The sequence below is a fragment of the Caretta caretta genome, chromosome 4 (genome assembly GCF_965140235.1).
Source record: "Caretta caretta isolate rCarCar2 chromosome 4, rCarCar1.hap1, whole genome shotgun sequence".
NCBI classification, from domain to species: Eukaryota; Metazoa; Chordata; order Testudines; family Cheloniidae; genus Caretta; species Caretta caretta.
Genome location: NC_134209.1, coordinates 130,796,811 through 130,868,899, shown reverse-complemented (window position 1 = coordinate 130,868,899; position 72,089 = coordinate 130,796,811). Strand labels below are relative to the sequence as shown.

At 43.0% G+C, this 72,089-nt stretch overlaps 1 protein-coding gene across 1 annotated transcript; it reads right to left on the bottom strand.

Annotated features, from left to right (window-relative positions):
* Positions 1-29,267: 29,267 nt before the first annotated feature.
* Positions 29,268-70,430, bottom strand: HTRA3 (HtrA serine peptidase 3). The gene is made up of 9 exons (XM_048848989.2): positions 69,243-70,430; positions 51,781-51,880; positions 49,405-49,627; positions 47,674-47,868; positions 44,976-45,008; positions 44,200-44,314; positions 35,218-35,266; positions 32,104-32,199; positions 29,268-30,590 (listed from the first exon to the last, which is right to left on the bottom strand). Exons 1-9 carry the CDS (start codon positions 69,664-69,666, stop codon positions 30,425-30,427), a joined length of 1,401 nt encoding a protein of 466 aa, XP_048704946.2. The 5' UTR covers positions 69,667-70,430; the 3' UTR covers positions 29,268-30,424.
* Positions 70,431-72,089: the final 1,659 nt, after the last annotated feature.

Genomic DNA, 72,089 nt, shown 5'->3' with positions numbered 1-72,089 from the left:
AGTTAGGGAATTATTTACAGCAGGAACACCTGTGCTACACACCATTAAGCAACAAATTTTAGTCTCACACAGTTCTTTCCTATCTTAAGGTGATTCAAAGTTAAAGACTAGACATAGAACAGTCTTCCAAAATAGATTTACCTTTCAGTTAAGGAGTCTCATTATAGTGTGTAATCAACATTATTTTCTATTGTTAGTAGATATTTAATTGTTAGACAATAAATTATGAATGATATCTAAATATGATTAGATTGCTTAGTTACATTAATTTTTCCCAAATGTTACAACCATTTCTAGTAGCATAGGGCCAGATTTTCACTTAGGTGCATTCAATCCCACCCAAGTGTAACAGCATAAAACTCTGAGTGGTAGCATGTTAGTCTGTATCAGCAAAAAGAACGAGGAATACTTGTGGCACCTTAGAGACTAACATATTTATTTGGGCATAAGCCAAATAAACTGAAGATTTCCTGGACAGATGTCAGGATATGCTTCTACGGGCAAAACGTTCTGAAGATTCAGAGCAGGCTGCGCAGCGGGGACAGGAGGACGGGAAAGACATTTGGCACCATGGGACCTCCAGAAGAAGAAAGGGGAGCGTCCATGTACCAGCAACGCAGATACAGGTAAGTAACCATTTTCATGTTCTCTCCACAGGTACTAATGCGGAGAGTGGACTAGATGATACATCTGAGGGAAGGGAACAGAAGGAGACTGCACCCATTGGAAGGCATGAGATGCACTGTCCCAGGGTTGGGGGTTCCACGATCACCGCTCCCAAGAGAAGGAGGCGGATGGTGGTGGTCAGGGACTCTCTCCTCAGGGGGACTGAGTCATCTATCTGCTGCCCCGACCGGGAAAACCGAGAAGTCTGCTGCTTGCCAGGAGCTAAGATTCACGATGTGACGGAGAGACTCCCGAGACTCATCAAGCCCTCGGATTGCTACCCTTTCCGGCTTCTCCACGTGGGCACCAATGATACTGCCAAGAATGACCTTGAGCGGATCACTGCAGAGTACGTGGCTCTGGGAAGAAGGATAAAGGAGTTTGAGGCGCAAGTGGTCTTCTCGTCCATCCTCCCCGTGGAAGGAAAAGGCCTGGGTAGAGACTGTCGAATCGTGGAAGTCAATGAATGGCTATGCAGGTGGTGTCAGAGAGAAGGCTTTGGATTCTTTGACCATGGGATGGTGTTCCAAGAAGGAGTGCTTGGCAGAGACGGCCTCCACCTAACGAAGAGAGGGAAGAGCATCTTCACAAGCAGGCTGGCTAACCTAGTGAGGAGGGCTTTAAACTAGGTTCACTGGGGGAAGGAGACCAAAGCCCTGAGATAAGTGGGATACCGGGAGGAAGCAGGAGCGTGCGAGAGGGCAGGGCTCCTGCCTCATACTGAGAAAGAGGGACGATCAGCGAGTTATCTCAAGTGCCTGTACACAAATGCAAGAAGTCTGGGAAACAAGCAGGGAGAACTGGAAGTCGTGGCACGGTCAAGGAATTATGATGCGATTGGAATAACAGAGACTTGGTGGGGTAACTCACATGACTGGAGTACTGTCATGGATGGATATAAACTGTTCAGGAAGGACAGGCAGGACAGAAAAGGTGGGGGAGTTGCACTGTATGTAAGGGAGCAGTATGACTGCTCAGAGCTCAAGTATGAAACTGCAGAAAAACCTGAGTGTCTCTGGATTAAGTTTAGAGGTGTGAGCAACAAGGGTGATGTCGTGGTGGGAGTCTACTATAGACCACCGGACCAGGGGGATGAGGAGGACGAGGCTTTCTTCCGGCAACTCACGGAAGTTACTAGATCGCAGGCCCTGGTTCTCATGGGAGACTTCAATCACCCTGACATCTGCTGGGAGAGCAATACAGCAATGCACAGAAAATCTAGGAAGTTTTTGGAAAGGGTAGGGGACAATTTCCTGGAGCAAGTGCTGGAGGAACCAACTAGGGGCAGAGCTCTTCTTGTCCTGCTGCTCACAAACCAGGAAGAATTAGTAGGGGAAGCTAAAGTGGATGGGAACCTGGGAGGCAGTGACCATGAGATGGTCGAGTTCAGGATCCTGACACAGGGAAGAAAGGAGAGCAGCAGAAGACGGACCCTGGACTTCAGAAAAGCAGACTTTGACTCCTTCAGGGAACTGATGGGCAGGATCCCCTGGGAGAATAAACATGAGGGGAAAAGGAGTCCAGGAGAGCTGGCTGTATTTTAAAGAATCCTTATTGAGGTTACAGGGACAAACCATCCCGATGTGTAGAAAGAATAGTAAATATGGCAGGCGACCAACTTGGCTTAACTGTGAAATCCTTGCTTATCTTAAACACAAAAAAGAAGCTTACAAGAAGTGGGAGATTGGACAAATGACCAGGGAAGAGTATAAAAATATTGCTCGGGGATGCAGGAATGAAATCAGGAAGGCCAAATCACACCTGGAGTTGCAGCTAGCAAGGGATGTTAAGAGTAACAAGAAGGGTTTCTTCAGGTATGTCAGCAACAAGAAGAAAGTCAAGGGAAGTGTGGGCCCCTTACTGAATGAGGGAGGCAACCGAGTGACAGAGGATGTGGAAAAAGCTAATGTACTCAATGCTTTTTTTGCCTCTGTCTTCACGAACAAGGTCAGCTCCCAGACTACTGCACTGGGCAGCACAGCATGGGGAGGAGGTGACCAGCCCTGTCATAAATATAAAGGGAAGGGTAAACCCCTTTGAAATCCCTCCTGGCCAGGGGAAAGCTCCTCTTACCTGTAAAGGGTTAAGAAGCTAAAGGTAACCTCGCTGGCCAAAATGACCAATGAGGAGACAAGATACTTTCAAAAGCTGGGAGGAGGGAGAGAAACAAAGGGTCTGTGTGTCTGTCTATATTCTGTCTTTGTCGGGGATAGACCAGGAATAGAGTCTTAGAACTTTTAGTAAGTAATCTAGCTAGGTACGTGTTAGATTATGATTTCTTTAAATGGCTGAGAAAAGAACTGTGCTGAATAGAATAACTATTTCTGTCTGTGTATCTTTTTTGTAACTTAAGGTTTTGCCTAGAGGGGTTCTCTATGTTTTGAATCTAATTACCCTGTAAGGTATCTACCATCCTGATTTTACAGGGGGGATTTCTTTATTTCTATTTACTTCTATTTTTATTAAAAGTCTTCTTGTAAGAAAACTGAATGCTTTTTCATTGTTCTCAGATCCAAGGGTCTGGGTCTGTAGTCACCTAGGCAAATTGGTGAGGCTTTTTACCAAACCTTGTCCAGGAAGTGGGGTGCAAGGTTTTGGGAAGTATTTTGGGGGGAAAAGACGCGTCCCAAACAGCTCTTCCCCAGTAACCAGTATTAGTTTGGTGGTGGTAGCGGCCAATCCAAGTTCAAAGGGTGGAATATTTTGTACCTTGGGGAAGTTTTGACCTAAGCTAGTAAAGATAAGCTTAGGAGGTTTTTCATGCAGGTCCCCACATCTGTACCCTAGAGTTCAGAGTGGGGGAGGAACCTTGACAAGCCCTCTGTGGAGAAAGAAGTGGTTCGGGACTATTTAGAAAAGCTGGACGAGCACAAGTCCATGGGGCCAGATGCACTGCATCCGAGAGTGCTAATGGAGTTGGCGGATGTGATTGCAGAGCCATTGGCCATTATCTTTGAAAACTCATAGCGATCGGGGGAAGTCCTGGATGACTGGAAAAAGGCTAATGCAGTGCCCATCTTTAAAAAAGAGAAGAAGGAGGATCCTGGGAACTACAGGCCAGTCAGCCTCACCTCAGTCCCTGGAAAAATCATGGAGCAGGTCCTCCAGGAATCAATTCTGAAGCACTTAGAGGAGAGGAAAGTGATCAGGAACAGTCAGCATGGATTCACCAAGGGAAGGTCATGCCTGACTAATCTAATTGCCTTCTATGATGAGATAACTGGCTCCGTGGATGAGGGGAAAGCGGTGGACGTGTTGTTCCTTGACTTTAGCAAAGCTTTTGACACAGTCTCCCACAGTATTCTTGCTAGCAAGTTAAAGAAGTATGGGCTGGATGAATGGACTATAAGGTGGATAGAAAGTTGGCTAGATTGTCGGGCTCAACAGGTAGTGATCAATGGTTCCATGTCTAGTTGGCAGATGGTATCAAGTGGAGTGCCCCAAGGGTCGGTCCTGGGGCCGGTTTTGTTCAATATCTTCATAAATGATCTGGAGGATGCTGTGGACTGCACCCTCAGCAAGTTTGCAGATGACACTAAACTGGGAGGAGAGGTAGATACGCTGGAGGATAGGGATAGGATACAGAGGGCCCTAGACAAATTAGAGGACTGGGCCAAAAGAAATCTGATGAGGTTCAACAAGGACAAGTGCAGAGTCCTGCACTTAGGACGGAAGAATCCCATGCACCGCTACAGACTAGGGACTGAATGGCTAGGCAGCAGTTCTGCAGAAAAGGACCTAAGGGTTACAGTGGACGAGAAGCTGGATATGAGTCAACAGTGTGCCCTTGTTGCCAAGAAGGCCAATGGCATTTTGGGATGTATAAGAAGGGGCATTGCCAGCAGATCAAGGGACATGATCGTTCCCCTCTATTCAACATTGGTGAGGCCTCATCTGGAGTTCTGTGTCCAGTTTTGGGCCCCACACTACAAGAAGGATGTGGAAAAATTGGAAAGATTCCAGCGGAGGGCAACAAAAATGATTAGGGGACTGGAACACATGACTTATGAGGAGAGGCTGAGGGAACTGGGATTGTTTAGTCTGCAGAAGAAAAGAATGAGGGGGGATTTGATAGCTGCTTTCAACTACCTGAAAGGGGGTTCCAAAGAGGATAGCTCTAGACTGTTCTCAGTGGTAGCTGATGACAGAACAAGGAGTGATGGTCTCAAGTGGTAGTGGGGGAGGTTTAGGTTGGATATTAGGAAAAACTTTTTCACTAGGAGGGTGGTGAAGCACTGGAATGGGTTACCTAGGGAGGGGTGGAATCTCCTTCCTTAGAAGTTTTTAAGGTCAGGTTTGACAAAGCCCTGGTTGGGATGATTTAGTTGGTGTTGGTCCTGCTTTTGAGCAGGGGGTTGGACTAGATGACCTCCTGAGGTCCCTTCCAACCCTGATATTCTATGATTCTATGATTAACACCATTATAAATGCCGGAGGCAAAGCGGTGTTTGGGGTAGAGGCTGACAGCTCGCGACCAATGTTCCCTCTAATTTTTGACAGGCCGTGTGTGCAAAAAATTTCTTCTGTGCAAATTGTTGTGCTTCTCTGCAAATTTGTGTGTGCACGGTGTTTCGCCGTGTGCACAGGGTTTAGGATCTGTGTGCATGCGCGCACCTTAGAGGGAACAGTGCTCACGACTCCCCATGTAATAACTTCCCGACCCCCAGTTTGAGAACCCCCGATCTAGCCTCTGGAAAACCTGCTTTGGTGCATCACAGAGGTCCCATAGCCAAAGTGCAACTAGGCTACATCCCATAGTTGAGAATAGGGGCATGAAACACCCAAATCACAACTCCCATACAGTGCCACAGTGGCTCTGGTGGATGAAATGTAATAAAAAGGTTTTGTTTCATATCAATTTTATGTCAGAATATCAAATTCTCTTTTGAATAAAGAGGTCAAAATGAACTTCCACTCACAAGGTGGGTTCCGCCTGCTAGGTCTTGCTGCTGCATTTAGTATTGCACACCTTTGCCTGCTCCTGGCACCCCTACCAGCTGTCAGCCTTGCTTGGTGAGTCTTCAGTGGCTCAGCCCATTGGCCAGATCACAGTCAAAAGCAGTCTATTTATCCTTAGTAGGGTCTTCAGTCCTGAGACTGGGGCCCCTTTAAATGTAGCCCTTTGTCTGAGCTCCCAACTCAGTCCTGCCCAATTTGTGGGGTTTACACCACTTTAGTTGTGGCCACGAAGGGAACCCAGGTCTGCCCACTATTTCCCCTGCCCAGGGACTCTATAGACAGCAGCTATGCACTACTCAATTTCAGTTTGTTGGTCTTTTCTTACTTGGCCCCATTTTGCTTCACCCTTACCTCAGGGTTAAGATTCTTAGGGCCTCTGTCTCCCTGCAAGCCCGTCTAAGCAAAATGAAGCCAGAAACAGACTCTTATTATTCCTTAAGTTCCTTTGGGAGCTCCAGAGGGGAGCATTCTTTCTTACTCTGATCCCAACCAGGAACTGACATGCTAAGGCCCTGCAGCTCCTTTTATCTGAGCCTTCTTGACTCTGATTGGCTACTTCCATGAAGCCTCTCTAGACAGGCCTGGGGGACCCATCTTCACTGCTCCTTTCCTGGTGTGGGGTGTAATAGGACCACGGAGCCTCCTGAAGAGCCTAGTACATCCGGTTACAGAATTGTTTTAAAATTCCTGAGTTGAAATTTGTTGTAACTTTTTATTCTGTGAAAATCACCACTTGTTTGATTTTTCTGGTTGCAATTCAGGACAAAAAATCAAATGTCAAAATATTGCCAGAGAATGGAAAAGCAATTGTAGACTGAAGGCACACAAACGAAAAGCCCATGGGCCATACACAGAGAACCAACCACCATCCACTTGAATGGTTTTTAATACAGCCCCTATTACTTATAGATATATCCATATAGCCCTCCCAATAACTCATGTTCCTTACAGGATATTCCATACTGCCATTGGCTTCCCCACCTTCTTGTGGTAGGGGACTATGTAGCGAGTGGGGTGGTATTGCATAGCCACCGTTCTGCTTTGCAAAGCATTCCTACCTGCAGTCAATGCAATTTCCACCCTTTTGCTCTGCTTCAGACCACAGCTTATTTATTTCACAGAGTGACTCTGTTTCTAATCACTATTACTGTGGTAAATACAGCTGTTGAATGATAAGACAGACAGATTTTTACTTTATAATTCCCCCAGCTCCACCTTTGATGTCCTTTACTTGCAGTCACCTCCCACCAACTCTAGTGACTATCTCTGTTGGTGCCCGTTGACAAGTATCCCAACTTTTCACCTCTGGAGATGGAATTCAACTTCTGTTTTAAGTCAAAAATTAAACTGAGTCTTCTGAAGAGAAAAACAGTGTGTTGCGTGTCAATTCCTGTTCTAAGATGATCATTTCTGCTAATTTGGGTCACTGCAGAGGGCTTATATAGGAGGTGGTTATGTCTGTCAGTCAGGGTGGGCCTCAGGAGAGAGGCCCTATCCTGGCAAACTTCCTGCAAGATACAGCTCTTCTGAAACTATGGTAACATATCACTTTTTCTAGAAGTTTTAAACCTTTCTGTAACTGTACACATTGTCACTTATTGTCAAATTATTCCTGACCTGGAATCACAGGGTTACTAAAATCTGCCCAAGGCTATTCCAAAAGGGCCTCGTTAGGCCAAGGGCTAGCTTTTAGTCTTTCATTTCAGAGCCTGATATGACACCATTAGAGTCAATGGGAATAGGAAAGACCCTTAGTAAGTACTGAACTGATTAGAGTTTCCTTTTAGTATGCAGAACAAAAAAGATGTAAAAGTTAGACCCAGGCTCAATTCTTCATAAAGAAAATATTGATTCTGTGAACCCATGCAGAAGGTCACATTATATGCAGTGGAGAAAATTCAGAAAGTAGGGCTGTCAAGGTTCCTCCCCCACTCTGAACTCTAGGGTACAGATGTGGGGACCTGCATGAAAAAACCCCCTAAGCTTATCTTTACCAGCTTAGGTCAAAACTTCCCCAAGGTACAAAATATTACACCCGTTATCCTTGGAATGGCCGCTACCACCACCAAACTAATACTGGTTACTGGGGAAGAGCTGTTTGGACACGTCTTTCCCCCCAAAATACTTCCCAAAACCTTGCACCCCACTTCCTGGACAAGGTTTGGTAAAAAGCCTCACCAATTTGCCTAGGTGACTACAGACCCAGACCCTTGGATCTTAAGAACAATGAACAATCCTCCCAACACTTGCACCCCCCCTTTCCTGGGAAATGTTGGATAAAAAGCCTCACCAATTTGCATAGGTGACCACAGACCCAGACCCTTGGATCTGAGAACAATGAAAAAGCATTCAGTTTTTACAAGAAGACTTTTAATAAAAAATAGAAGTAAATAGAAATAAAGAAATCCCCCCTGTAAAATCAGGATGGTAGATATCTTACAGGGTAATTAGATTCAAAAACATAGAGAACCCCTCTAGGCAAAACCTTAAGTTACAAAAAAGATGCACAGACAGAAATAGTTATTCTATTCAGCACAATGCTTTTCTCAGCCATTTAAAGGAATCATAATCTAACACATACCTAGCTAGATTACTTACTAAAAGTTCTAAGACTCCATTCCTGTTCTGTCTCTGGCAAGAGCAGCACACAGACAGACCCTTTGTTCCTCTCCCTCCTCCCAGCTTTTGAAAGTATCTTGTCTCCTCATTGGTCATTTTGGTCAGGTGCCAGCGAGGTTACCTTTAGCTTCTTAACCCTTTACAGGTGAGAGGAGCTTTCCCCTGGCCAGGAGGGATTTCAAAGGGGTTTACCCTTCCCTTTATATTTATGACACGCCCCCCAAATCTCAGCTAGGGTGAAACACTGGCTGGGATTTCTTCCTGGAGCTCTAGGAAAAACAGAGTTAATAAGACACATGCATCTCTAAATATACTACCAAGTACATAAAGACTAACAATATTTTCCACATCTCAAGGACGATGTTAACCAGTTGATTCTGGGAAACTTTCACGGGAGAGTGCATCAGCCACTTTGTTAGAAGCTCCTGAGATGTGTTGGATGTCGAAATCAAAATCTTGGAGAGCTAAACTCCACCGAAGAAGTTTTTTGTTAGTTTCTTTGACGGTGTGAAGCCACTTTAGTGCAGCATGGTCGGTTTGCAGGTGGAAACGCCGTCCCCAAACATATGGGCGTAGCTTTTCCAGAGCGTAGACAATGGCATAACATTCTTTTTCAGTGACTGACCAGTTGCTTTCCCTCTCAGACAGTTTTTTGCTGAGAAACACTACAGGGTGGAATTCTTGATCAGGTCCTTTCTGCATTAAAACTGCTCCCACACCACGCTCGGATGCATCTGTGGTTACTAGGAACGGTTTGTCAAAGTCTGGGGCCCTTAGTACAGGGTCAGACATGAGTGTCGCTTTAAGCTTGTTAAAGGCCTTCTGACACTTTCCGGTCCACTGAACAGCATTTGGCTGTTTCTTTTTGGTTAGGTCTGTCAGTGGGGCAGCGATTTGGCTGTAGTGAGGTACAAATCGTCTGTAATAACCGGCCAAGCCTAAGAAGGATTGAACCTGTTTCTTTGACTTTGGGACAGGCCACTTTTGGATAGCATCCACTTTGGCCTGTAGGGGGCTGATAGTTCCTTGACCCACCTGGTGTCCAAGGTAAGTCACTCTGTTTAGGCCTATTTGACACTTCTTAGCCTTAACAGTTAGTCCTGCCTCCCTTATGCGCTCAAGGACTTTTTGTAGATGTTCCAGGTGGTCTGCCCAGGAATCCGAAAATATGGCCACGTCGTCAAGGTAGGCGACTGCATATTCTCCTAATCCCGCTAGGAGACCATCTACAAGTCTTTGGAAAGTGGCGGGTGCATTTCGCAGCCCGAAAGGGAGTACATTAAATTCATACAGCCCGAGATGTGTGATGAAGGCTGACCTTTCCTTGGCAGATTCATCTAGCGGTACCTGCCAGTACCCCTTGGTTAAGTCCAAGGTAGAGATGAACTGGGCCCGTCCCAGTTTCTCTAATAGTTCATCTGTGCGTGGCATTGGATAGTTGTCTGGGCGAGTTACAGCATTTAGCTTACGGTAGTCCACGCAAAAACGTATTTCCCCATCTGGTTTGGGAACTAGAACCACTGGAGATGCCCATGCACTTTCAGAGGGGCGGATTACCCCCATCTGTAACATATCCTGGATCACCCGTTCTATAGCAGTTTTAGCTTGAGGAGACACCCGGTAAGGTTGGACCCTAATTGGGTGAGCATTACCTGTGTCAATGGAGTGGTATGCCCGTTCAGTCAGTCCTGGGGTGGCTGAGAACGTTGGCGCGTAGCTAGTGCACAGCTCCTGGATCTGCTGTCGCTGCATACGCCCAAGGGTCATGGAGAGGTTCACCTCTTCCACACCACCAGCACATTTCCCTTCGTAGTAAACACCTTCAGGCCACTCAGCGTCGTCTCCTCCCTGGGCTGTAAACTGACAAACCTTTAATTCTCTGGAATAAAAGGGCTTTAGAGAATTAATATGGTACACCTTAGGCTTCCGGTTGGAGGTGGGGAATGCTATGAGATAATTAACAGCTCCCAGGCGCTCCTGGACCGTGAATGGCCCTTCCCACGATGCTTCCATTTTATGGGCCTGGAGCGCCCTTAAGACCATGACCTGGTCTCCTACTTTGAAGGAACGCTCTCTGGCATGTTTATCATACCAGGCTTTTTGCTCTTTTTGAGCATCCTGTAAGTTTTCTCTAGCAAGGGCTAAAGAGGTTCGGAGGGTGTTTTGTAGGTTGGTTACAAAGTCCAGAATGTTAGTTCCTGGAGAAGGTGTAAATCCCTCCCATTGCTGCTTCACCAACTGCAATGGCCCCTTAACCTCACGGCCATATACAAGTTCAAATGGGGAAAACCCTAAACTGGGATGTGGTACAGCTCTGTAGGCAAAGAGCAACTGCTGCAACACTAGGTCCCAATCATTGGAGTGCTCATTTACAAATTTACGTATCATGGCCCCCAAAGTTCCATTAAACTTCTCCACCATGCCATTTGTTTGATGGTGGTAAGGAGTGGCAACCAAGTGATTTACCCCATGAGCTTCCCAAAGGTTTTTCATAGTTCCTGCCAGGAAATTAGTCCCTGCATCTGTGAGGATGTCGGAGGGCCAACCTACCCTGGCAAAAATGTCTGCTAGTGCCTGGCACACACTTTTAGCCCTGGTGTTGCTTAGAGCTACTGCTTCCAGCCATCGGGTGGCAAAATCCATGAAAGTCAGTATGTACTGCTTTCCTCTGGGTGTCTTTTTCGGAAAAGGACCCAGAATATCCACAGCTACTCGCTGAAATGGAACTTCAATGATGGGGAGTGGCTGGAGAGGGGCTTTGACCTGGTCTTGGGGTTTTCCCACTCTTTGGCACACCTCACAAGACTGGACATAGAAACATCCTTGCCCATTCCCTCCCAGTGGAATGACCCCCCCAAACGGTCTTTGGTCCTGTTCACCCCAGCATGGCCACTAGGGTGATCATGGGCTAAGCTCAAGAGCTTGGCCCGGTATTTAGTTGGAACTACCAACTGTCTCTGAGGATGCCAGTCTTCCTGGTGTCCCCCAGAAAGAGTTTCCTTGTATAAAAGTCCTCTTTCTACAACAAACCTGGATCGATTAGAAGAGCGGAGAGGCGGTGGGTTGCTCCGTGCCGCCGTCCAAGCTCTCTGGAGGCTTTCATCTGCTTCCTGTTCGGTCTGGAACTGTTCCCTTGATGCTGGAGACATCAGTTCCTCATGGGATTGTGGACCTAGGCTTGGTCCCTCTGGAAGCGATATAGGGGATGGAGCTGTTTCTGTTGACTGTGAACCGCTCTCCGCTGGTGCACTATGTTGGGATTCAGGCTCCGGCTGAGCCTCTTGGGTCGGGTTATCGGCTGCTGCCAGTTCAGGTTCGGTGGGGCCCTCTGGTGTTGAGGTTGCAAGTACTGGATTCAGTGCTGACACGGGGTCTGGTGTTGGTTGTTCGGCTGGTTCCGGTTCTGGGACTGGTTCCGTCTGGGTCTCTGGGACTGGATCCACTACTGCTGTTGCAGACATTGGCCTGGGGTCCAGGTCCATCACCTCTGACTGGGTCCTGATAGAAGTTTCCGGAACAGAGCTAGGCCTCACGGCTTGTTTAGCCTGGCTGCGGGTGACCATTCCCACCCTCTTGGCCTGCTTCACATGATTGGCCAAGTCTTCCCCCAACAGCATGGGGATGGGATAATCATCATAGACTGCAAAAGTCCACATTCCTGACCAGCCCTTGTACTGGACAGGCAACTTGGCTGTAGGCAAATTGAAAGAGTTGGACTTGAAGGGTTGAATCGTCACTTGGATCTCTGGGTTGATTAAATTGGGGTCCACTAAGGAAGCATGGATAGCTGACACTTGTGCTCCGGTGTCCCTCCACGCGGTGACCTTCTTCCCGCCCACACTCACAGTTTCCCTCCGCTCCAAGGGTATCTGGGAGGTATCTGGGCCTGTGGACCTCTGGTGTGATTCCGGTGCAATGAACTGTAATCTGTTGGGGTTCTTGGGGCAGTTGGCCTTTACATGCCCCAGCTCGTTACACTTAAAACATCGTCCAGCTGACGGGTCACTGGGGCGAGGAGGGTTGCTGGAGAATGGGGTGGTGGGACGATAAGGGGTCTGGAGGGTTCTTTGGGAGGTAGGTGGGGCTTTGGGCGGCCCCCGGTAATAGGGTGTGGTCTGGGGTGGTCCCTTCTGGTCTCCGCTCCAACTGCGACCAGTTTTCTTCTTCTCTGCCACCTCCACCCATCTGGCTCCAATCTCTCCTGCCTCGATTACAGTTTTGGGCTTCCCGTCTAGGATGTATCTTTCTATTTCCTCAGGAACACCCTCTAAGAATTGTTCCATTTGCATTAGGAAGGGCAAATTTACTGGAGATTCAACACTTGCTCCTGATATCCAGGCATCCCAATGTTTCACAATGTGGTAGGCATGTCGGGTAAATGACATGTCTGGTTTCCACCTTAGGGCTCTGAACCTCCGACGAGACTGCTCGGGTGTTATCCCCATTCTGACTCTCGCCTTGGATTTAAACAGTTCATACTTGTTCATGTGTTCTTTAGGCATTTCAGCTGCCACCTCAGCTAAGGGTCCACTGAGCTGCGGCCTCAGCTCTACCATGTATTGGTCAGTAGAGATGTTGTACCCAAGGCAGGCCCTTTCGAAGTTTTCTAGGAAGGCCTCAGTATCATCACCTGCCTTGTAGGTGGGGAACTTTCTGGGATGGGAAGTGGTACTTGGAGAAGGATTACTAGGGTTTGTTGGGATATTCTGCTGAGCCTTTATCTTCTCCATCTCCTCCACATACTTCCTCTCTTTTTCCTTCTCCTCCAGTTCTTTGTCCCTCGCTTCCATAGCTCTCCTGTGAGCAGCTGCTTGGTGTTGTTCTGCTTCTCTCGCTGCCTCCCTTTCTTGTTCCTTCTTCAGCTGCATGAGTTCTATCTGTCTTTCATGTTCCCTTTGTCTTTCCTCAGCCTGAAATTTGGCTAATTCGAGCTGTAGCCAAGCTGAGGATTTGGTCATTCTAACCTCTCTGTTTTTAACTAACTTTACACCCGAGGTTTAGAAATAAACAAAACTTGGCTGTAAAATTTTGCTGTGCTGCAATAGAATACCTATTCTCTGATAGTGATTGTCAGCCTACAGAAAAAGACAATTCCCTTGTCTCTGCTCTGGGCCCAAATTAAAGCAAAAAACCTCCAACTGCTTGGAAACCTGCTTACCCAGCCCAAAGAAAAAGCAAATGGGTAGAACACACACCCCCTATTTACTTTTAGGAAGAAAAGAAAAAAAAACAATGGGTTGGAAGACTGTGAATTTCCCTGCAGGAGTTAAGTACCCTGCCTCCAGGCAAAGAAAACCTGCAATTCACAAGATAATCCCCTTTTGTCTCTGCTTGGCCACAAAGGAGAGAGAAACCAAGCTGCTTTCAGTTTCAAAGCTGCTTTCTGGACTTCCTAAAAATTCCTTTTTAAAATCTGTATTTCTAGTTCAAAAAATCTCAACTGGATCTCAAAATGATTTCAGGTTAATCCCACCACTGTGCCACCATGTCAAGGTTCCTCCCCCACTCTGAACTCTAGGGTACAGATGTGGGGACCTGCATGAAAAAACCCCCTAAGCTTATCTTTACCAGCTTAGGTCAAAACTTCCCCAAGGTACAAAATATTACACCCGTTATCCTTGGAATGGCCGCTACCACCACCAAACTAATACTGGTTACTGGGGAAGAGCTGTTTGGACGCGTCTTTCCCCCCAAAATACTTCCCAAAACCTTGCACCCCACTTCCTGGACAAGGTTTGGTAAAAAGCCTCACCAATTTGCCTAGGTGACTACAGACCCAGACCCTTGGATCTGAGAACAATGAAAAAGCATTCAGTTTTTACAAGAAGACTTTTAATAAAAAATAGAAGTAAATAGAAATAAAGAAATCCCCCCTGTAAAATCAGGATGGTAGATATCTTACAGGGTAATTAGATTCAAAAACATAGAGAACCCCTCTAGGCAAAACCTTAAGTTACAAAAAAGATGCACAGACAGAAATAGTTATTCTATTCAGCACAATGCTTTTCTCAGCCATTTAAAGGAATCATAATCTAACACATACCTAGCTAGATTACTTACTAAAAGTTCTAAGACTCCATTCCTGTTCTGTCTCTGGCAAGAGCAGCACACAGACAGACCCTTTGTTCCTCTCCCTCCTCCCAGCTTTTGAAAGTATCTTGTCTCCTCATTGGTCATTTTGGTCAGGTGCCAGCGAGGTTACCTTTAGCTTCTTAACCCTTTACAGGTGAGAGGAGCTTTCCCCTGGCCAGGAGGGATTTCAAAGGGGTTTACCCTTCCCTTTATATTTATGACAAGGGCAAAGATTGTAAATACTAAGCCAGGTTTTTAAAGCGTATTTAGCCATCTACCATGGATTTCACTGTGAGTTAGCCATCAAAATACCACTAAGACTTTGGCTCATTGACCTTGGTGGCCATTAAAATGCAGACTTAAGGCAAACATTGTCTCCAGGATTTTTTCCTTTTCAACACACGTAATAAATTCCATCATTGTAACTATGCTATAATCATGTTAGCAAGGCTTTAATAGGAATGTTTAGTCAGCATGGTGATTTACAAGATTTCTACCAAGCTTTTCTTTCATATGTCTTTTTTGCAATTTCCCCAGGTCCTACTCATGTGTCTTTCTTTCCTTTGCAGCTGCTGTTATTCAACATAAACAGCTGCTTCCACGCAATATGCCTGTGGATGTATCCTGATAACAAAATTAGCAAGAGACCTCAGAGCTTTTCCTCTAAAAATACCCCAATAGCTCAGTAAACTGGGTGCAAGATCTGTACACCCTCTCTGTGGAGCTGATAGCTATTAATTGCAGAGCCATGTGACCGCTGAATTTATCAATGCACTTTCATCACCCCATCTGCAAACTGCCCACTAATCTGTCCCCACTCACCCTTTCTCAACATTCTGAACTACTGAGCAGCTATAAAGCGCGTAAGAAAACAAACATCCATCTGCTACAAACATTTCCTATTTTTCCTCAAATATGGCACATTCTCCTTAGACTAACACTAGACCAAATGGCAGGATAGACAATATTTAGTCCTAGATGCATATGCTGTAAATTTTGAAATCTCTTGTGATCCTCGAGAGGTAGCAATGGCAGCCAATCCCATAGGCAATGCCCAGCTTTTCCAATGGAATGCACAGGACTGGTTTCTAGCCAGGAAAGGTCCCAAGGCATTGGACTTTAAAGTCCTGAATTTTTAAGGTCTAGAAAAAGCAATTCATCATTTTTAGGTACAACCAAAGGCAAATATCCTAATCTTCTGAAAAGAGTTAAGATTTTTTTTATGACCACAAACGTTCAGGTGGGGTTTCTATCTGACATGGAAGACAGTTACTCTAACAACAGATTTCAGAGTAGCAGCTGTGTTAGTCTGTATTCGCAAAAAAGGAAAGGAGTACTTGAGGTGCCACAAGTACTCCTTTTCTTTCTTCTAACAACAGTGTCCTCTATCCTAACCCCAATGCTGGCACACTGTTTCATTGCCAATTCAGAGGCTAGAGTCGGTTCCCAAAGCACCAGCGCAGTTTTCTCCAGCCCCAGGAGGTCTCTTCTCCTCAGCATCCTATCGGGTTCTTAATGTGGCCCAATGAGGACACCTCAAAAGGCTTTATGGTTGGAAGCAAAACTGTGTGTTAGCTTTTGCTAAGCTCCCGGTTTCCAGGTAACGACACAAAGTGCTCACCACTCCCATCTAGGGAAGGTGAGATATAGTGGAACACAATTTCACATAGAGACAATCTTGCAGCTATAAGTCATTGAATTTAGCAGTTATGCAACTGTGTGACTAAGTCTTTTGAATTGCCCAAGTGTTTTCCTTGGCGACTGCTTCCTGCAGGAACTTGTTTTTCTCTTACCATGACTGGGGTGAGTGGTTTGTGAAAGCTGTGGCTAGTGTTTGTTGGAGCAACAAAGAGTGAGTAGCTTTTTAACATGCTCCCACAGTGCCCAGAGGAGTCCTTTCAAGGGGAGGCAATTGCTTTTCCTGGCTTTCCTTCTCTCCCAGAGGGGGAAAAAAAAAATCTCACATGAGAAAGAGTAAATATACTTTTCCTGTTATTCAGTAATATTTATTTACTGCTTGACAGTCCAGAGCCTTACTACCATGTCCAGAGGCAGTTTCTGTTCCATCCATTCTCTGCCTGGTTGATATACTAATGCAGCAGACTATAGCACAGAATACATCCCAGTATGGAACACAATAGCAGATTCCCCAATGTGTGAGCCAGAGAACTTCACTCCTGTCAATCAGAGCAGGGCCAGCCACCAGAGACTCTTTAGGGGCATCTGCACAGTTGCAAGTGGGCCTGGTCCTTTCTGCCTGAATTTACTTCCAAAAAAAGGAACGCCTCTTAATGCTTTAAGGCAGACACGTCTGCTTATGAGTGTTGGTGGAAAGGACTCAATAGAAGACTGAAGGTATTTGCATAACACAAAACGATAATTTTCAGTTGCGGGAACATGGCATGAGAGCCAAAACAGGCCTGGGTGTTTCCCCAAGTGCGTTCATTTAAATGAAGGCAGTAGAAACTCAAAAAAAATAAAATAAAATAAACCAGAACAAAAAACACACACAAACTTCCAAAACAGCCTTTGGCAAGTTTCAAAACAATTCTTATATTTCAGTCTCATAAGTGCACATTGGCACCCATATCACACACATGCACACCTTTTCTGGTCTGTTTTTCATGTTCTGTCTCTCCCTGAGTCCCAATTCCTGGCCTCTATGAACTTTGATGATCAAACCCAGTTTCTTTACACCACAACAGTTTACCTAGCCACCAGACAAGACAGTGATCAACCCAGTGCACACAACAGTATTGTAGACTCCTGCTGAATCCAAGAAGGAAAAAAAAATTCCTCTAGTCACCTTTCCTCTGAATTCCTCCTAAGCAAACAAACCCTCACGCAAGAAAGGGCTATTAAGAACAACAACTACAGAATGCCAGCTGATATACAAGTGAGTTAAGGCTCATGCACCCATCTAATCACATCCAAGTATATGCAAACAGTCTATAAGTTTGGGGGCGGAGTAATTCTCTAAATGGGAAAACACACCTTGGCTTTATATAGTACCCCACTGAAGGCTTTGTGCTGCACTTTTGATTCTAAATACTAGTTTCCTTTCCTTACAATAGCAGCAGTTATCTGAACTCAGCAAGTGCAAATGCTCACATCGCAGGAGTGGGAGGGAAATGGCAGCAAATAATGGGCCCAAAACTGACCTGTGGCTGAGGAATGCTGCCAAGAGCAGCCGAGGAAAGTGGCAGAGGGCATCATAAGTGTGACTCACCCCTTGTTGCTGGGCCTGGCATAGCAGGCTCCCTTTGTGCCTCCTGCTGACTTCTTTTCCAGCCCTGCGGTGCTCTGCTTCTTGTCAATAGGCTCTCTAGCTGGGTCACATGTAGTCCCAACCCTTCTGGGGCAAGCTAGTAGTCCATTGACCTCAGACTCACTAGCCCTTACCCCTAGTGTCAGGGGGGTTTCAGTAGTCCCTCCACATTGTCAGGGGGTTTCCACTCCACTGTTCTCAGTGGGCCAGTAGGGGAACCAGACCCCTCCCAAGTCCCTTTTCTCTGGGGTCAGGTCCAGGCCCCATGCTGCCTCCCTAGACCACCTGTTTGTCCTTGCCTTTGCCACAGCTTCTTCCCAAGCTCATCATGTACAAGTTCCTCTCTATCTAAGCTTCTTCCACAGGTTTACTGCAGAGCATCTCAGCACCTTCTGCGGCAGGGGGAGTTTCCTCTATTCCCATGCCTGGGCAGTCCTTGACTCAACAGGAATCTTCCAGCTCCCTTCAAGTCCCTCCACGAGCACAGAGAATACTGGGCAGATTCATATCCTCCCGCTTTCCTTCCCAACCACCCTGAGCTCCCAGCTACAGCCAGCCAGCCAGCCTGCCTGCCTATCTATCTTCTGGGAGCTCTGTTTGCCAGCAGCTTCATTCAGCTCCAGCTCTGCTCCTATTCCTAGTCAGCCCCCAGCTGAGCTGGGTTCAGCCCTTTCAACTCCTCCCTCCAGACTTGACATCTACTGCAGGTGTAGCAGGACAAGACTGATGGAGCCCACAGGCTCTCATTAATCTCTTCTGGTTCTCTGTGGGGTTGGTCTATCCCATCACAGGTATATGTGTGTGAAGAAAGGTATTGCATGCTCCCGCAGCTCAGCAGCAAACCACTCCCAGTCTCAAGGCTGCTCTAATCTGCACCATCAATGGCCTGCATGGCCCACTTTGGCAGGAGGGCATTGCTGGAATGTAGGGATGTCCCAGTCATACACCACTGCACTGAGGGCAGGGAGAAGGGATGGATTAGGAGCCACTAAGTCAGCTTTGTGCCAATGGGGAAGTCCCATGGGCAGAAGGAATCCCCATATAGCTGGGTAAGCCAACTTTATGGTAACTTTGGCCAAGGATCTGACCCACAAAACATGTAAAACAAATGAAAGATTAAGATCTGCTTCCTTAAAACCAGTTGTCTCCCAAGAGAGAGCTCACACACACCCCACCCCCCACCCCCGGGCAATGCTCCTGCTGGTAATAGCTCACCTTAAGTGATCACTCTCATTACAGTGTGTATGGTAACACCCATTGTTTCATGTTCTCTGTGTATATAAATCTCCCCACTGTATTTTCCACTGAATGCATCCGATGAAGTGAGCTGTAGCTCACAAAAGCTTATGCTCAAATAAATTTGTTAGTCTCTAAGGTGCCACAAGTTCTCCTTTTCTTTTCTTATGTGGCTGCAGAATGCCCTGTACCCCTGTGTGACTCTCCACGTGATCCATCATTCATGGACGTCAATGGGAGTCTATCATTCTACTTCCATGGATCAGGCCTTTTATGTAAACAGTGAGGCAGGATTAGACATCTTTCTGGGAATAACGGATTGTCCAGCTAATGAACACCAAATGCTTTCATCCTGTTGACCTGAATTTGACTTAGACAAGCTGCAGCTGCCAGTTTTCTCTTAGAGATCAAAATCATACTTCTGCCATATGTCGCCAGTATTTTTGCCTTGAGAGAGAGACAGCCAGCCAACTGTGTTACAGAAAAGTGCCTGAACATTTAAGGAGATACTGCCAAACATTTTAAGTCCAAAGATCTTAGCTAAAATAGGTGCTGTGAAACTAGGGATGGCAATATTGTGTTTTAGATGGAACATTAGCTCCTGGCATTAGTGGACGCCAAACTCATTTTATGACCGGGCTATTAACTTTTGAAACCATGACCCAGTTCACATGACTGGGCCCAGGAAATAGAGTTCTTACTTTCTTCCCAGCTTTCATTTGTGTCACACCACTATTAGACTAGAGCCACAGACAATATTGTGTTGGAGAGAAATGACAAAGCAGCCTCTGACCTTTTATTCTCCCTAGAACCAAATCTATTCCAATGCAAAGGTACAGCAGTTGTATGGATCGTCAGATATGTAAGTTCCAAAGGATACTCAGACAAAGTTTAGGAAAATGTTTTGTCATGGAACACCTTCACTGAGCTGTTAGGAGCAAAGTCAAATACCTGTTTCCCTTTATATGTATGTATTATGGACTCATTATACAGTGGCAAAATGGATGAGGTAATATATTCTATTGAAACAACTTTTGCTTGTGAAATAGAAAAACTTTTGAGCTCTACAGAGCTCTTCTTCAGGTCTGGGGAAAGTACTCAGAGGGTACATCTACACTGCAATGTAAACCGAGGGTTAGTGGGACTCAAGTCAACTGATTCTGGATTAGAGAACCCAGGGCTTGAGCATCTACACTGATCGTTAACCCTAGCTTAAGAATTTTCTAACCCAGGCTGGAATCTGGGGCTCTGGTGTCCACATTGCAGCACCTGAGTCAAACCAACCCTATCCCAGACTCCCTGGCACCCACCCAAAATGTGGCCACTCTAGCCCTTTGACCATGGTGCACTATGGGAAAACTTGGCTCCATGCTGCACATTACAAGAAGTCAGAACAATCCACCAGCACATCCTGCCAAATAGTCATTTTGGTCAGTGTGCTCCCAGCTACTGGAGGCAGCTACATGGAGGAGGCACTTTTTGAAGAACTCCTCTTGCTCGTGTGTCAGGAAACAGGCAGAGCTTCCGTGAGATGCTGATGGACATTTCAGCAGTTTTCTGACCCACCAAAGGAACCTGACACAGTTTATTAGGGAGCAGGAGGAGGGGTACCCGAGCATGGCAGACAAACTGATGCTTCTCAGTACAGCCCCGATACCCCCACCGGTACTTCAGGAGCAGGGCCACAAGCACAAGTGGGATCACATCATCATGCAGACCTGGAATGACCAGCAAGGGGTCTGGCACTTTTGCATGAAGAAAGCTACATTTCTGGAGCTTTGTGAGCAATTTGTCCTGACCCTCCCAGCATAAAGACACATGCATGAGGCCACCCATGCCAGTCCAGAAGCAGGTAACTATAGCCGTCTGGAAACTGGCTACCCCACACTGCTACAGGTTCATTGCAAACCAGTTTGGTATTGGAAAGTGGTTGTGGAGGTTCCTGAGGCAATCAGGTGTGTGGTTTACTCCAAAGTGACTGGGGCCATTGATGGGACTCATGTGCCCATAGTTTGCCCTCCTCAAGGAGCACATAAACCACAAGGAGTACTACTCTATTGTTATGCGGGTCCTAGTGGACCACAGAGAGTGATTTATGAATGTCAATGTGAGTTGCACTGGGAAAGTTCATGAAGCCAGGGTTTTCCACCAAATGGAGTCTACATTCATGGACAGGCTGGGACAATATTCCCACCAAATGACATTGTCATAAATGGAGTTACTGGCCCCACTGTTATTCTGGGGGACCCTGCATATTTCCTTCTGCCTTGGTTTATGGAATTATATCCTGATTTCAGAGGCCCTGGCAAAAGATGCTCTAATTACATTCTCAGCAGGTGCAGAATGGTTGTTGAAGGGACTTTTGGCAGACTGAAATCCCATTTGAGATGTTTATAGACCCATTTGGATGCCAGTGTCATCAGTGGTGTCTGCATTACTGGGGCTTGCTGTGCTTTTCACAATCGTTGTGAAGCCAGATGTGAGCCATTTCCACCTGAATGGACCTATGACAACGAGGGACCCCTGAATCAGTATGCTCAGCCAGAAAGCACACCTACCACAGCGGAAGCTGGATGCACCCAGGTACCAGAAGCCAGGGATGTTTTGTGCTCCCACATTATGGACTTGCATGGTGCAACGGAAGAGGGGGAATAGTATCTTTATGAATAAGCTTGTGGTGGGGGGTTGTGAGGAGTGATGGTATGGAGGCTTACTGATTGTGAAGAGGGGTGGAGTTTTTGGGGAGGAATTTTTTGGAATTTTAATGCCATGTAATGTACTTTTGAATGACAAGACCACTTATGAAATTGGTGGGGGGGAGCATGATTATTCACAGTATGGAATGATGTAAGGAAGTGACTGAAGTATGAATTGCTATAGGTAACTATACTGAGGGACAGTCTTTGCATACTAATTTCTAATTGTCCCTGATCATGTGTTTACCTTATTTTGGTTACACATCATACAATGTGAAGCAGTAATTAAAAAAAAAAATTCTTCACATAAAAAAAAACCTTTATAAACCTGTATTAGAAAAGTAAAATATTCACTCATTCACAGGTAGGCAAGCTCCTATTACCGCACCAAAACACTAGTAACAGAACCTTACAGAAAAAAAAATACCTGCATAAACAGTGAAATCACGTACAAGACAGACACCCCCTACCAAGGCACGTCCTATGGCCACCTGTTCTTCTTTCCCCAGTTGCCATGCATGCAACACTGTAGGAGGGAGGTTGGGGCATCCACAGGGGAGCGGATCAATATGGAGGATTGCATGGGGCAAGGTGCCAGCCAGTGATGGAGTCTTTCAAGCTGCTTCTGGACTGCAGCTCGGGGTAGCACACAGGGGACTCAGGCCATGGCAGAGGTGATGCAGCGGGAGCCACTATTTTTGCAGTTACTAGTGATATGAGCCACTCAAACAGCTCTTTCTGGTGAACTCTGTCCTCCTCCCTTAGCCACCATTCCTGGGCTGAAGACCTCTCCTCAAGCTGTGCAGCCAGGCTGACCCTTTCTCTTGTCTTGTGGTATGCCTTTCCTCCAGCCGTACGTGCCTCTGTCTTTGGTACTGGACCCGCTTGTTGGTCCTCTCCAGAACTTACGTTTGAAGTTCATCATGGAAATGCTTCCTCTTGGAAAGGTTGATGAAAATACAATGTCCCAGGCTTCTACTGCTGTGCAGGCAAACTGTGGAGGTACTGCAGCCAATAGAGGTCAAGGGGCCTGGAAAGGACAAGGCTCGGAAGATTATTGTCTCAAATAGCTCAGTGCAGGAACACAGAAAAAAATCCTTGTGGAATTTCTAGGACATAACATGGTACTTTTATAAACTCAACTTCAGTATATTGTGAGAAGGATGCTTCTGACCACAGAAGCTCCCTGGACACAGCCCGGTTAATGGCAGCAAAAAAATTGCAGTCACAATGGTAAATTAAAAATGCAAATCTGCTTTTTTGATTTCAGAAAATTGCAAAACTACTTGGGTTTGTGGTTTACAGCTCCCATCAGTGGCTGTGCTACAAAAGCTTTTTCTATTATTTCCAGGCTTCCACATTTTGAAGGACATAACAGTCCTTGTGGTTCCTGACTGGCAAAGGAAGACGTTACACCAAGCTGCTGTGGGAAACCTACACTTTATGCAACAGACGTATTCAAACATATAGTGACTAAGCAGCACATCTATGAGTGGCGTGGGCTGGTCAGCTACCAAAGTCGCCCTGGAAAATACGACCACCCCCAAAATGTGACTACCTATCTAGAGTTCCTGCTTCAGGAAAAGTTTGCAGCTATCAGCACCCAGGATTGGGCCAGAATTCATTAGGGAATCAACAGAATGCTGCCTTAGCTTCCACATGGCATAGCCTGTTATTACTGCATACAAACACAGAGAAATTCACAGTCTTTCTCCTCCCCATCCACCGGCACATTTCTGGACAAAATGTCAAAGCACAGGCATGTTTGGGGCAAATGATTTTGTCACCTATGGACTACAAGGACTACCTGTAATTGAAATGGACTAGATTTGTGAATAGAAAACACACACACACACACAGAACTCACTGTTTCCAGGTGACCCAAAAGACTGTAGAATGGTTACAGAGGAGCATACTTACAGGTACGGCAAGGTAAGGTTATTATTTTTAAGAAACAGGAATGGCAAATGTCTGTGCCTTTCCAGTCAAAATAAATTTTAAAGGTGTTCTGTACTGTTTGAATCACCTGGTCCTGGTCACCTTTCTAAACCCCTGTGGTTGAGTGGAGGAGGAAGGAGGGGAAAAGTCACGCCACTGGCATACAAACCACCAATAGCAGATACATGCTGCTAGCCAGGGCTTCTCATAACTTTTGCCTTGGTTCATAGAGCAGAATCTGCTCCTATTACTGTATTAATAAACATTAAAATAGAGCCAGAAACTTACTGAGCTTAGGGTCAACTTCTGTCCCATCTGCGTCTGCCGCAGGTTCCGCAGTGGGCTGTTCCTTGAGGAGACCATCAGCTCCTCCAAGAATGGACCCAGAATGTGCTGCTCCTGCTCCTGCTCCAAAGCCTGCTCTGGAATGGGTTTCAGCAACAGAGTGAGTTCATTGTCCCCAATCCTGCTGCTGGTTCCTATCAGTCCCCATGCTAGATTCTGGGGCCAGTGTCTTTATTAAGGCCATGAATTTTATCTCTAGCAAAGTTATGAATTTAAGCTCCCAGGCTCATCTTTTGAAGGGGAAGGGCAAGGACTGAGACCTCTCAGTGAACAAAAACTACACACTTGATCAGTATGCTGATTGCTTCAGGAATAATGTTGAAACTTTTGTAAAGAAAAAACTCGAAGGAGACCCAACACTACAATTCACCCAGGAATTTAACGATATCATCAAATCCTTCCCCAAAAAACTTCAAAAAAACCTCCACAACCTCATCCCCCATAAACCCACCCCAAGGATCTTCTACAGGCTTCTCAAGATACACAAACAAGTGAACTCTGGCAGACCCACAGCACTCGTACTGGAGAATTATCAGGACTTATAAAAATCATCTCAAACCACTCACCACACAAAATATCAGTTTCTTCCAGGACACAACCAACTTCCTCCAGAAACTCCATAACATTAGCAACCCTCAGAACACCATCCTTGCCACCATTGATGTCACTTCCTTATACACCAACATCGCTCACCATGACAGCATCACGACCTGCCTCAAATATCTGCAAGACAATGGTCAACTCTCAGATAACCACTGCAAACATAGGTAAATTTGTCTATTTCATCTTCACCCATTCAACCACAAACACTTTATCCAAACCATGGGAACAACCATGAGTACTAGGATGGCTCCCCAATATGCCAACCTCTTTATGGGCCACCTTGAAGAAGAATTTCTAGACAACACACCACAAAACCAAAGTTATACATCAGTGATATTTTCATCTTCTCGGCAGAAGGCCTAAAATTCCTCAGATTTTAACCATAACTTCAAACAACCACCACCCGTGAAACTCTCTAAAACACTCCCACACCAGCAACAACAATAAAATCCTACAGACAACTATATAGCATACAAGATCACCAGCTCACTATGCTTACCTCCACAGAGCCAGTAACCACCCAAAACACACTAAGAAATCTGTTTTCTATAGCCAGGCTCTCAGATCCCACAGAACATAATCAGAGAAGAAACTCCAGGATACATACTCAAAACTGCCTTCACAAACAAGGGCACTCCACCAGAAAAGCAGATCGCATCATCAAACAGGCCACCCAAATACCCCAAGAGAACTTACTTCGATAAAGAAAAATACAAGACCCTCTGATTGCACACCCTTAAGTTGTCCCCTACCACCCTATACTGGAACCCATATGGGGTGTCAAACAACTAAAATCCATACTCCATGGAGTCAATGGAGACTCCATCCAGAAAGAAATATTTTTGAACCTCATCTTCTGATCTTCAAACAGCTGCCCAAACTCACCAAACTCATCATTAGAAGCAAGGTCCCCACAGAGCTGTACCCACCAATTCAAAGCAGCACCAGACCCTGCCTCTATATAAATCCATGGTATGCCCACATCTTGAATACTATGTGCAGATGTGGTGACCCTATCTCAAAAAAGATATATAATGGAATTGGAAAAGATTCAGAAAATGGCAACAAAATGATTAGGGGTGTGGAACAGCTGCCATATGAGGAGAGATTAATAAGACTGGAACTTTTCAGCTTGGAAAAGAGACAACTAAGGGGGATATGATAGAGGCCTATAAAATCATGACTGGTGTGGAGAAAGTAAAGAAGGAAGTGTTATTTACTCCTTCTCATAACACAAGAACTAGGGGTCACCAAATGAAATTAATAGCCAGCAGGTTTGAAACAAATAAAAGGAACTATTTCTTCACACAGTGCACAGTCAACCTGTGGAACTCCTTGCCAGAGGATGTTATGAAGGACAAGACTATAACAGGGTTCAAAAAGGAACTAGATAAATTAATGGAGGATAGGTTCATCAACAGCTATTAGCCAGGATGGGCAGGGATGGTGTCCCTAGCCTCTGTTTGCCAGAAACTGGGAATGGGCAACAGGGGATGGATCACTTGATGATTACCTGTTCTGTTCATTCTCTCTGGGGGCTCCTGGCATTGGCCACTGTCGGAAGACAGGATATTGGGCTAGACAGACCTTTGGTCTGACCCAGTATGGCCATTCTTATGTTCTTAACAGATGCAAAGCCTGCAGACACATCTCCATTAGTGAGGAGTTTTGATCCACTTATAACATACCTCTCAAGATCCACGGGACCTATGCATGCCTATCACAATATGTGATGTACCTCATCCAGTGTACTAAATGCCCCAACACCAACTAAATGGGTGAAAACAGACAATCACTATATGCTTGAATGAACGCACAGAGAAAAATCATAAAAGATAAAAACACCATATCACCCATGTGCAAACACTTTTCACAAAACCACCACTTCATGTCGGACCTCTCCATCCCTAATCCTCAAAGGAAACCTTCACAACACCTTCAAAAGATGAGCCTTGGAGCTTAAATTCATAATTTTGTTAGACACTAAAAATCACAGTCTTAATAAAAGGAGTACTTGTGGCACCTTAGAGACTAACAAATTTATTTGAGTATAAGCTGTCGTGAGCTACAGCTCTTTTTCCTTTTGAGTACTCCTTTTCTTTTTGTGAATACAGACTAACAGGGCTGCTACTCTGAAACCAGTCTTAATAAAAACACTGGATGTATGGTTTACAAGAACAATCTGTAACACCCTAGCTCCCTTTTTTATCCTATGACTGCAGAGTTGTTAATGGTCTACATTCACCTTGAGTGGTCCTTTGAAATGTGTTAACTACTTAAACTAAACAATTTGTTCCACCTTGTATTTAGCTGTGACATTGTGACAGAGTACTGGGAACCAACAGCTGAATTTAGTGGATTAGAATGGGCTGGCGGAAGACTAATGAGAAAATTGGCCCATTAACACAGGAGGTATAATAAGGTACAGCAAGGGAGTACAAGGGAGAAAAGGCAGGCTTGCAGAACTGGGAAGGATCTCTTCTATCTCCTCTGAGAGAAGTGAGGAGAAACTGAATAATAATAATAATAATAATAAGGGTGAGAAAACCTGGATTTGTGCTGGAAATGGCCCACCTGCTGATCACTTTAGATAAGCTATTACCAGCAGGACAGTGGGGTGGGAGGAGGTATTGTTTCATATTCTCTGTGTGTATATAAAGTCTGCTGCAGTTTCCACGGTAAACATCTGATGAAGTGAGCTGTAGCTCACGAAAGCTCATGCTCAAATAAATTGGTTAGTCTCTAAGGTGCCACAAGTACTCCTTTTCTTTTTGCGAATACAGACTAACACGGCTGTTCCTCTGAAACCTGAATAATAATTATGGTGTATGAATCAGTAAAGTGGTGGAAAGAGCAAGTGTAAATAAACTACACAGGGATGCTTAGCAACTAAAGGTCTCTGAGTCACTTTGGTTACCTTTCCCAGACCTGAAGAAGAGCTCTGTGTAGCTTGAAAGCTTGTCTCTTTCACCAACCAAAGTTGGTCCAATAAAACATTACCTCACCCATCTGGTCTCTAATAGCCTGGGACCAACACAGCTACAGCAACACTGCAAACAATCATTATACAGGGTCTTATTTATAAGCTTTTAGCTTTGGCTAAAAAAAAAAAAAAATCACATTAGGACTCCATATTATCTCAGTATAAAGAAACTTTTGTGATTTCTTTTAAATGCAGTAATAACTTACATGGTCCTGTCAAGAACCTGATGCTACCACTGCAGCCCTTTGGGGTGTTGCAGGGAATGTGCATTCACTTAGGTCCAGCTGCTACAGTAGGAGCCCTCTGTAGAACTCTGGCAGTGATGGGTTCTCATCCAGCCAAGCCCTTCTGCATACTTCTCCCCCTTTCAGTACGCCAGAGAACAGACCAACCACTCAGGAGCAGCAAAAGAAAATAAATAAAGAGAAAATAAACAGGTAGTCCCAGCTAAGACACAAACCTCTTTTTCTTCAGAGGGGCCCTGCATGGGCTGAAGTCCAACTCAAAGTCCGCTGTTTCTCTAGTAAGAGCTGTAGGATACAGTCTTCCCCCTTCAACAGAAAGAACCTGTATTCCTTTTAGGCAAGGGCATGAGCTCTGCTGGCTACCAAGCCACTTCCTGGGAGCTGAGATGCTCAACACTCTGTCCCCTTCCCCAGAGCTGCCCATTACTGAAATGAGTTTCCTCCTTTTAAAATCCTCCTCCACTTTTGGCATGACTTACTGATGTGGTGGGGCAGGGCTACTCCAGCACAGAGCAGCTCCTTTACCCTTTTCAGGCTCGTGTGGGGTTCATGCGCCCTGTCACAGGTGCCAAAAAGCTTGAGCTTTGTATACAGAGCTGTAGCTCACAAAAGCTTATGCTCAAATAATTGGTTAGTCTCTAAGGTGCCACAAGTACTCCTTTTCTTTTTGCAAATACAGACTAACACGGCTGTTACTCTGAAACCTATACAGAAAACGTGAGACTACTTACATTAATAGTTAAGCACTTGCATAGGTATTTGCAGGTTTGGGGCCTGTGCATGTATTTTACTGCAAAGGGCTTGATCTGATCCACATACAGAACTCTTGTAGCTTTCCGTGGGAGTTCCACATGTACAAGGCTTGCCGAATCAATACCCAAGACTAAAATGTTTGGCTAGTTTTAAAGAGAGTCCCTGACAAGACAGAACAAAGACAGTGGCCTTAGAAAATTCCTGCACATGAGGTAGGAATGATGGTGAACTTCACTGAGAAGGGCAGCTCTTATGTTTTAGACACTGGGGCTCAGAAGAGCTAGGTTCAGTTCCTGGCTGTGCCCCAGGCTTACTGTGAGTATGTCTACACTGCAGATTGTCACCCGTGGCTGTGCCAGCTGACTCAGGCTTGCAGGTCTTGGGCTAAGGGGTGTTTAATTGCGGTGTAGATGTTCGGGCGTGGGCTGCAGCCCAAGCTCTGGGACCCTCCCACCTCGCAGGGTGCTAGACCCCAGGCTCCAAAACAGCCCCTCAGCCCAACTCAACCAGCACTGGCCAGCAGTGGGTTTTTGATTGCATTGTAGACATACCCTGTTTGACCTGGGGCAAGTTACCTACTCTTTCCGTGCCTCAGTTCCCCAACTGTATCTTAGCAGGGTTCTCTAGTTGCCATCGTAGTACAAATAATAATAATAAAAATATGAAAATCACATTATAAAATGTGAATTATAATGTGCATAAGGCATTACTAAACATAGGCTAAGTAAGGGCAGAATCTCAGCAAAAAAATTACGTTCCAAAGCTACAAAATCAAGGCTTCTGTAGCCTTTAAAAGGCTTTCATATCAATCAGCCTAACTTTCTTTAGCTAAATCATCTCTTGGGAGAGTCTGTTCCAGCACAAGAGACTATTCGCAAAAATAATTAACAGCGATGCAAAGCAAAATTTATTTGTGTAAACTTCAATTTCCTTACAGTAGAAACATATACAGTACAAGCATAAGTAGTATATCAATTTTTCAGCAAAGTGTACCGGTATAATGAAAAACTAATTTGTACCATGACTTTAAAAAACCCTGTAAAAATACTGTGAACTTTCAAACTTCTTTTTCTGCACACTGTTTTGACTTTTATATATTTAACTAAAGCATTAATTCTATAAGAATCATTTACTATATTCCAGAATTGCATGACCTAGGTGTAACACTCTATAGCCTGCTACCACTTTCATACCATTTTTATATTTACAGATTTTCCCCACCTGCATTCACATATAATGTACAAGCTCCAAGAACAAATAAAGGCTTTGTCAATGCTAATTTCACATTCAAAGAGGCAAAGAAATGCAAAAACAAACAAAAAAAAGCTCAGCTTTTGGTCAAAGTAGCTTAGTTCTGCTGTGTCAAAATCCTGCTTATAATCATCCAATGGCAATTTCTCCTTTTTAACCATGTTTTCTCACTGTTGATGGAGTTATGGACTTTCAAATTACAGGACTGACCCTGCCATCAATGGCAAAACTTCTATTAAATTTAAAGGGACTGGGATTGGAGCCAGTTTCTATAGTGACACCCCAGAAAGAGTCATAGAGTTTAAGGCCATGACCATTAAGAGGGACCACCAGTTCCAGTCTGAAGACCTGTACATCACAGGCCATCAGTACCACCCAGTACCCACACACTAACGCCAACAACCAAAATTAGACCAAAGCATTACCGTCACAGGAGATTAGACTATTATGTGCCACAGGCAAAGAATAGAAGGGCCAAAGTGCACCAGTGCCCGAGGCCCCTGCAAGGGCAGAGATATGATTAATGTGCCCAATTTACACACATTGTGGGGTTGTTTATTGTTATCCTCAAAATATATTTTAACAAAATTACTTTGAAAGTAAAATCACGTTTGTTTTCATTTTGTAACCTAATTAAATTTAGCTACTATGTACAGACATGGCTCAGGCAATCAAGTTAGTCCACCTTGTCATTAGTCAACAGGAAGTATAATTACTGCAGCTGTAAAGGAGGTATCTGATGTTTCAGAATAAGTGAGTTTAGTTATGGTGTGAGCTTCCTCAGTTTGATTTACATGACAACTTCAGGTTCTATGTTAAACAGCAAGTCATCATTTCCCCTTCGAACTTCAAGTAGTAGAGGTGACTCATTCATCACAGCCTCTTGCAGGTCACTGGAGGTCATCAAAGGACGTCCATTTACTTTGACAATGATGTCTCCATCTTTGATGCCACCTCTGCATAAGCAAGATAAAGCAAGGATTAAGCTGTGTAGTCAAGGGCATTACATTCACCCTGTATAGAAGACCAGCACAAGGTCTATGCAGCACTTATTTGACGTAAGTGGCACATAAGTTTTGCTCTCAGCCTTTCCTTAGGGTTGATTTTCACTCAGGGTGTTACTAACTACAGTAAACTGTAATCTCGGCAATTTTCTAGAATCAAACATGAAGCATTAGAGCTAGGCGAATAATGGATTTTTTGGTTTGTTAGCAATTTCAAAAAGTTGAAAAATCATTTCAGAATGGATAAAAAATTAAAATTCTGAATTTTTAGTGAATTACACAGTTGAACAAAATTGCTTTTGCTCAGATTTATACTTCATTTTGACAAAATCAAAATGTTTCTTTTTGATTTTGACAATTTTTAAATATATTTCAATTTTTAAAAATAAAGAAAATTTTGAAACAAAAAAGTCATTTCAAAACTGAAAAATTGAAATGAGATGTTTTGATTTATTTGAATTTTTTTCCAAACTGAGTCATTTGGCAAAATCTACACAAATTTGCAAAATGTTTTGGCATTGCTGAATCTGCGATCTTTGAAAAAAAAAAATGTTATATGAAAAATGGTGCCCATAGAGCATTGAATTGAAGATCTGTCTTCTAAAACAGTGAGGACAGATAGAACACAAATCTAGTTTTCACTAGGTATTGTTTTCTCAAAACTTCAGTACCTATAACAACATAGACATGAAAGATACCTTTCACCAGTGAGTCTTTCTAGTTCATCCAAGATTGGACTGTCCCCGTAATAACACTGAATGCCCTAAGAAGAAACAAATTCTACTTCTAAAAATTCTAAAGTGGACGGTATGTACTGACCAAAATGCTGGTCATTAATTTTCTCTTTGCCTTCAAATATTTATCTGAATGACTTTTAGTTCATCCTCCAATTTTCTTATTAATTCCTAGAAAAAGTCTTAAAATCTGATATGTAGAAAGCCTGAAAAAACAATCATTCATTCCTTGAAGATGAAGTGTTGGGCCTTAACAATATTAGTATGAAATGAAGTTTGAAAACTGAGCCTAGTCTGTAGAAAATTCAAGCCAACGGCTACTATATCATAATAATAGGGAACATATGAAGACGTTTATTCAACAAAGATTGGCAAGCAGCATCCTCATTTATATTAAATTTATTCACACTTAATTTTCCCTTTCAAATACAAATATGGTTACATCGTTGTTCAAGCATGTTTATTTATTTAAAAATTCAAACTAGCTAATACTTTAAGATGTTGCCCTTAGCAATGATATTATAAATATTTGACCATTTTAAATGTTAATAGAAATTCATCAAAATATTTTAACAGGTATTTTACTAAAAGGCCCAAATTCTCTTTGAAAAGCAAAAATAATATAAAGCAAGAACATGCAAGACCTTAAACAACAACACTGCCTGCCAGTTTCTGTTGGATAAGTATCTTCAACATGAAGAAAAATTATGTTTGCCTTGGATTCCACCTACCTCTGAGAAGGTGAATTTGGAACAACTTCATGTACATAAATTCCACTGCTCACATCAGGAAAATCAGGATTACTGAGTTTTAGTTCTTCCACAAGGCTAAGAGAAGATAGAAATATTGAAATCAGTAATTGTTTCAAAGTGAAATAATTTTCAAAAGCACATTATTCTTGAGTTTTCTCTTGAATAAAATAAGTGTAATAAAATACATTACTTAACCTAAGTATGTATCCTCAAATCATCTTGCATTAAAATTGCCTGAATGAAAAACACTCTCTATATCAGCAGATTTTTTAAAGGAATCAGATTTACTATCATGCATCCTCAATGGCACATGCCATAATTATTCTCTTGTACCTCATGCAGAAATAGCTTGTTCTGTTATTGTTGTGCTTTGTATTGTGGAAGCACCTAAGAGCTCCAGTCATTGACCCCATTGTTCTAAGTGCTGTACTAACGCAGAATGGAAAGATGGCCCAGAGAGTTTATAAGCTGCGTAACATTCACACTGGTGATAAGGCAAACATTTGCTAATAGTCCAGTTTGTTTATTCTGGCATTTCATTCTCATTGTGTCCTCAATTAAAAATACAACACTTTTGAAAACTCCAGTCGTAAACAGGAGATCTGTGTCTGGTCCACAGCAAGACCAGACTCCCGAGTTTTTCAAGAAAAATCTTGTTTGGGAAATTTTACTCTGCTTTCAAGTGTTCTGCATTTGGCTTTTTTTAGAGTAAGGAGCCAGTGTAAAATACAGATTGTAAAACACCTTGGCCCCCGTAATGTTGGAGGATAACTGACTCCCAGGCTTAGGGTACAGAGTTGCTTCAAGCCTCTCTCTGGGTGTGAAGACTTTCAACCTCAGTCGCATGGATAGCTGTGCTTCAGTCTCCTAAGCGGAGAGTTTGTGAGCTATGCAGTCAGACAGGAAGGAAACCTTCACTGCTTCACAAACCGCTTAATTTCCCCCCCTCCCCCTCCCATGAAGTTAATAGAGTTAAAAACACACACACACACACAGACACTGTTATTTACCAAAAAAGGGCAACTTCTTGCTGTATTTCTTTAGATACTGCAAATGCAGCAATGCCTCACACTGACTGCATATGTCATGATATTTAAAGATAAATCCTCAGCTGGTGTCTGTCAGCTTCTGCTGAAGTTAATGAAGACACGCTGATTTATTCATGCTGAGGATTTGACCCTTATGCAGGAGACAGCAAAAATATAACTCAATAAAATAAAAACTGTTTAGTCAAAAACATCAGCTGGATATGCTGCAAACAGGTGTTTAGTCACACAGCCTTCTGCCACACTGGAGACAGAACTATTGGTGTAAAAGAGGAATTGTATAGTGTAAACAGAAGAGTACAAAGGGTTAAAAAGAGATCTCACAAAACTAGGTGACTGGGCAGCAAAATGGCAGATGAAATTCAATGCTGATAAATGGAAAGTAATGCACACTGGAAATATAATCCCAATATAATACAGATGATGGGATCTAAATTAGGTGTTACCACTCAAGCAAGATCATGCAGTCATAGGCCCATAGCCTTTAAGGTCAGAAGGGACCATTGTGATCATCTAGTCTGACTTCCTGCACACTGCAGGCCACAGAACCTCACCACTCACTCCTAACCTCTGGCTGAGTTACTGAAGTCCTCAAATCATGGTTTAAAGACTTCAAGTTACAGAGAATTCACCATGTACACTAGTTTAAACCTGCAAGTGACCCGTGCCCCATGCTGTAGAGGAAGGTGAAAAACCACCAGGGTCTCTGCCAATCCGGGGGAAATTCCTTCCAAACCCCAAATATGGCGATGGTCATTGTGGATACTTCCCTGAAAACATCTGCTGAATGTACAGCAGCAGTCAAAAAAGCTAAATGTTCGGAACCATTAGGAAAGAGATAGATAATGAGACAGAAAATATCATAAGGCCACTATATAAATCCATGGTACACTCACAAATTGAATACTACATGCAGTTCTGGTCATCCCATCTCAAAAATGGTATATTTGAATTGGCAAAGTATGGGGAAGGAACGGTTCATTTTAGAAAAGAGACAAGGCAGGATATGATAGAAGTCTATACAATCATGAATGGTGTGTAGAACATGAATAAGAAAGTGTTATTTATTCCTTCACATAACACAAGAACCCGATGAAATTAATAGGTGGCAGGTTTAAAACAAACATAAGGAAGTACTTCTTCACACAACACAATCAACCTGTTGAACTCATTGCCAGGGGATATTGTGAAGGCCAAAAGTATAAATGGGTTCAAAAAAGAATTAGATAAGCTCATGGAGGAAGGCCCAGCAATGGCTATTAGCGAAGATCGTCAGGGACACAACCCCATGCTCTGGGTTTCCCTAAACCTCTGATTGCCAGAAGCTGGGAGTGGATGACAGGGGATGGATCACTCAAGAAAAATTGCCCTGTTCTGTTCATTCCCTCTGGAGCAACTGGCACTGGTCACCACTGGAAGACAGGATACTAGGCTAGACAGACCATTGGTCTGACTCAGTATGGCCATTCTTACGTTCATTCATTTGCTCTCCAGTGATATTTCAGACACTAGACAATTACAGATTTTATGTTAAATACGATGAAGAGATAGAATTGGAAGAAATTGTTCTTATTCTGCCAGTTCTTTTGCATACATTCAGCTGGCAAGGGAGTTTGTTGGTTTCTCAAAGTAAGCTGTGAGATGGGACAAATGAATGGAGTTTTTAGTCCTACACTGTATCTGGACTAAAGGAAAAAGTACTGCCCTTGTATCAAAATAATGCTTAGTGTGACTTTCATTTTGGTTGTGGAAAAGGAATTGGATTCTGACAGAACGTCAGCTGACTGGGAAAAGCAGAGTGAGAAATTTTGCAAAGCACACATTAATGTATATTGTCACCAGTGGCAGGAGTGGGAGAACTGTAAGATGATTAATTTCCTGATCCCAGAATGTAAATTTCACTGCTGAAAACTAAAAATTTCCATAAACCTTGTGGAAGTTTACATACAGATCTGAACTTTGTTGCTCTGAACCACTGCTGAACCTTTATAATGCATTTTATGTGTACCAGTGCAGTTTATATAAAACATATTTAAAAGATACTTACATGGATGTTATTGTCAGCATCCTTATGCCAATGAAGCGTTTTTTCCCATCTGGAAAAAAACACAGCAGCTATATATAAAGATTTTAGGCAAACAATCACAAGAACACCTTTTCCATTGAAATGGTAAGAGCCAATACAAGCAAGAAGTATCAGCCTTTACTAAGATTAATACCACAGAGAATGCAAAGCATGCATAGTGATTAGAATGACTTCTAAGGTCTTGTGCCTTCCCTCATGAAGCCATGGATGATTAAAATTAGGATTTCTCCCCTCTAGTCCCATTGCTGAGATAATGGCTGCTATAAAGGGAGTCACAAAAGATCAGTTTCAGTACTATAAAAGTTTTACTTAAGGAAAGTTCAGAAAACATCCAAGATTTCTAGAAGATTTAGTAGCACAAAAATCTTTAGAACTTATTACACCTAAGAGAATGCAAATTTTTGTAACTAACTATGTTTGATCTAAAGATGGTTAAGTCAATTTCGTCAAAAGGAGATTTTGAAAAAAAAATTCGGGGCTGGGGAATGGAAATTTCACAAAAAAAGCTAAATACATATAATGCTAAATAAATAAATAAAACAATTCTTTCCTTGCTTGATACGGCAGGAGTTGAGCTCACGTGTGGTGCTCAAGCTCAGAGTTCCTGGTTTAATCAGAAGTATGCTAAAGGCAAAGAATTCTCAGTAAAAGGTCCTCAACCCTGGAAATTGCTTCCGTTGTTGGTTTGTCAAAGTCCACATTTGCTAACTATCAGGTCATACTGTGAAATCCCCATACAGAACTGCTCGCCGGATCAGGGCCTATTCTCTTGTTTTAAAAGTTTCCAAGGAGGGAGCAGAAACAATACCTTAGGCGACTAGTCGCACAACACACGTAGCGAACAGGTCCCATAGCACTCCAAAGTGCTTTACAATACTATTTACACAGCCGCTAAACAGCAATTAGTTGAGATTCACCACACATGAGGCAGATAAGTATGATCAGCCCCATTTTACTGAGAGGTTATGTGACAATCTCTCACAGAGCCAGTCTCCTGCCTCCCAGGCCTGTGCCTGAACAATGAGACAAAAGTGCCATGGGCTCTTTCACGTTTATAGAGACAGAACCTTCTAAGGACACCTCTGAAAGCCCCACACAAGTAAATTACATGACACTTAGGGCCAGCCTACACTAGAAAATGTCACTCAGGGTGTGAAAAATCCACGCCCCCGAGTGATGCAGTTAGCCGACCTAAGACCCTAGGTAGGGAGCACTAAGCTGATGGAATAATTCTTTCTTCAGCCGCCATAACAACTGCCTCTCAGAGAGGTGGATTACCTCTCCTGTCAGCAAAGCTAGTATCTATATTGAAGCACTACAGTTCTTCAATATAGAACACTACAGTGGTGCCCTCGACGTATCTGCTTTCCAAAGAATGAAAACACGGTGAAGTGATCCTTACACATTTGAACTTGTGGTGCAAGTGAGTTTAAATGGGGCAAAATTCAGTCCTCCTATAAGCTGGCACAGCTCCACTGGTTCTGAAGCTACAACCGTTCTGAGTGGCAGTGATGCCAAAAAGCTGCTGTATGTACTAATTTGATTTGATGAAGCCCTGCGGTGAGTGCTTCAGCAGTTGATTATATCCTGTATAAAAGAGAATTTCCTCTCACTTGGTCCAGAATAACTGTCTTGGAACTTCTTTGAGCATCCTGCTGCTCTCACGTTACGAGAGAGGATGAAGAGGAGAAACTAAACAGTTGCCTCTAATACTTGTTCTTTCCAGGATATAAACAATCCCAGGCTGGGGACCTGCTCCTGCATTCCTCGCACAGCCTATATCCCCATTAAAGTCAATGGAACACACCCCAGAGATGTGGGATTTACTGGACCCTTGGCAATCTTGCAGCATACCTCCAGCTATCTGTGTTGCCTTCCCTGGAATGCTTAGTCTCTCCTGAAATTGTTAAGATGAATTGAGCAAAACTGGCTACAGTAAACTCCAGATAGAGTTCTACTGTTCAAAACAGGGCTGTCAACCACCATGGCCCTGTGCCAGATCCATTTATGTGACCTGTATAGCATTATATATATATATAATATAGCTTCTTCAGAACTCAAGCTTCAATTTAAAAAAAAAAATACCTGCACAGTTCCTAGCTCTCATGTTTGCAAAAGCAACCTCTCAAACTTGAGTGGGACCTGAGTGTGAAATGATGCAGTGTGTTGCCTTCCTGAGTCTGCAATCAGTCTGAAAAGATGTTTCTGAGAGTGTGTACAAGTCGGAGGATCCTTTAAATGTCACCATTAACTATTTTATTGCTGGTCATTTTAACACTTGGGATAGCGAAGGGGGAAGCAGTACAATGGTGCACAAAATGGAGAGGGGGGCTGAATCGGGAATTGATGCAAAGAAGAAAATGCAGATGAATGAAAGGATAAGAGGCACAGACATGGAATAGGTACAAGAACAGGGATGGATGAGAAACCAAGGAAAGACTGAGTGCTGATCTTAAAGGGCACTATTATCCCTGTGGGTAATGCTAAATGTGACAATGAGGCACTGAACAAATAACAAATAATGATAATGGCTTAGTTACTACGTAAAGCCTTATTCCACCCTAGATCTTTGTACAAATTGCCCATACAGACCAGTGGGAGATCTGCCGTGGACCGAAGATTTATGGACCATAAGTAAAAATGGAATTTGTCTCTCTCTCCAGAATGAGTTTGACAAACCTCATTTAAAATAAGGGTTTTGTAATTATAGTAAAATGCACACAAGGATCTACTTTGGGAGATTATTTTATCTGCTGCGGCAGCGTGGGCAGAACCCTTCTGCAAGAACTCCTGCATCTTCTTTTCTTGGAGCATTCTCATCAGAACGTATGAGAACCTAAGACTCTCTTTGCAAAAAGTACATCACTTTACATTTCTCCAAGTTGAATGTCATATGCTAAAGTTAAGTTTTCTACAACAAAACCAGCTTGAGGGAGTATAAATTGGCAGCATTGCTGGCAATCTTAGCAGAGAAGCCAAGGAATGAATGGGCATTGAGAATCAATTACAGTGCATTGTTACCACAAAGGGATGGCCCTTTTGAGGGCAGAGTTGAGTTACACTGGCAGAGCAGTGCGGAGAAGCTGGAGTTACAGTGTGCCATGCCATGGTCTCCAGAGCTGTCAAGATGGCAGTTTTCATGAGCACTTAAAATTGCTGTAGGGATCAGGAGGCAGAAGAAAAAATCATTAAGACAGCAAGCACAGAATGGAAAGAGGTCCTGAAAATAATGAGCCTCTCACCAGAGTGAAATCACAGTAACTAAGGCTTTCTTATTATTATTATTTTAAAATGTTCATCTGCTGGAATAATCAAGCTATACATATGTGGAACAACTTCAGTCTGAAGCCAGTATGACCCATGGAGAAGGAGATCTTTTAAAGTTCTCTGAAACAGAAGGTGCCGGATTCACCAGTGCGATCTAGATAATTTGTGCCACTCCAGTGATGCAAAACAGCTGCAAACCTGGCTTAACAGATCAGTTAAACTGGAGTAGTGCAAAGCACCAGGAGGTTGCTTGTGAATCTGGCCCCCAAAGGCTGGAAGTACCTAACTACTTAAGAAGCTTTCTATTCTATGAGATATTTTCATGCATAAGAAAGACACTAGATACTATCAGCTTCTTCTTCTCAAAGTTAAACTTTTTGATTGATGATTATGATAATATACAAAATGAGACAGGTCAATAAGGGGCTAAAGGCATGAATATTCATAACCACAGACAAAGCTACAGAAAAAGTATTATTGTTAGAGCCAAATTACAGGCCTGAACCTGCAAACGCTCATGTACATAAATAACTTGATCATGTGAGTATTGCCACTGTCCAGTCAGTAAGAGTGCAATCCTGGTGCCACTGAAGTCAATGGGAGTTTTGTTGTTGACTTCAATGGGGTGAGGATTTCACCAAGACCTTCTAAGGAAGGAACTAATCTTGCATTCTACTTGGTATGCAGGAAAACTTCCTACTACTCAGTACACACGCATTGCATTTAGACTGCATCAGCGGGCCTGAAATTATTTAAGAAAAATATTCCACTGTCAAACAGATACAACGAAACTGCTCCAGCCTCTCCTGTTTACTGGTGGGCTGTGTATTTTCTCAAGCTGTATAACTAACTGAGCTATAGAGTGAATCAATTACCTGAATGCAACTCTAAGATGAAGAACAGCCCAAATGACAGTTCTCAGTATCTTTACCTGTATGCAGCTATTTATCTCTATTATTATTTTTAATAATTATTACTATTTGCTAAACCCAACAGCTTGCTTAGCTCTGGATGGAGCCAATCCAGTGAGATGCTTTGGTTTAGTTGTCCCCAAAGGCAAGAATATTTTGCTGATATTTAGTCTAATTGTTAGTTTACTGTCTTTCACCCCAGCACTCACTGTTAATATCCTTCTAGGAAGTCCTGAGTTCTGATTTCAGCCCTGCCAGTGATTCCCACTTTGGGCTTCAGCAGATTGCTAAGATCGATTTTTTCATATCTGGATCTCTGAAGTTAGGCACCGAAATAAGTGGCCTGATTTTCAGAGGTGCTGAGCTGTTGAAGTCACTGGGAGGTGGGGATTCTCAGAACCTTTGAAAATCAGACCACTTATTTAAGTGCCTAATTTTAGGTACCCCAGTTTGAAAAATCCAGCCTTTGCATGGTCAATTTTCCCATGTATATAATGGATGATTTACCTACCTCCCTGAGGTACTCAGGGTTAGTTAATGCTGTTACAGAGTTTTGAATGGCTAAAGCTCTATATAATAAAAGCACTATTATTATGGTAATAATAAATAAGGTATTATTATTATGACCATCCCATTTGATATAGTGCTAAATGACTTTACATTTAAATATTGCTCATAATTCCTAATAGAGTGTATATTTTTGATTCTTCAGCTTTGTAAGTAGGATTACATATTTGTGTGCAATAAACACACAGTATGGATTTCATGACTATGCACATTATACAACACTGAAAGTTATCTGCTCAACTGAGATTTTAAAAGCCACAGTCATACTAATTTTACAATGTCATGGCGGTCTCCTCTACACCAGAATCAAGTTGTAAAGAGGCATTTCCTAAGAAGGGTACTGTAATAGTTTATGCTTCCACAACCCAATCTTTTCAGTTAGATGATATTCAATGCAGAATGGAAACACCATTATCCTTATTCCTTATGATTTAATCATAGCATGATTCTGAGGGTGGATCAAAGTTAAATGACCAATTCCCTTTTTATATTTTCATATAGAATCATAGAATCATAGAATATAAGGGTTGGAAGGGACCCCAGAAGGTCATCTAGTCCAACCCCCTGCTCGAAGCAGGACCAATTCCCAGTTAAATCATCCCAGCCAGGGCTTTGTCAAGCCTGACCTTAAAAACCTCTAAGGAAGGAGATTCTACCACCTCCCTAGGTAACGCATTCCAGTGTTTCATCACCCTCTTAGTGAAAAAGTTTTTCCTAATATCCAATCTAAACCTCCCCCACTGCAGCTTGAGACCATTACTCTTCGTTCTGTCATCTGATACCATTGAGAACAGTCTAGAGCCATCCTCTTTGGAACCCCCTTTCAGGTAGTTGAAAGCAGCTATCAAATCCCCCCTCATTCTTCTCTTCTGCAGGCTAAACAATCCCAGCTCCCTCAGCCTCTCCTCATAACTCATGTGTTCCAGACCCCTAATCATTTTTGTTGCCCTTCGCTGGACTCTCTCCAATTTATCCACATCCTTCTTGAAGTGTGGGGCCCAAAACTGGACACAGTACTCCAGATGAGGCCTCACCAATGTCGAATACATATGATGAAATGTAACTGGCCCAAAGGAAAAGGATGATGAAAAACTAGAAATTCTATTTACAATCATAAAAAGGAACAACGTAAGTATGGAAATTTGAAAGCTATTACTAAGTATCCAAAAATGCAAACTTAATCCTTAACACCATGCAAACAACTGCTGAAATATACTCATTCCTTCCACATTTCCACCATAGCATGGGCTAGTAAATGACTTTAAAGAATAGCCCTGCTTTGGCAGTGGTTCAGGGCAAATGGGCCAGGTGCTTCCTACAAGTATACAAGTGGTGCCTGACCAGATGAGTGTCTTGATTCAGTATGACATTGCAAGTGAGGGTTAGTAACCAAGTGTGCCATACACAGAAAGAACAAGGATGAAAATAACAAGATCTGGTGGCCACTCCGTATGGTACATACACATCACAATGGTCTGGCTCGTCCCTTTCACTTCTTGTCTGCTCTGTGTAGTAGGGAGTTGGATATGGTGGAAGAGGAGGGAGATAACCTGTTGTACAGGTTCAGGATGGACATTCCAGCATGGAAAGAGACACAGGCATGCCTGTGAGAGAAGCAGATAAAGGGGATAGCGAGGCCAGAATCATTGGTGAGTGTAGAGGAGTGGGAGGTAGGAGATGTAGGCTAAGTCTGGCCTTGAACACAAAGACTGTGAATGTGAGGCTCAGGCAATGGGAAGCTACTAAAATGACTCAACATGGCTGAGGGGATGGCATAGGAAAACTGATTTCAGCAGCAGCATTTTGGATGGACAGGCGTGAGAAGGTGGGGCAGGGTACTAGGGAAGAGACCCAAGAAAAGAAGATTGCAGCAGTCATGGTGGGAGAGGATATGGGTGTGGACAAACAATTTGGCAGTCAGGACAGAAAGGAAGGGGCAGGTTTTAGAGAAGTGACCCCACTTGGCCACCAGTTATGGGTTTGGGAGAAAGGGAGGATGGTAAAGTTATGAATTGCACTGGAGGACTGAGGTAGGGAGGAAGGTTTGGGCTGAAATATTAGTAGATCAGTTTTGGCTATGTTGAATCTGAAATGGCAACAACTCATTCAGCGTGAGGTGTCAGACACAGTTAGAGATAGGAGCCTGAAGACCAGCAGATAAGTCCAGAGTGGGGAAGTACATTTGACAGTAATTGGTGTACTTACTGTAAGCTCTTAGGGGGAAGAATAATCTTTTTGTTCTGTGTTTGTACAGCACCAAGCGCAATGGGTTTGTGGCCTATGACTGGGGTGCCTGCCTGCTACCCCATACCAATAATAATAATCGTCATCATCATGATCATCATCACTGCAGTAGTGGAGACCGTGCAAATAGAAGTCATTTATGAATAAAGTGTAGCGGCATTATCCCTCCCAAAGCTACCCAGTATGTCCTGGGTGTTTGGATCTTATTCCCCATCCTGCCTGCTCCCTGCATCCTTAGGATAATATGCGGGGGTGGGGGTTGTCCCTGTCCCTTGCAAAAGACACAGAAGAGGAGGGAAATCCTCCTTGATTAAAGTCAAGTTACAAGCTGTTCCTAAGTGTACCTCAAGTTAAGCTGGTTCATCTACAACTCTCACCCTTTCTGATGACTTTCCCTCTGAGTCTTATATATGAGATACTGTCTATTCTTTGGGTCTCTAGGTTTAGGAATAACGAAATACCACTTTTTCTTCCAAGAAGCTGTCTTCAAATCCCAAATCTCTACATACAATGACGCCACAACCTCTCTTAGGCTGTAAGCCAACACTCCTTCCCTCAGCTGTGTGCAGCCTTCCTCTGATTTTATGTGGACACAGCAGCAAAATGAGGACAGGCACATGCATGGAATTAAGCAGGAGGCCCCAACTTTTATTAAACTTTAACACAAGGGAGAGGTGTTACCTGCCCATCACCCATACTCTCCTGTACCAGGCATTTAACTGGTTCCAGGAGCAAAAAAAGAGGCTCCACATGCCCCCACTCCAGGTTGAATGCTGGTGAATGCTAGCCAATCAGCAGCCCTCCCCACCAGCTGGCCAACGGGTGTCAGAGATGCTCAGGAGGAGGAGCTACCTACTGTCCCTAAGTGAGTGTCTCCCTCCCTCGCTGCTGGGCCCGTTCCCCTTCACTACCGTCCGTATCAAGTTCCCCCACCCATTGGGGCAGGTAGGTGGCATTTGTCCTTATCAGTTTAAACACCAACAGAAACCAAGACTTGCATCCTGGTGGCCTTTCACTGACAGCCCCCACCTCCCAAGTCCATACCTGAGAGTGTCCCAGAGCTGTAGCTATCCATTCTGTCACACTGCCAGCTGAATCTGTGCAAATTATGCAGTTCTTGAACAGATAATTTACAACTAAAATCCAGACAGTATTTTTGAATAACGTATTTATAAAAACAGGAAGGTCTCTTAAAATAAATGCATTCCAGAACACCTCCCTATTAATTAAATGTGTTTTGTAAGTTATTTATATAGCGATCTGAGCCTCACTTTTGACCTGTCAACCCTATGTGGCTATTATAGATGTTATGGCACTTTTAATGGGAATATAGCAGCGTTTCTTAGTCAAAATTTCTCTTCCTACTGTTGTGAGGCTTGTTAGTTGCCTCTTAGAACTGGGTACTAATTAAGGAAAATGTAAAATAATGTTTAATTCTTTTAGTTATTATAACGTTATTATGTGTTTCCATAGGGATATAATTTATCCCTTCAGGATGAAAGGTTCTCTATGAACTAATTTTATTGTCGTTCAACATTACTGCTGGCATGGTGCTATTCTATAATACAGAGTACAGTAGAGTAGCCTAACAGAAAGGAAGAATGATGCAATGAGTAGGCACTTGCGTGGGACCCAGGAGATGCAGGTTCAGTTCTCTGCTCTACCACATGTGGCCTGAATGACCTTTTGCAAGTTGCTTATTTTCTCTTTGCTCAGTTCACCATACATAAAAAGGGGATAATATCTACCCCACAAGGGACTAGTGAGGACAAATGCATTAGATATTGTGAGGTATTATAGAAATGGAGCCACAAAAATACAATAGATATGCTGCACATTGCAGTCAGTCACTGTATTTCTTTTTTGGTTAACACAGACCAAACTACTGAAATACGAGTTCGCAGTATCATTTAGAATGGTATTTTTTCTAGCCAGCGTTGCTTGAAGAATTTACCTTTATTTTGTTTGTCATGTGACTCTGTGAGGAACTGAGAAATGCGATCAGAAGGAATAGCAAAGGAAATTCCAGCAGTAACCTTTAAAGTGTTTATTCCAATCACTTCACCATCCTGTGGAAAGAAGACAGCCAATGAAATTGTCTGTAAAGGACTACAAGGTTAATCCCACTGCCTAAGGCCTTACTTTTCAAAAAAGTAAACTGAGGTCAGTTACTCACAATCTGGAGAAGTAGAGCAATGATTTACTGGGGAAGCTATTCTTTCCTATTATCATTGTTTTCATGGGTTTTGAGGAAGGTACCCAAAAGATGGTAGTGGTGATACAATAAATAATGATAAAATTATTCTTCACTTTGAATCAAATTGTTTTTCTTTACTTGTCTTCTAGGGACACATTTTCAGACCTTCACGTGTAAGTTCTATGTGCAAAAAATGTGCACTTGCCCATTTTCCAAGCAGAAAATGGGCATTTGTACGCACGTCAGATACATGTCTTTCTGCACATACAGTTAGGCGTGCAATTTCCAGATTTGCATTAGCAAAGGGAGAGTTTACAGCCACACTGGACATATATAGATGTTTTTCACAGGCATAACTTATATGCCATTATCTGACAATTTAGCCATTAGTGATTTTTTCTTGAAGACCTGTCACTTTAATGATGTAAGATTTGTGTATGTGTATAATATATTGGACATTCCATCTTCACTGAGAACATAAGAGATAAGTACGCCAGTTCTGTAAAGGAAAAAAAAAATCAATCCGTTCTTACCAAATTAACCAGGGGTCCTCCTGAGTTTCCATACTGTAAATATAATGGCAGAATATGTTAAATTGTTATTTTACGGCAGGAAAGGAAAATCGCACTTCAGATTGTGTTATTTATTAGCACCTGAGAGTGAGCTAGGCACTGCACTGAAGGACACAATCCCTACCATAAAGAACTGAGAATCAAAGGGCCTGATTCTGCAAAGGAATCCAAGTGATGAATCCTTAGGATTATATTTGCTTCTTTGCAGGATCAGGTTCTAAACTGGGGTTAATATTAGGGGAAATGTTAAAGAAAGTCTCTAAAGTGTAAAACCATATTTTTATTCTCCCAGGTATTGTTACAAAAGAGTTGGAAAACATTTAATCCATGTTTAGCAAATTACATCTCAGTACAATTTAATAAACCAATATTTTTTTAATAAAACCTAGACCTGTCAATCAGCAGATTGGGTTGTGATACTGTCAGCTACTTTCCCCAAGGAGCAAAAAGAACGCGGCCAACATTAATTAAACCTCACTGCATCTCCTTGTGAGGTAGGTAAGGAGACACAGGGGTTGCTTTACTAATCATAGATATGCAGCTAGTTCTGGGGGGAAATGTGGCAACTGTTTAACTAAGCAGTTTTGAGTTTTCCCAGCATCTGAAGACTTTCAAGGAAAAATCCCCAAAAGCAGAGAGCTGCAGGAAATGGGAGGTGTAGAGGTCACTTGCCTATCTACTTGTTGGTTGCACAAATTTGTTTTTGAGTTGGGCCAAGTTTTTGGGCCAGTTTATCAAAAAGCCAAGAGCAGCAACCTACCAGTCAAAATAAACAAGCAATGGATGAATAATAGCAATACGAGCCATCTAAGAGTTTACCTGTTGATTGCACTGGGCAAAGCGCTGTTTATTCTCAGAAAAATAAAACATAAATCTACTTTGATTTTTATTAATTTCATGGTATATCTTTTTCAAGTAATCATTTGTAACAGATCTGAATTATTTCGGACTGTGGAAAACTGAGCCATGAAAGCAGCTTTTTCAGATACAATACCCTGAATCATGCAAAAGCTTTCACAATAACAGAGAACCAGAGAACCTTTCACTTGCTGTCCTATGCCAGAATAATTTGATGGTAAAAAACCCATATGTACATATACAATATAGTTCAGTTTATTACAGTATTGCCCATTCCCTCTTTGGTCTCTCCTCTCACAAGGCAGCTACGCATTCTTGCTGAAGTGTCTTGGCTGAGCAACAGGAATGCTTTTGAATAGAGCAACTATCAGACTCTGCCTATGCTCAGGAGGAATGAGTTAGTTAACTAAGCTTACTGCTTCCCCAGGCCAGAGATCATCTTCATACCCCATGTTGTCTGTTGGAAGAACAACTCAAAATGTCGCTTTTTCCTGTCTTTTCTTTCCTTCCCTACTCTCGGGCTTAAATTCAGCCACAGCTGTCCAGAGCAGAGCTCCAGTAAATATTTTCAAACCCCGTGGAGTTTTCATAGCATGCTTGGGGGGGTGGCAGTGGGGGGCTCTGGGAAATATTCTATGAGAATTTAAGCCCTGCCTACTATAATATCACCTTTGCCCTTGTATTATGTGTTGAACTGGATCAGAAGCTGCCTGTGTCGGAACTGGATCAGAAGCTTTTGGGGGCAGAGATGAAGTCAAGAAAATCCTGTTCTAATCCTGGCTCTGCCACCAACTTGCTGTTTGCCCCTTCAAATAAAATCTTTAAAGTGCCTCAGTGATTTAGAAGTTAATGGGACTTAGGCTGCTAAATTTCACCCTGAACCTCTTCCCAGTGTATAAACCAGATTCTTTGATACAACCACCTCAAAAGGGTGTTGTGAGAAATAATGAATATTTACAAAGGGCTTTGCACATGTAAATGGCTAAATACTATTAATTTACTCTGCTGAGTACATTGTCTGAATATAGTGAATACATATTTCTGAGAATATTTTTGTTTTAAAGTTTTGGCAGACTTCAGCTGTCATCTCCCCTTAAATTCACTAGAAGTTGCATGCAAGTATCTCAGGGCATAATTTAGTCTTTTTCCATCATCCCTTGTAGCCCCTCATATGTCTGGTCAGCACGTAACACAATGGGGCCTCAATCCTGATTGGAGTCTCAGGCTGTTACAGTGATTTAGGATTAGATTCTCATTTGGACTATACGGCAGAACAAGAGTAAGAACTTCTCCTTAAGTCCCTGTGGGATCCCTGAACCTTAAAACTGGGCACATACAGGTAAGTAGATCTACTCACCCGTTTATTCTTTCCCTGGGTAGAGAAAAAATGGAGCTTTGGCACAGTAGTAGCCAAGCCAGTGCAGACAGGAGCATGATAATTCACTGCTGATCTATACCAGCCGTATGTCATTGCACATATGCTCCCTGGAATAAGGCAGAAATGGGGGTGGGGGGATTGCAACCTCAAGGGGTGCTTCTCATTCATAATACCTCCCAGGACTATTGCTAGGGTGGGGCATCTTATGCACCTTCTCTTCCTCAGGTCAGAGTCTAACCCACAGACACAGAATAATCTATCTGTCATGCATGAAGAGGGCATAATTTATTTTATAGGAAGTCCCTTTTATTCAGTGGAATTCATCTAACAGGGCAGTTATTCCCTGCAGCACCAGTGGAATTTCAAGGTTCCAGGACTATAAATCTGGTGACTTTCTGAACTCCTCACCTACCCAATACTTACGTTGATAATGGCATCTGTCTGAATGTAATCCATATCCGAGTCCCTCAGGCCTAGCTCCTTTCCATCTCGCTGAGCAGTGCTGACAATCCCTGTTGTCACAGTGTTCTGCAAGGCAAAAGGGCTCCCAATAGCCACAACGAACTCCCCAGGACGCAGATCGGCCGAGTGGCCCAGTAATAATACGGGTAGTTTTTTCTTTTAAAATAAAAACAGGAAGAAAACAGAATTACTGTCAGTTTATGGCTGGTTACTCAAAATGAAATGTAAGGCCCAAACCCTAGCTACAGACCAGAAGGATATGCTGCCACCTATGTCCAGCGGAAGAGCAATTCTGCCATCGGAAGTCAGGATATCACAGCTCAGGCCAGCTCAATGCGCTGCAGGTCGCTGCTTCCTGCTACTGTCTTCAGAAGAAAAGGGCTCAGTCCTCATGGAGCTGCCTTGCAATCATTGTAGATGGCAGAATCAGCCCCAACAGGATTCTGGGACAAACTCATGCATTTTCCATGGGATGACCCTTGTCATGATGTGCAACCCACCACAAGCCAGATTCTGCCATCCTTACTTACATTGTGCAGTATCTTACTGCCTACGTAGCACCACTGAAATCAACGGAATTATTTGCGGAGTACGGTATCACCTAGTGTGAGTAAAGGTGGGAGAGCCTGGCTGCATGTAAGCAATGAGTAACTGCTGGGGGACTCTTGTGTACTATGGCAGGTTCCCCTCTGTACAACCACATCATATAGTCTGCTCTCAGCAGGCTGGCTCTTCCCCTCTGACCAATGTTCCCCTCTTGTGCACCCCACCCTCATGCAGGATGGAGCCTTTAACTACAAGTATTAAACTGTCCCAATAAAGCAGATGATTTTTGAGAGAGAGGATGTTCACTTTAGATATCCCCATACTCTCCCAACATCAAAAGGACTTTTTTCTTCAAACACAATCACACTCACGTCTTCAGTTATGTTTTCCAAGATGCAGAATCTGCATCTTTCTTTTAATCAGTGCTTCCATACCAGAAACAGTGAAATAATTTATGAACAAGACGTGAAATTTTCCAGGCCTACAGCTGCAGTCCATTCCTTACATTTCATCTACAATTTATATTAGGCTTCACATTGACTAGCAAATACTAGTGAATGAGATATATAGTATTCCCAGACAACAATCAAAATAAGTTTCCATGAGGCAATTTGGTCAATTTCTGCCCAATGATAGAACCATTTCTGGTCTAAATACTGGAAGAACCATACTTTTGTTAACGATCACTGTGATGCTCCACGAATAGTAATATTCCACATTTTGAGCCAGATCTTCAGTGATATAACTCAGAGCACTGCATTGAAATCACTGGTTCTGGGCCTTTGATTTGACTATATATTTAGTCATTGAAATGGGAACCTTCTCTTTTTCCCTTTTTTATCTGACCTGTATCATATTAACAAGATCTGCTAATAAACAATTCCTTGGAAAGCTGTTTGCTTATTTTGCAGTCTCTCTCGCTGTTAATTCCTGATTGGAGCAAAGAAATGTGAACACGATGACTTGCTCTTAAAAATATATTAGGTTCATTTGCACTGTGAAATTTGCATTACATTAATAATGAACAATTCCACACATGTTTCGAAAGAGATTCTTAAGAATATGTTCCAACAAACAAGGCTGTGCCTAAAACACAACTGAGCTGAGGCTACCAGTCTGATTCGTTTAACCTCTTAGATTACTTACTTTAGGATGAATCTTTATTGTTGCTATATCAGACTTCTTGTCAATGTCTTTGATTGTTGCTTCATAGGTATCTCCAATCTGCAGCTGCACTTTTAACTGTTGTCGCCCCGATATAGCATTGCTGCTTGACACCACGTGGGCATTGGTTACAATTAAACCCGAGTCTGACATTATAAACCCAGATCCACTGGACAAGGGGACATTTCGGCCAAAGAGAGGATGTCTGTACCAGAAACAAACAACAATATCTCATACATTAAACAGCTTGTGGGGAATAATAATATTATTATTTAACAAGGCTTATTACAGTTTGTAGCAGCTCATACATATAGATCATCTGTCACTCTGAAGAATCCCAAAGCACTTTATCATTGATGTTAGATCTGGTAAAAAAAATACTGAATTTTAAAACGTTGACAAAAAAAAAATTTGCACAAAAACGTGGATCCATTGTTAGACCAGCTCGAATGAATGTCATGCCAGGGATTCTCAAATGTGGGATTGTGGAGCACTTTCCTAGCAGTTTGCAAAGAGCTGGAAGGTCACATGGTCCTTTTGCGCCTTTGTTTTCAGCTACTTTTACAGGTATCTGAGTTTTCATTGCAAAGAAGGCGCCTGGATGCCAGTAAAGGTAGCTGGAATACAGGGAAAGGATCAGCCCGTCTGACTCCACTCATCACTGCTGCTACGTGAGAGGAAAATGAAGGCAGGAAACAAGAGCTTCCACCACCAGAGGGAGCTAAGAGTGGGACTGGCGCCTCTGGTAGGAGTGGGGAACCAGGGAACAAGGGGGAAAGGCCCAGGCAGCAAGGCAGCTTGTGCAAAAAAGAGGAGGAAATGGCAGCAGGTACTCATGGATAGGAGACTGGAGCAGGGGGCACAAAAGCCTGTTCAGGGGAAGGCAGGGGTTGAGAAGGGGAAAGAAGAGATAGAAAAGGGAGACAAAATTAAGAGAACAAGCAAATGGTGTGATTTAGAAAACTGAAGAAACACTTACTGCACTGAAGACAGTTACAGATACATTAAAGATTTTTCTAAGTATGACTCTTCCTGGTAAGCAATTGCTGCCATTGCTTCAGGTGTTTTATGCAAATAGGAATGGAGATGGTTCCAGTGATAGCAAATGGGAGGGGAGCTGGTCCAGGAATCTGTCTCCCTGGTAAGATGCAGTCCAGGCTGTGAAATTATTTGAAGCCCATGGTACATACAGCAACACTGAAGTGCAGCCAGCCCTGGGCTCAATCAGAGCCTAATACATCGCACATCACTGAGGGATGAGGAGTTAATCAGATTTGAGTTTTTACAAGGACTCGGGGGCAAATGTTTTCTTTTCTGGAAAGGAGAAAGGATTTATAATATATACACAGAGAGAGCAATCAGGTCTTGGGTTTTAGAGTTTTTGCAAATGACCGAACACTGTAAACTATTAATAGATTCATAGATGTTACAGGCAGCATAATTTAGTCGGACCTCCTGCATACCACAGATCATAGAAGTTCACCAAATGATTCCTGCATCAAGCCTGTAACTTCTCTTGGAGCTGCAGCAGATCTTGTGGAAAGACATCCAAACTTAATTTAAGTCTTCAAGTGATGGAGAAACCCCCAGACCCCTAGGTAAACTGTTCCAATGGTTCATTACCTTACCTGTTAAAAATGCACCTTGCTTCTCATCTGAATTTATCAAGCTTCAGCTTCCATCCATTGGCTCTTATCATGCCTTTGTCAAATAGATTCAAGAGTCCTCTCCTATCAGATATTTTTCCCCCCACTTAGGTACTTATAGTGCCTGATCAGCTTGCCTCTTAACCTTCTCTTGGATAAAGTAAATATAGTGATGTTCTTTAGGCTCTCTCTGTAAGCAGCCTTTTTCCAGCTTAGCTTTTTGTGTACGTTTTTTTTCACTGGAATGGTTCATATTTTACGTTCTGTCCAAATCAAGATTGAATGAATCTCAAAAACAAATATGATAGCTTCATTTTATTCCATATAATCCAAAGGTTGTGAGGATAGTTAATGTTTGTACAGTACTGTGAAGATGTTAAGAGGTACTATTAGTAGTATCATTTATTATCCATTTGCACTACCACTTAAAACCAGGATTCCTTCCTACATGCAAGCGTAGCTGAATTAACACTGGACAGATCCTGCTCCAGGGTGGTTGAGATATCATTTGAAAAAACACGCCCGCAAGACTTTGGTTTTGTTTATCTTTGTCTGGCCACGGGAGATTGCTGGTTTCTAAGAAAACTTTACCAGTTACAGGCTTCTGCTAGAGCACTAGTCCGCTACTGGCAGCGCAATCATGTGTTGGCATGCTTCTAAACAATGCAGTTAGAACACACACACACACACACACACAGTCAAAAAAAGTTACCTCAGGAAAAGTTCAATGTGAACAACTGCAGGTGCAATCTTTTCCACCACATCTGCAATGAAGTTAAACTTGTATCTTGGGCTGTTGGGCTGTTGGTGACCTATACTAGCAGAAAAATTGGGTATGTTAATAAGAAAATACCCTTTGTACCAATCACATGAGATAAATTTGTCTATAGTTCACATGGGGACATTTTCCAGCCAGACAGGGGAAAGGCATATAAGCCATTAAGAGACTTTTAAAAATTGCTTGTGTTTTGTTTTGTCCTGAGAAAAGGGCAAGGCCATTTGGCTAAGAACTTCCTAGATTAACTGGAACTCACAAGATGTAGTGATGGCCTTGTCTGGCTGGTTTTTTTTTTCCACAACTAGTCATAATTGTTATTTAAAATTTCTACTGCATTAGCACCTAGAGATCTTAACCAAGTCAGGACCCCACTATGCTAGGCACTATACTAAAGTACCGCAAATGACAGTCCTTGCCCCAAAAGCTTATGTGTGAACTCACTGTGAAAATATCAAATGAAAGCAGATCTACCAGAATCCTTATGATCTGTTATTATAATTCAGTAATAAGTTTGACAGTATTATGAAAAGAAACATGAATAAAATATGAAATTCTATAAAAGGAAGAATAGCTCTGAGATAAACACCACAGCCACCAGGCTTTCAGTATTATTACTGACACTGAAGTTTGGAAACATCTGTACTGCTACATTTTAATTAATCATGTTTATTATGAGTGTCTAGGGAGAACGGGGCTCCATTGTGCTAAGCACTGTACAAACATAATAGTAGAAGATAGTCTTGCCCCAAAGAAATTACAGGAAGCTTAAAAGATATGGACAATTGTTTCTCAGCACTTTTATAATAAACTCTGTTGCAAATGTTTTGCAATGGCAAATAGTACATTTCTCAAATTTCCTAGCATAGTAGAAGCTGTTTGTAAACAACTTTAATTGTACACTCCCATAATGACTAAGACTCCAGTCCTGCAAAGGGAAGTGTTTATGCAGAGCCTTATGCTGGCGGGGAGTACCAATGACTTCAATGGCATTCCACGCGAATGAATCTCATTGGAGGTTCAGGATCTAAGTCAGCAGGAATATGCACAAGAATAGGAATAAAGTTTGAGCTGATTTTCTTCACAGAACAGCAGGAGGAGATCACACGTCACACCTGTAACCAAAATTGTGACTAGTTTCCCACCCAGCAAAACCATGGTGGAGTCTAAACAGGTAATAGAAATCAATACAATAAGGCATTCCCCACTGGAACACAGTATAGTCATTTCAGGGTAAATGTAAACTTTGTACTTAAACCGATAAAGAGTTAATCTTGTTTGTAACACTGTCAGAAAATCAAACGCAGCTTTCTTTTACATCTTCAGCTACCCCAATTGTTGTCATATGTACACAGCGTAGTGATTTAAAATAAACTCTGAGAGTACCGGATTGCTCAGAGGATTTGTAATGAAACACAGCTCTTTTCATCTCTAGGTTAGTTCAGATCTGGTGCAATGGCTGCAGTTCCATGTCTTATGGGAAGGAACTAGTGGGCTCAGTACACATCATAAAACTTACTCCATCACAGCTGGTACCTAAGGGACTCTTGCAGGATGTGGATTGAATGAGAATGGAACACAGCCTATTCGCTCACTGTTAGAACAGAAGTAAGGCCCATTCTGTTTAGGTCTGATCTTTTATGCCTCCTCCTCAGTCCCTGCACGGAGCTCAGCTCAGGCTCAAGGTTGAATTGGCTCCATAATATGTTCAGTTTATGTAGTGTTTCAGGGAAAAAAATGCTATATGAATGGAAGAGACTACTGAAATGTATTAGACTTTTCTTAGCCTAGCCAATGTAACAAGCAAGAGGCACAGATAAAGCACTTCTCTGCATAATCTGCATTGTTTTCTTTCTGCAGCTGCTTACCTAACTTTTAAAGAAGGAGAGAGAGACAGACCCAGAAGGAGAGTAAGAATAAGAGTAGGGTGACGAAGAGGTTGGGGGGAAGGGAGTCAGAAACAAAGGAAAAATAGAGAGAGAGGCTGACACAGAGGAGGAAGAAGAAGGAGAGACACGGGGCTGGGGGAAGAGGGATAGGAGAAGGAATCAGTAATAATTTAAAACATTTTCCTATATTTTGATATTCTATCTGGTTCTTAGTTCAAAGATTATCGTGGGCACCAAAGTTTAATGGTGAGCTCTAGAGGTGATCCAGAGAATTACAGCCCAGTTAGCCTTATATCTGTGCCTGATAAATTGATTGAAATAATCTTTAGAAACAGAATAATAAGACAACTGGAAGATCACGGTATGATATGGTCTAACCAGTAAGGATTTTGCAAAAGGACATCATGTCTCACTAATCTATTAGAAGTCTTTGAACGTGTCAATAAACTAGTGGATAAAGGAGAACCAGTTGACATAATTTATTTAGACTTCCAAAAGGCCTTTGACAAGGTCTCTCATTAGAAGGAACTAAAGAAGCTAAGTAGTCATGGGGTGAGAGTCGAAGTATTGTCGTAGACCAAAAACGTCTAAGAGACCGGAAACAAAGAGAGGACTCAAGGGTCAGTTTTCATCCTGGCAAAATGTGAAAAATGGGGTGCCTCAGTTATCAGGTCTAGTGCTGTTTAATATTTGTGTTAATGAACTGGAAAGGCAGCTGATTAGTGAAGTATCAAAATTTGCAGATGACACCAAGTTATTTACTGAAGTCCAAAGAGAAGACTAGGAGGCATCATGGGGATCTAAACAAGGTAGGTGAATGGGCAACACAATGGCTAATGAAGTTCATTGTTGACAAATGCAAAATAATGCACCACTGGAGGAAAAAATGAAACCATTCATACACCTCGCAGGGTTTTAAATTAACTGTAACAACTCAGGAAAGGGAGCTCCTGTTGCCAGCTCAATGAAGGCCTTGACTCACTGTGCAGCCTGCAGCCAAAAAAACAAACAGGATGTTAGGATGTATAGGGAAGGGGATGGAAAATAAAATGGAAGCTGTTATAGTGCCAATATATAAATTGGTGGCATTCGCGCCTGAATGTCTGTGTGCAGGGCTGGTCACCCCTCCTCAAAAAGTCTAGGGCAGAATTAAAGGGAGTTCAGAAAAGAGTGACGGAAAAGATGAGGGACATGGAAAAGCTTTAATTTGAAGAGAGACTAAGTGGGCTGGGACTGTTTACCTTAGAAAGGAGACAAAGAAGAGATAACATGATAAAATAATTAATGGTAGAGAGCTGGTAGATCAGGAGCTTCTGTTCTTTTTGTCTTGTGACACAAGAACCAGGAGCCCTCATTAGGTTACATACTCCTCATTAGGTTACAACTCAGCTCACTCCTGATGGCTTGGGTAAATTGACTTGGATTTTTAGTGCAAGGTGAGTTTTGTATGGAGTGGATACAATTGTAACACGAATACCAGCAAAGTGTTCCAAGGAAAGAAACCTCTCACAGATTAAACCAACTGAAAGACAATTGGGCATTTCTCCATAGAACTCCCATAGTAGTAACAATCAGCTGTGGTTTTTCTTTTGTTGGAGCAGGATTTGCTTTTTAGTGGAAACCACACTTAATTCAGCAAGCTAAATTTATATGATTGTGTAAATAGATGGAATGACTTGGCAGAGTTAGATGCAACCTTTTATTTTTATGTTCATTCTCATGCACTCTGAATAATCTCTCTAACTGACCGTATAGACTTGCTCCAGTACCTTGTTTGAAGGGGATACTGCAAACAGGGATCACATAGGTCAGTCAGCTATAAGCAGTGTATACTGCTGTTTATTTTATGTACTGCTACATGGGATTCATTTGACTTTCAAATCACAGGCAATTTGCTTGACTCTGTAGTACATTTCATTTTGTTCTAATGAAATCTACTTATAAGAGTTTAAATACTTACATGCAAGTTCAATATTTGGGGTTGGGAAGGAATTTTCCTCCAGGGCAGATTGGAAGAGGCCCTGGAGGTTTTTTGCCTTCCTCTGTAGCATGGGGCACGGGTCACTTGCTGGAGGATTCTCTGCTCCTTGAAGTTTTTAAACCACGATTTGAGGACTTCAGTAGCTCAGACATAGGTAATAGGTTTTTCGCAGGAGTGGGTGGGTGAAATTCTGTGGCCTGCGTTGTGCAGGAGGTCAGACTAGATGATCATAATGGTCATCTTCTGACCTCAGTATCTATGAATCTATGAATACATGCCCTGACATGACATAATACTATTATCACATCTTCCTATAGGTTCTTTGAAAGGCTGATGGCCAGATCCTCAGCTGGTGTAAACTGCCACAAAACTATAGTAATCTAATGATAAATGTGTCCCTGTAGGCCATATCTCTACTGATGAAAATCAACATGGCTCCATTTAAAACAATAGAACTGCACCAATTCACCCTTTGTGTCTGTGCCTAGGATCCTGTGTGCAGCATTTCCCTAGCCACCAGAAGCAGCCACAGCAGCAGAGTGAATCTCGCAAACAATGGATCAGTTACACATGGCTGCTCCTATTGGACCACTAAGGAAGCATTATGGATGGCAGCAGCTTTCCAGGTGTGATCTACGGCAGTGATGCTCAAACTGGGGAGGTTTCAGAGTAGCAGCCGTTTTAGTCTGTATCCGCAAAAAGAAAAGGAGTACTTGTGACACCTTAGAGACTAACAAATTTATTTGAGCATAAGCTTTCGTGAGCTACAGCTCACTTCATCAGATGCATTCAGTGGAAAATACAGTGGGGAGATTTATATACACAGGGAACATGAAACAATGGATGTTACCATACACAATGTAACGAGAGTGATCAGGTAAGGTGAGCTATTACCAGCAGGAGAGCCGGGGGGAAAAAACCTTTTGTAGTGATAATCAAGGTGGGCCACTTCCAGCAATTGATGGTACCCGCATGGCCCCATAGTATGCCAACATTTTTATGGCTGACTTAGAACAACGCTTCCTCAGCTCTCATCCCCTAATGCCCCTACACCACTTGCGCTACATTGATGACATCATCATCTGGACCCATGGAAAAGAAGCCCTTGAGAAATTCCACCATGATTTCAACAATTTCCATCCCACCATCAACCTCAGCCTGGACCAGTCCACACAAGAGATCCACTTCCTAGACACTACGGTGCTAATAAGCGATGGTCACATAAACACCACCCTATACCGGAAACCTACTGACCACTTTGCCGACCTCCATGCCTCCAGCTTTCATCTAGACCACATCACACGATCCATTGTCTATAGCCAAGCTCTATGATACAACCGCATTTGCACCAACCCCTCAGACAGAGACAAACACCTACAAGATCTCTATCAAGCATTCTTACAAACTACAATACCCACCTGCTGAAGTGAAGAAACAGATTGACAGAGCCAGAAGAGTACGCAGAAGTTACCCACTACAGGACAGGCCCAACAAAAAAAATAACAGAACGCCACTAGCCATCACCTTCAGCCCCCAACTAAAACCTCTCCAGTGCATCATCAAGGATCTACGACCTATCCTGAAGGACGATCCATCACTCTCACAGATCTTGGGAGACAGGCCAGTCCTTGCCTACAGACAGCCCCGCAACCTGAAGCAAATATTCACCAGCAACCACACAACAGAACCACTAACCCAGGAACCTATCCTTGCAACAAAGCCTGTTGCCAACTGTGTCCACATATCTATTCAGGGGACACCATCATAGGGCCTAATCTCTTTGGGGGCATGAAGACACTTTAATTTCACTTTTCACAGCAGACTTACTAGCACTCCATCGCCACCCTTGCTTCTGTGCTGCTTCTGGTGGTGGTGCGGCCTTCAGAGACACCCAGCTCTGAAGGCCGTGGTGCTGCCAGCAGCAGCGCAGAGGTAAGGGTGGCGATGGGGTGCTAGTAAGTCTGCTGTGAAAAGTGCTATTAACAAATACCACTATTCACATTGCCATACAAGTGGTTAATTTGTTTTCATTTGAATTTTTTTTTTAAAACTACATTTGCAGTTTGTAATCCTCTGTGTTTACTACTTCCTAATAACTTTTAGCTGGTCTTATAAATTTAGTAATAAAAATTATTTTTTCATTCCTTCTGCCAACTTGCAAAAAACTCAACAGTTTCAGATTAAAAATAATGTGGGGGGAGGGGTATGACAAATTCCGACAAATTCCGTGCATGGTAAGTGGGGGCATGACTGGAAAAGTTTGTACACCACTGATCTAGGGGAGGAGGGAAAGAAAAACTGAAGAGGAGGAAGGAACATATGGTAGGAGAGGAAGGGAAGAAGACAAAGCTGGGGGTAATAAAGGGAAAGTCACACAAACAGAGAGGAGACTGACAAAATTAGGTGGGCCAGTCCTGTACCAATGAGCACCACCTAGCCTGGAAACAACTTTTCCCCCTCTTTCCCTGGGCCAGCAGATATTAGAAGCGCTGCAGACAGTATACTCCAGCCATGAGGATGATTCAGAGCCTGACTCTAGTGACTCCCTTATGACTGGCTGGAGAAGCAAAATTTATAACTTTGTAGAAGTGTTTTGTACTAATTAGCAGCAGAAGACTGCGTCCAGGCCTTGGATGCCGGGAACATAGTGCATGTACGCAGGATCACGTACTGAGAGAGCTTGATCTGGACCAGCTGGAATGACAGATTCCAAAATGTAACTTATTAACATTAGTTACAAACAACTGATGGTGAGCCTTCGACAACTGATGGTGAGTTTATACTTTTGTCTCTTCCTCCAGTAAAATAAAGTGGGGGAGAGAGAGAGAGAGTGTGTGTGTGTGTGGCAGAAATAAGTGGAAATGGGGAGTGAGATATTGGGTATTTCTACGCTGTAATTAAACACCCACGGATGGCCTGTGTCAGCTGACTTGGGCTCACAGGGCTCAGATTGTGGGGCTATAAAATTGCAGTGTAGACATTGGGGCTCAGACGGGAGCCCAAGCTCTGCGACCCCACAAGAGGGAAGAGTCCCAGAGCCCAGGCTCCAGACCCATGCCGAAATGTCTACACCACAGTTTTACAGTTCCGCAGCACCAGCCCCATGAGCCAAGTCGGCTGACGCGGGCCAGCTGCGGGGGTTTAATTGCAGTGTAGACATAGCCATTAAGTCTAAAATGGAGGAAGGGGAAATCTAGAGTAAAAAGAGGGTACAGGATACAGAATAAATAGACTTAGTTCATTTTAAAGTAAATGGTCATACCCCCTGAGAAGTCAATGGAAATTTATACCAGCAGAGGATCTAGCCTATTAGTAAGAGTGAGAGCAAAATGAGGCTCATTACCTTTCTGGAGGTAATACATTATATTAAAATAGGACATTTTGTGCTTAGTAAGAATTTGTGGTTGGGACGCACTCTATATGATTTTATAAAAATATGCTAATGAGTGTGAATATAATGTAACTGGAATATGCTTCATTCAAAAGGTCTCTTGTAAGATATCATTACAAAGCTTATAATCTACTGAGTGTGGTCATCCTATTTGTATAAATGTATGATTCTTGTATCTGAAACTAGAAATATGAAATATAACTCTGAGGGCCTATTGTAATTATGCAAAATATGGGCCACTAATGGTGGTTGGGAACCTTGATGGCGCCCATCAGCCAGGACAATTGACTGTGGATGGCTGCTGTAGGTCAGGCTGCGAGGAATGAAGGCTTGGAGTCTCACAGGAAATGTGACCATGTCACCTGGTACTGAAATCCATCTTAAACCTGGTGCTTTTCCATTTTGGGGTGGAGGGGGGGACCCAGAGAGACAAAGGATTTCCACCTTGTGTCAAAGCCATATAAGGGAGTGGAACAGAACAAAGAGGGCAGCCATCATGCGAAATCCCCTAGCTACCACCTGAGCTGGAACAAAGGCTGTACCAGGGGAAAGGATTGTGCCCAGACTAGAAAGGTGTTCAGTCTGTGAAAGAAACTTATTGAAACATCTGTAAGGGTGAGATTTTACCTGTATTCAGTTTTTATTACTGTACTAGACTTAGACTTGCCTGTTTTATTTTATTTTGCTTGGTGATTCACTTTGTTCTGTCTGTTACCACTTAGAACCATTTAAATCCTACTTTTTCTATTTAATAAAATCACTTTTTACTTATTAATTAATCCAGAATATGTATTAATACGGGTGGGGGGGGCAGATGTGCATCTCTCTCTATCAGTGTTATAGAAGGCGAACAATTTATGAGTTTACCCTGTATAAGCTTTTTCCAGGGTAAAATGGATTTATTTGGGGTGTAGAACCCATTAGGAGTTGAGCATCTGAGTGTTAAAGAGAGGCAGACTTCTGTAAACTGCTTTCAGTTAAGCCTACAGCTGTTAGGGGACATGGTTCAGACCTGGGTCTGGGTCTGCAGCAAGCTAGCGGGTCTGGCTCAAACCAGGCAAGACACTGAAGTACTAAGCTGACTGGGCAGGAGAGCAGGAGCAGAAATAGTCTTGGCACATCAGGTGGCAGCTACCAGGGGGTTTCTGTGATCCAACCCGTCACAGTGGTCTTCACATTTTTTCTTAAATTCAGGTTCAGAATTTATTTAAAGTCTAAAATTGAAGAGATTTGTGTGTTTAGCTGTATTATTAAGGCTTATGGAGGACTGCAAACTGACAGAAGTGATCACTGGAGGAAAGCATTGTCCCTGTTGTGCTTGGATTTGCTCATGGAAAGAAATGAAAAAGAAATAAAAAGATTATGTGTCTGCTTAAAAAACAGAAACATCTGCTGGAACCATAGGAACCCCAGCAGCTTTTCTGATGAATTAAGATTAAGTTGCATAGCTGTGCATTGACCATAAAGTCTTGGTCAATATAAGACTATGTCATGTTTCAGGCAACATATTATTATAATGGATGTCTAACATGCACAGATGAAAACGGCATGATGAACAGCAACTATCATAATGCCACTAAATAAAGTCATGGTACACCCACATCTTGAATACTGCATGCAGTTCTGGTCGACCCATCTCAAAAAAGGTATATTAGAAAAGAATTGGAAAAAGTACAGAGGAGGGCAACAAAGATGATTTGGGGTATGGAACAGCATCCATATGAGGAGAGATTAAAAACACTTGGATTGTTCATCTTAGAAAAGAGACGACTAAGGGGTGATACAATAGAAGTCTTTAAAATGATGAGTGGTGTGGAGAAAAGTGAATAAGGAAGTGTAATTTACCGCTTCACATAACACAAGAACCAGGAGTCACCCAATGAAATAAATAGGGAGCAGGTTTAAAACAAACACAAGGAAGTACTTCTACACACAACACACAGCCAACCTGTGGAACTCCTTGCCAGAGCATGTTGTGAAGGCCAGGAGTATAAGTAGGTTCAAAAAAAGAATTAAATACGTTCATGGAGGATAGGTCCAGCAATGGCTATTAGCTGAGATGTCAGGGACACAACCCCATGTTCTGGGTGTCCCTAAACCTCTGACTGCCAAAAGCTGGGATTGGAAAACAGGGGATCAATCACTCAGTAGTTTCCCTGTTCTGTTCATTCCCTCTGAAACATCTGGCACCAGCCAGTGTCAAAAGACTACTGGGCTATGTGAACCATTAGTCTGACCCAATATGGCCATTCTTATGTTCTTATAACAAACACTGAAATGGGCTTTCTCAGTCTTTAGCTGAGGTAACAAAGGCAGGATGGAGATGGATTGAAAGATACCTTCCAGTTGAGGACAGTTTGCTGCCTAGCTAGATTCAGAAGGAGAGAGCTTCACTTTGCCTTTCTGCCTGATCTTTTTTCGCAAGCAATAAAATCATCAAAATGTCCCTTTCCTCTTAGATGTTCTGTACCAGAACAAGAAAATATCAAATTCTAAATGTCCTTTTGGTCACTAAATAATATTTTCCCTTCTCACCCACAAGAGCTCAAAGCAAAATGTTTTAAAACAGTCCCAGACTAAACAAAACCAGTCCAAAAAAAAAAAAAAAAGTGGCCTAGACTTAGAGTTTGTGTTTCCAGTTGATACCTTGCAATGGGCTGCCCTAACTAAAATATACAGTCATAGGCTTCTTGGGGGCTCTTATGACAGCAATACAAATAAAAGACTCCAGTATTTCTCTCACTTAGCCTTATTCCTCAAAAATTTAAAGTAATTATATACCAAGTTGTAGCCTCAAGATTACTCACATGTACAAACAGTTGGTAAACCTCAATGTCGCAGGCAGAGCTGTGCTGGATAGATTTGTAGTCACATATTTTCTGATTCTCTTTTCAAGAATTTAAACATTGTGGTCAACTCATCTTTTAGGGTCTGATCCTGCAAAGACTGAATCACACGGTTAACTTCATGCCATGTGTAGTCTTTGACTTCAGCAGGACTGTTCATGGCATAAAGTTCCTCTGTGCATAAATCTTTGCAGGATTAATGCCATAGAGCCTGATCCATAGCTGACTGAAGTCAAAGGGACTCTTTCCATCAACTTCAATAGTCTTTAGATCAAGCCCCTGAAGAGCTACTTACCCCCATAAGTAACTTTTGAAATATTACATATTATAATTAAATATATATGATAAATATGTGTGTGCATGGATATGCAGTATACTGAGCACATACACTATTCTGAAATATAACAGATTTAGGAATAGTAATTCTACTTGCACAGTGTATTAGTTATTTTTTCTGATTTTCGTACCTGGATTTTTATTGCTAAATGTATTTATATGACGAGAAGATTTCCAAGACTTCACCTGTTCCTTTCTACTGTTCTCCAGATCATAGAAATCTATTTATATATAAATTTACATATATATCAGGGTTGTTCACACAGAAACCACCTCTGATGTTGCAGAGAATTATGATTTCATGCAGGGGATACTTTATTAACAGCACATGAATTCTAAGGCGCTCTAAAGAACCTGTTGCATGCAAATATCTTTAATAGTTAAGAAATCAGCAAGAGAAATACAAAACATATGTGATACACCTGCAAAATTTGAGCCTGATCTTTCAATTCTTTAGTCATTTGAATACTTTGATTGACTTTATTGGGAGCATAAGTAATATAATTACAACTTAATTATGTTTACTTTAATGGAAGGTAAGGGTTTGCATCTTTGATTGCAAAGCATTTATTTTCCAGGCAGGTTTAAGCTGCTATTAAAACAATGAGGAAAACATAAGAACATAAGAATGGCCACACTGGGTCAGCCCAGTATCCTGTCTGCCAACAGTGGCCAATGCCAGGTGCCCCAGAGGGAGTGAACCTAACAGGTAATGATCAAGTGATCTCTCTCTCCTGCCATCCATCTCCACCCTCTGACAAATAGAGGCTAGGGACACCATTCCTTACCCATCTTGGCTAATAGCCATTAATGAATTAACCTCCATGAATTTATCTAGTTCTCTTTTAAATCCTGTTATAGTCCTAGCCTTCACAACCTCCTCAGGCAAGGAGTTCCACAGGTTGACTGTGCACTGTGTGAAGAAGAATTTACTTTTATTTGTTTTAAACCTGCTGCTCATTAATTTCATTTCATGGCCCTTAGTTCTTATATTATGGAAACAAGTAAATAACTTTTCCTTATTCACTTTCTCCACACCACTCACAATTTTATATACCTCTATCATATCCCCCCTTAGTCTTCTCTTTTCCAAGCTGAAAAGTCCTAGCCTCTTTAATTTTTGGATGGCTTGTCTTTGTATATTTGGGATAGAAAACACAATAGAAGACATTCATTTAAAAACTAAGAGCTGTAGCAAAATGCTGATTTGCTAAGAAAAGAAATGAATTTGCACTGTATTAAATCAGTAACAAATTACTTGCTCATTATGGCCTGAGCCCAAGTTCTGCAAGTAGTCCCATGGTCACTTGGGCTACTCACCTGAGTAAGGCTGTTCATGTTTGGAGGCTCAAGCCATTATACAGTAACAATAGTGACAGCATGATCTGGTGCTTATAGCTGTGTTTGTATATACAAATGATCTATGATACTCAGTTCTTTGGATTCGGCATGCCCAGGTATAGGAGTCTGTGCGGTCCTTCATGCTCCTTTCTCAACCAAAGAACGTTCTAAAGGAGCAGAGGTGATCAGAAAAATGAGCACTCTTCACCCACTCAGTCATTCTGGGCCTTTGTTTTTGACATGTATTCTTCCTCCCTCTGTCTTCCACCAGCCCTATTTTTATCCAACCACACTTATCACAGATGTATGTCATTAGAAAGTACAGCCAGTGTTGCATCTCCCTATCTTAGCTAACTATAGTGACTACCTAACTTTGCATACATATGTCAAACTGCTGACAAGCAAAGCAGCAGAAGTTCCAAGGTTACTCCTCATGGTATACTCTGTAAGGTATAACCTAAACCACTTGGTAAAGCTATCGTTAGTCTGGATATTATTTTATATACAACTGGTGGAGTGAAATTGGATCAACTTTATAAGTATGTCAGTGTCTCCAAATTCTGAGCAATCTGCAGCCAGATTCCCTGCACAAACAGAGAAAATGTAGAAACATGACTTTAACTTTGAACAGTTACTGTCTTTTAAAATATTTTATGACAGCCATAGCATGTTACTGTTTTTAAAAGAACCATAACTGAGTTCTACGCCTGGCTCATCCATTGATTCTATCTGACCTTGGGCGAAACACTTGGTCACTTTGAGCTTCAGTCAGCACAGCTGTAGAATTTAAAAAAAAAAAAAATCAGAACTTCACTCTAAACCAGATGTTACATTGGAGTTGACGTTTTCCCAGGTCAGAAACAAATTGCCAAATAACGGGAACACAAAAACAGTTACTTGGAAAAAAAATGTAACCTCTACCCCACTGCTCCAAATTCCTAAGTTATTACAGTGAACACAGGAGGATGCCAGGAAGAAATGCCACATGCACTAGAAACAAAAAGAAAAGGAGTACTTGTCGCACCTTAGAGACTAACAAATTTATTTGAGCATAAGCTTTCCTGAGCTACAGCTCACTTCATCAGATGCATTCAGTGGAAAATACAGTGGGGAGATTTATATACATAGAGAACATGAAACAATGGGTTTTACCATACACACTGCAATGAGAGTGATCACTTAAGGTGAGCTATTAACAGTATGAGAGCCGGGGGGGGGGGGGGGGGAAACGACCTTTTGCAGTGATAATCAAGGTGGGCCATTTCCAGCAGTTGACAAGAACATCTGAGGAACAGTGCGGGGGGGGGGGGGGGAAATAAACATGGGGAAATAGTTTACTTTGTGTAATGACCCATCCACTCCCAGTCTCTATTCAAGCCTAAGTTAATTGTATCCAGTTTGCAAATTAATTCCAATTCAGCAGTCTCTCCTTGGAGTCTGTTTTTGAAGTTTTTTTGTTGAAGAATTGCAACTTTTAGGTTTTTATTCAAATGATCACAGAGATTGAAGTGTTCTCCAACTGATTTTTTGAATGTTATAATTCTTGATGTCTGATTTGTGTCCATTTATTCTTTTACGTAGAGATTGTCCAGTTTGACCAATGTACATGGCAGAGGGGCATTGCTGGCACATGATGGCATATATCACATTGGTAGATGTGCAGATGAACAAGCCTCTGATAGTGTGGCTGTTGTGATTAGGCCCTATGGTGGTGTCCCCTGAACAGATATGTGAACACAGTTGGCAACGGGCTTTGTTGCAAGGATAGGTTCCTGGGTTAGAGGTTCTGTTGTGTGGTGTGTCGTTGTTGGTGAGTATTTGCTTCAGGTTGCGGGGCTGTCTGTAAGCAAGGACTGGCCTGTCCCCCAAGATCTCTGAGACTGATGGGTCGTCCTTCAGGATAGGTTATAGATCCCTGATGATGCGTTGGAGAGGTTTTAGTTGGGGGCTGAAGGTGATGGCTAGTGGCGTTCTGTTATTTTCTTTGTTGGGCCTTTCCTGTAGTAGGTGACTTCTGGGTACTCTTCTGGCTCTGTCAATCTGTTTCTTCACTTCAGCGGGTGGGTATTGTAGTTGTAAGAATGCTTGATAGAGATCTTGTAGGTGTTTGTCTCTGTCTGAGGGTTTGGAGCAAATGCGGTTGTATCATAGAGCTTGGCTATAGACAATGGATCGATATCCCCGATAATGTCATGGCAAACCTGGTGGCTGAACTTTGTGACTTTGTCCTCACCTATAACTATTTCACATTTGGGGACAATGTATACCTTCAAATCAGCGGCACTGCTATGAGTACCCTCATGGCCCCACAGTATGCCAACATTTTTATGACTCACTTAGAACAACGCTTCCTCAGCTCTCGTCCCCTAATGCCCCTACTCTACTTGCGCTACATTGATGACATCTTCATCATCTGGACCCATGGAAAAGAAGCCCTTGAGGAATTCCACCATGATTTCAACAATTTCCATCCCACCATCAACCTCAGCCTGGACCAGTCCACACAAGAGATCCACTTCCTGAACACTATGGTGCTAATAAGCGATGGTCACATAAACACCACCCTATACCGGAAGCCTACTGACCACTATGCCTATATCCATGCCTCCAGCTTTCATCCAGACCACATCACACGGTCCATTGTCTACAGCCAAGCTGTAAGATACAGCTGCATTTGCTCCAACCCCTCAGACAGAGGCACACACCTACAAGATCTCTATCAAGCATTCTTACAACTACAATACCCACCTGCTGATGTGAAGAAACAGATTGACAGAGCCAGGACAGTACCCAGAAGTCACCTACTACAGGAAAGGCCCAACAAAGAAAATAACAGAACGCCACTAGCCATCACCTTCAGCCCCCAACTAAAACCTCTCCAACGCATCATCAAGGATCTATAACCTATCCTGAAGGACTACCCATCAGTCTCAGAGATCTTGGGGGACAGGCCAGTCCTTGCTTACAGACAGCCCCGCAACCTGAAGCAAATACTCACCAACAACCACACACCACACAACAGAACCACTAACCCAGGAACCTATCCTTGCAACAAAGCCCGTTGCCAACTGCGTCCACATATCTATTCAGGGGACACCACCATAGGGCCTAATCACATCAGCCACACTATCAGAGGCTCGTTCACCTGCACATCTACCAATGTGATATATGCCATCATGTGCCAGCAATGCCCCTCTGCCATGTACATTGGTCAAACTGGACAGTCTCTATGTAAAAGAATAAATGGACACAAATCAGACGTCAAGAATTTTAACATTCAAAAACCAGTTGGAGAACACTTCAATCTCTGTGGTCACTCAATTACAGACCTAAAAGTTGCAATTCTTCAACAAAAAAACTTCAAAAACAGACTCCAAGGAGAGACTGCTGAATTGGAATTAATATGCAATCTGGATACAATTAATTTAGGCTTGAATAGAGATTGGGAGTGGATGGGTCATTACACAAAGTAAACTATTTCCCCATGTTTATTCCCCCCCCCCCCCCCGCACTGTTTCTCAGAGGTTCTTGTCAACTGCTGGAAATGGCCCACCTTGATTATCACTACAAAAGGCTTTCCCCCCCAACCTCCTCCCCCCGCTCTCCTGCTGTTAATAGCTCACCTTAAGTGATCACTCTCATTACAGTGTGTATGGTAACACCCATTGTTTCATGTTCTCTATGTATATAAATCTCCCCACTGTATTTTCCACTGAGTACATCCGATGAAGTTAGCTGTAGCTCACGAAAGCTTATGCTCAAATAGATTTGTTAGTCTCTAAGGTGCCACAAGTACTCCTTTTCTTTTTCCAAATACAGACTAACATGGCTGCTACTCTGAAACTAAAAACAAAACATTCCTTAAGTCCCTAGGTACAATATCAAATACTAATTTTTATGGTTAAACATTCTAAATGTTCTGAATGAATGAGTTCAAACTAAGTATTGGAAGTGTCAGAGTTAATGGTTTTATACGTTGAGATGTCTAGATAAGAGAACGTTACAACTTCAAAATTTTAGGGAGGCAAACTGGCTCAGTAGAAAGTACAGTGGACTGGGGCCTACTAGATAACCTAGGACAAATCACTGCACCTCTCTGTTGCAGTTTCCCCATCTATAAAATGGGGATAACAATATTTAGCTCCTTTCTCAAGCAGTTTGAGAGCCACAGATGAAAAGTGCTATAAGAGTCTAACAATAGACAAGTCCCCTTTCCCTACCTACATCCCTTCCAATGAATTGTTTGCCCATAGTTCTTATGGTTTTTACAACCCTTGCTAATATATTTCATCTGACTTTACTGAAGCATTGATGTGTCACTTAAAATGCCAGAACACCTATCCACTGTTGTTTTCGGGGATGTTGATGGAAACAATGTAAAAATCAGCCATTAAATAATTTACTAGAAAATTTGTGAACTTTTGGAAAAATAAGTCAAATCGACACTTTCAGAAAAGTCGTTCATTTTAATACCTAAAAATCAACAACTGATCACCAAAGTCTTTTGAAGTTAGTAAATCCAGTTGGACGTGAGCTGGGAATAGTACAATATCCTAGGTCAGACAAAAACGGTAATACCAAATTGCACTCTAAAACATTCAAATGATTTAGTGTACAAGTTGAACAGACAATAGCATCCTGGTATCTTTGCCATTTCAAAATACACAAAAGCACTCTGATATGTGGGGAGTACTGTATGGATGATGGACTACAGTACATTGTTACAGTAAAACAAAATATAAGTGATACTTTAGCTTGCACCTGCTGGGCTGGTTATTGTTATGTCTCTTCTTGCTCTGCCTTATACATCAGATATCACATGTGCTTTTTTAATCGATGTATGGCAGGTCAAAACATTTCACTGTGTAAATGTAGGCATTGTGAAATGCCCCAGACTGTAAGATTTCAGTGCCCTGATTTTGACTTGGAAGGACCACTTTTAAGGCTGAAAGGATAATGCTGACCATGCAGTCGTGGCTTTTCTATTGCTGCTTTCTTACTGCTAATAAAATGTTATGCTCATTCCTTTATATCACTTTTCATTCAAAGATCTCAAAGTACCTTTACAAAGGAATGTAAGTTTCATTATTCCATTTTAAACTGGTGTAAACTGAAGCACAGAGAGTGAGTTACCCAAGGTCATACAGCAGATCAATAGCAGAGCCAGGATTAGAACACAGTACTCCTGAATCCAGGGCTCTAACCACAAGACCACAGTGCCCATTAGTGAATGTGATTGATCTGATATGGACAAGGCCTGAACACCCTGGCTTATTTCACAAACAGCTTAGATCTTCTTTGGTTGCCAAATTGAGTAAGGAGTCTAACTGACAACAGCTCTGTATCTCATTCCAGTCCCCTGAGCCATCCCATCCTCCAAGATCACTTGAAATTTAAATGTTTCATTAACTTGGAAACTGACGTGTGATGTGCACAACAGCTAAGGGGTTCATGTTCACCCACAAAACGCCTCCCTTCCCCCACCCATTGCATCCTATCTCCTGGGTGGAGCACGTTAAGCAGTCCCCAGCACCCAAGATGGCCCTGCTGAAAGTGCAGCAGCTCAATGTTACCAGTGGTAATGATGGGGGTGGCGGTGCCCTGCACGGTCTTACCCGATTCACAGGCGCCTTTCTGGATCTGGATGACAGCTGGCAACCCCTGTTGCAAAGCCTTACGGCTCACCGCCTTCAGCTGACACACATTGTCATAGGTCCTGCCATCGCTGCCGCACACCTGGTAGCTGAGCTTGCACTGGCATACCCCTTTGCCGAAACGCTTGCCCACGGGGTGCTTGCAATCCAGGCTGTCCCCGCATGGCGGGTCTTCCTTGCGGCCACAGGAATCACCTTCTCCCGCAGCACAGATAAGGCAGCAGTTGCAACGATCGGGGACATAGCCGCTTGGGCAGCTGGGGCTCGGGCACTTGGAGACATTGCAACGAGCTGGACATTTGCCATTGGCCACAAAGGGCTCTGCAAAGGTCCGGCTAGAACTTAGCGCCAGCAGGAGCAAAACTCGCAACAGAAAAACCATCATCACCTGTGACACCTTTTTAATTGGGGAGAGGAAAATGTGCAAATCCAGGGGAATAAGAAGGGCGTGCGGGGGGGCGGGGGCAAAAACAGGCAAAATGTGCAATTAAAATGCAGTGAGGGAATAACAGAAAAGGGGAAGTCAGGCTTTGCACGCACACAAGAAAAGGAAAGAGTTAATCTTCCTTAAACAGCCCCCCAGCCTGTGACTGGCACACCCCTGTTAATGTTATGGGGCTCTCCACAATACAGGAGGGAGCGGCAGGCAGAAAGAAAAGAGAGGCTGGGAAGAGGTTAAACCACGAAGCCCCGAAGTCAAGGCTGGGTCAGTCCATCCGCGTGGAGTCAACTTGCAACAGCGCAGCGGCGCTTCGGGACGCGCTTGCCGGGCTGGGCTTCTGCGCGCTCCTTTAATCCTCACGAAGCCTCCACCCCCGGCCTCCGGCTCCCCAGAGCCGCTGCAGGAGCTATCGGGAGCGCGGCGGCAGCACGAGCCGCAAGAGGCGGCGGAGACAGAAGCGAGTGACGCCGGGCAGTTAGATGCGGGCGGCGGCGGCGGCAGCTGCCTCTCCGGGGTCCCTGTCAGCGGCAGCACTGGCAGGACCAGCTGCAGAGACCGCCGCTTCAGCCGGCGCTCAGGCCCCACCTCCGGCGTGGGGAAGCCTCCTCCCTTCCCTGCGGACACGCACTGGGCTGCACCGTGTCCGGGCTCAGCAAGCTGGCTGGGCTCCGTGCAAAGGGAAGTGACTGAGTTTACGTGGGGGCAGAGGCTCGGGTTTTCATGTTTGCCTCACCACAGTAACTGTTGGTTAAACAGAGCGAGGATGAAAAGCAGCAGCGAGCCCGGCGTTCCAGGGGCCCGTGGGCAGAAGGCCAGAGCTACACTGTGTGAAAATGAGGGATTAACTCACAAGCAGATGGTCCAAAATAGCTGTGAACAAGTCAGTCGTGGCATGCCTGGAAATCGGAGAGGGAAGTGGCCTACGGCATCATCGAGGCTCATTTTCTTCCTCTTTCCCTCTCACCTTTGCCCTTAATTAAATACCCTTTAAATATAGCAAATTATATATGTTCAAACCACCTCACAAACATTATTAATTGTGTTAATTGTGGTGAGGCCTAGCGACCAACCGAGATCAGGACCCCACTGTCCCGTGAATTCCCACAACACTGGTACCAGGGCAGTAAGTATTATGAGCCTCTTTTTAGAAGATGAGCAAATTGAGGCAGGGAGAGATTAGGCGATTTGCCCGACCCCCACAAAGGCTCAGTGGCACAGCTAGATTACAGCTGAGGAATTCCTGACTCCCAGCTCTGAGTAAGAGTCCCAACTGATGTAAATCTGCATAGATCCACTGAAATCATCATGCCTATGTGCACCAGCTGAGGATCTGGCCCTTTGCCTGCAATCCTCCAAATCACCACTCGCTGAAAATGACTTTAAAGCTTATTTTTTACATTCTCATTCTTATAAAATATTTCAGTAGGAGGTAATACTTACATAGTACTTTGCACACATTAATTAATCCTAATAGTGCTGGGAGGTAGGGATGTAATATTATATTCCCATTTTACAGAGAGGACAATTACGGCATGGATTGAGGTCCAGATTGCACCCATTGACTTTAGGTCATGAATGATTTGACCAAGGGCACGAGAGGACACTGTCACAGCCAGCATTAGTAATCAGGAATTTCTAGTTTCCAGTCATCTGTTCAGACTGCACCTCTCTCTCTCTGTGGGTACGTCTACCCTGCAAAAACAAACCTGCGGCTGCGAGTTTCAGACAGATGCTGGAACAATTTGTATAGTGGGGGTGCTGAGAGCCATTGAACCAAACTGTAAACCCTGTATATGGTGGAAACCACTTCAAGCCAGGGGGTGCAGCAGCATCCCTAGTTCCAGAACCTATGGTCTCAGAGCCCGTTAGCTGATGGGCTCGTGGGGCTTTTGCTATGGAGCTAAAAATAGCAGTGTAGATGTTCCTGCGAGGGCTGGAGCCTGGTCTCCGAAACCAGGCGAGGAGGGAGGGTGTCAGAGCCCAGGCTCCAGCCTGAGCAGGAAAGTCTACAAGGCTATTTTTGCCCCATAGTATGAGCCCCACGAGACCGAGTGAGTTGACTTCAGCTCTGAGACTCTGCCACAGGTGGTTTTATTTATTTATATTTTGAAGTGTAGACATATCCTGTGTCACTTTTATAGTCTTTGGTCTTTGTTAACTTTATTTCCTTCTCCATCCTGTGGAGCCAGTATATTTTCCCTCCTTGTTAACTCTCTCAGGCACACAAGTTGAAATCTCAAGCAAGCTCTGGGCAGGAGAAATTCCTTCTTTTCGTAGGCGGACATCAGAGCTCAATGTCCCGATTCTGTAACTAGAGCATGGTCTCTGTATCAAGGGAGGCTAGGTGTTGCAAAGTGCCCTCCAGG

Bases quoted from the DNA above. Each gene is read 5' to 3' on its own strand.
- HTRA3 (XM_048848989.2), bottom strand. From the start codon at position 69,666: ATGATGGTTTTTCTGTTGCGAGTTTTGCTCCTGCTGGCGCTAAGTTCT. The intron at 51,881-69,242 runs GTAAGACCGTGC...CTGCTAGTATAG, and splicing joins GAAAGGCGCCTGTGAATCGG to GTCACCAACAGCCCAACAGC. The intron at 44,315-44,975 runs GTAAGAACGGAT...TTCTTTCCACAG, and splicing joins GAGGACCCCTGGTTAATTTG to GATGGTGAAGTGATTGGAAT.